The 72,089-nt window shown below is 37.8% G+C and overlaps 3 protein-coding genes across 3 annotated transcripts; 1 reads left to right on the forward strand and 2 right to left on the reverse strand.

Moving 5' to 3' along the window:
* The first annotated feature begins 23,176 nt into the window (after positions 1–23,176).
* LOC142530090 (calmodulin-binding protein 25-like) lies at positions 23,177–24,190 on the forward strand. Its single transcript, XM_075635866.1, has one exon. It carries the CDS (start codon positions 23,317–23,319, stop codon positions 23,947–23,949), a length of 633 nt encoding a protein of 210 aa, XP_075491981.1. The 5' UTR covers positions 23,177–23,316; the 3' UTR covers positions 23,950–24,190.
* A 13,993-nt stretch (positions 24,191–38,183) lies between these two features.
* LOC142537481 (uncharacterized) lies at positions 38,184–43,330 on the reverse strand. Its single transcript, XM_075642992.1, has 5 exons — positions 42,726–43,330; positions 41,235–42,649; positions 41,068–41,133; positions 38,591–40,675; positions 38,184–38,476 (listed from the first exon to the last, which is right to left on the reverse strand). The coding sequence occupies exons 1-5, from the start codon at positions 43,328–43,330 to the stop codon at positions 38,184–38,186; spliced, it is 4,464 nt and encodes a 1,487-aa protein (XP_075499107.1).
* A 4,440-nt stretch (positions 43,331–47,770) lies between these two features.
* Positions 47,771–50,203, reverse strand: LOC142530097 (transcription factor IIIA). The gene is made up of 6 exons (XM_075635877.1): positions 49,970–50,203; positions 49,731–49,868; positions 49,020–49,311; positions 48,630–48,862; positions 48,320–48,463; positions 47,771–48,227 (listed from the first exon to the last, which is right to left on the reverse strand). Exons 1-6 carry the CDS (start codon positions 50,096–50,098, stop codon positions 48,111–48,113), a joined length of 1,053 nt encoding a protein of 350 aa, XP_075491992.1. The 5' UTR covers positions 50,099–50,203; the 3' UTR covers positions 47,771–48,110.
* Between the last annotated feature and the right edge of the window lie 21,886 nt (positions 50,204–72,089).

Raw genomic sequence — 72,089 nt, forward strand, 5'->3', positions numbered from 1 at the left:
GACTTATATTTTAATCAAAATAAACATCACTCAACGTTTTATTCACCCTCAAATTCTTCTCCTCATTGTGATTTGGAAATTAATGTCTCAACCATTAAATAAAATATTTCGAATTTTTATTTAATATGAAACTAGTCTAAATCCAATTTTATTAATATTTGCATGTCAATCGATTATGAAAATGGCGGATTTTACACACAATTGACTTTGAGAAAATCCAATAATAGAGATGCCATCCCAAAATAAATGCACCCAAATATCGTGGCATCTCTTTGTGACAAATTCAATAAAACTTGCAACATAAAAGGTTGACTAAATTAAGGCCACAACCCGATGACAATGTCCCCCACTCACATATATAAAATTTATTACCAAAATAGCTTAAATTCGTATACATCATTTTCACATTTATTTTTTTAGCATACATGTCCAAATATGGTGCCGTGGAATTTTATATAATTTATTTTTGCAATCCAATGTTTTGTCATGATATTAATGTCTCATCTCTACGTGTTGATCGGATGGATCATTACCTAGATTTGGATTTCATTAAAAAAATTATGATTGGATATTGAGAATCCCGAAACAAAATTTAAATGCAGGTGGATTGGGATTTGGATTTTGTACAATTCAAACTTTTGGTTTACTTTTTTCCATAAATGATTTTAGGGACTAACAAGTTTTATAATATATAGTTTTCAAAGACTTGGAATAATATATTTTCATTTTCTAAGGAGGTCAAAATTAGTTCTTAATGTTATTATAAATGAATGCCTTAATTTATGGATGGAAGCGATATTTGAAAACTTGAAAAAAATTAGTTAAGGAGAATATCATTAGTTCGGTTCTTGAAATGAAATATAAAGATGAAAGATGTATAATTATAAATGATAAATTTGTACGTATGAATAATATAATGATTTATAAGTTTAGTCATTTGTGAAACTTGAGATATTACGTTAAATGAAACAAAGATGTGTAATAAATCAATATATCATTGTTAGTACCAAGCGATAAGCCAGTATGATAAAGTAATAAAAACCAAAACATGGGGAGAAATTGTTCTAACATGATTAATTTTATAGCCACAGATTTTATAATAATGAAGCACGCTTTCATACTTGTCAAGGAAGGCTGTGAGTAGCGGCCAAGAAGAAGCTGTTTGATTCCACACAAGCAAATAAGCTTACAGAAACGCGTTTTCAGAGTCAGATGTACTAGATCTAAAGCACTTATTTACCCCACACAGGAAAAACAATTGAAATGCTCAAATATTGATAATGTAATCGGACAAAAAGACAAGATCTGTGGTGGCAGGATTTCCATTGATATTCGTCGGGTAATTTGTTCAACCAAAGATAGAAGGCCCTCCAAGAAGAGGCATATGCTGTTTAAATGCAACAAGCACATGATATTATTTAGCAAAAGGTGAAAGGATAAGTTTGCTATGTGCTCACTGCGCATCTGCATAGTTGATTTTTGGAACATTTTAAGTTTTGTTGATTTTAACAAAGCTCTTGATCTAACGGATAATTTTGGAGTCTAATCTAACTGTATTCAAAGAGGAAAACTGAATATTCATAGAATGAAGTTTTCTAAGGAGACTAACTACAGAGCCAGATTGATAAAGTTTAAGAAGGATATTGATAATTAAACATATTAAAAGTTGAATAATGAAGCCCAATTGACAATCTATCCAAGTCGATCAGTTAGTCCGAATTCAAATATTCCATGAAGAATCGGTATAATAAGTGACAAAAAGATCAAAAGCCCAGCTAAAATAGCGGATAAAATTTTTCGTACCAATAGTCACTGATTTTAACAGAATGTCATGTTCCTGTGCACTACCAGGATATGCCAGAAAGGAACAATGATATGGCAACAACGACATTTGTAATTGGAAACGAGTATATTATTTTGAAAATATTACCGTTGTAGATTAAGTTATAAATAGATTAGTTGAACGAGCTCTGAAGGCTACACAATACATCGTCTATATTTGAATTATTGAAAATCAACTGATCTTCTCTGAAGAAACTTTCTGCAAGCCAAACTGAACATCCAGCACAAGTTAATAAGTTATTATCTGATCATTCTGAGGATCAAATTTGTGCTTAGAATTTCCTAATAAAATCTGTGTAATTGAAAGTAAGAAGTCTTACATATCAGATCAGTTTAAATTGAAGTTTATTAAGATTTTCAGTTAGACAGTGTTAAATCCTATTGAAGTTGGTGATTTCAAGTTGCTTATAATTACCAAAGTTTTTAACTGCAATATTTCCATAAAGAAGAAGTCTTGATGTAGGAGTATTGAAATCTCTGAAGACCTAGAAACAACTTTTTTTTATTTATCTTTTAGTTTACCTACCATAAATATTATTCAGTAAAACTCAAATGATTTTCCTGATAAGCCATTTATTCAAATAGTCTTAATCAGTCAACTTCTGCAGAGTTCAATCTGATTGACTTGTTGAGAACCCAGCTGGCAAGAATAAAATTTCCGGGTTGCTAATCCAACCGAAATATTTTTTGAGATAAACTTATTCACCCCCTCTAAATTTATTTTCGATCCTAACAATTGGTATCAGAGCGAATTTATTCTTGCCTGGATGCAATATTAAAAATGGCCTCGTTAAGCAAAATCTCAATGTTCTCTAAAGAAGATTTTGATGATTGGAAGATCATGATACAGACTCATCTAACTGCATATGATGATGTGGTACATCATCATAGACGGACCAATAAGGATCATGAAAGCAAATATTGTCAATGCCATTTCTGATGGTTATCCTCATATGATTGAAGAACTGAGAATGGAATGGACTAGTGATGATAAGAAAAGGTCAAATCTGGACAATATTTTCAAAGATATCTGAGATAAACTGATATAATTATGTGAATGAAATGATCAAACAAAAGAGAACAAACTGTCTATAGCAATCCAAAAATTTGACAGTATCAAGATGAATGTTGAAGAATTCATGTTAGACTTCGATGAAAGAGTTAACAGTATTATTATTGAAATGGCCGCTCTTGGCAAGAAATATGGTAAAAGAGAAATAGTCTTGAAAATTATGAGGGCAATCTCAAGAGAATGAGATGTCAAAATAATGTCTATGCGAGAATCAAAGGACCTTAACAAGCTTGAATTTCATGATTTGTTTACAAATCTCAAAGCATATGAATTTGAATTGGAGACAAGAAATGATGGTGAATCTTCAACCAAACAGACAAATGATCTAGCTGCTGCAACACTGAACAAGATGCCTTAAAAGAAAAATCAACTGAGCAATTGAACAGTGATGCCATGTCATTGTTTGTAAAGAAATTCGAAATTTTTTAAAGAAAGAATCAGGGTAACTTTCAAAGCCTAATCAGACGTAATCATCACAAGAAAGAGTCCACCAGTGAGGATAATGTATGTTTTAACTGTGGAAAAATTTACATTTCATAACCGACTGTCCCAAGCCAAATAAGGATGACGATGTCATTCAGAAAGAAAAGAAACCAAAAGGTGCTTGTGGCTGAAGACAGCAAAGCCAAGTGGGCTAACTCTGAGACTGACTCATCAGAGTCAGACTCCTCCTCCAGTGAAAGTGATGAAAAGGTGGTACAGTGCCGCATGGCTGATGCTGAGTTGAAATCTACCAATGGTAAAGTATTTGACTTTAGCCCAAATGATTTTACACGAGAAGATCTCATCACTGCACTCGATGACATGGTAATAGAGTACAAGAGACTTTCTCAATCATTCGAGGAAATGAAAGCAAAGCAAGCAACCACAATTGACAATAATGTTGAACCTAACTGAGAACAATCAGGAGAAGTATTAGGTCTTAAGGCAGAAAACGCTAAGCTGAAAAGTGAAAATGAAATAGTTTTGAATGAGCATCAAAAGCTTATTCTTAGAATAAGAAACTAGACGAACTGATCAACATTTTGATTAAGTCGTCAATAAATATTGAGAAAATGCAAGAGCTGTAGCATCTGTCAAGAGATAAAACTGGTCTCGGCTTCAGCACTAATGATAGCAATCCTACTGATTGTAGTACTTGTCGAACCTGAACATGTGAAAAGGGAAATACGCTCACTTTGTAAAGTTCAGTACGATATATGAACATTATAATACAACTGATCAAGTTGAGAAACCTGTCGAACTAATAAAGAAAGGCAAAAAATTGGTATTGACTAAACACAATAGAGTTCATTTGCCAAGCCCAACTGGTTTTATCATAGATTCAGTCAGACAATACACAACTCAAGAATTGCTAAACCATATCGATACTATAACTGCATGCATGTTCAAAAGAGATACAGAAATCCCAATGATGATAGAAAGACTAAACAACATTTTGTTTCCAACATTTACGTAGCATTACACACATACTAAACACTGCACACACATATTTCTGCACAACCTTTTCAGAACATATAATGAGATCAATATGTCAAACTGATTCAAATGTGAGCTCATAAAGAACTAATCACGTTTGGACCCAAATAGTACTGGGTACCAGTTGATCTATTTGTGAATGTAGATCAATGAATGAAAAGAACTGAAGAATTCAGTTTGGTACCTGGACAATGAATGTTCTAGGCACATGACAGATCAAGCCAAACTGCTGTCTTATTTAATCAAATGTGAAGGACCCAAGATCACATTCGGAGACAATGCCAAGGGTAAAACTATATGTAAGGGTAAGATTACCTATGAAAATGTTATAATTAATTATGTGTTACTAGTTGAAAATCTGTGTTATAATTTGATTAACATCGATCAACTATGCGATGATGGCTATTTAGTTGAATTTCGTAAGAATACTTGTTTAATTAAGGATGATAATAATCAGTTATTACAAAATTGATTGAAGAAATAATTATTTAGCCTCATCAACTTGTTTTGCTGCTATTAATAATAATAACATTGAATAAGGCATAAAAGACTTAACCATGTCACTTGCATGTCCATTAATAATCTGCGTAAATTAAATCCAATTGATGGTTTAAGTACTATTGAAATTTTAAAAATTGTGTGAGCTCATCATGTCATTTAGGTAAGCAGATTCGATCAAGTTTTAAGAATAAAAGTAGCAAAATGACTAATAAATGCTTAGAATTGTTGAATACTGACTTGTTTGGACCAATACCTGTGAGCAGTTTAGAGTGAATGAGATATATACTTGTGATTGTTGATAATTTTTCTAGATTTACTTGAGTGATATTTCTTAGTGGTAAAAATCACATTAGTACCCAATTGATTAAATTTATTAAGAGTGTTCAAAATGAGAAATCAACCTCAGTAATCAGGATCAGGAGTGATCGAGATACTGAGTTCACTAACAAACATTTGGATGAGTACTTATCAGATCGAGGAATTCAGCGTGAATATTCTGCAGCAAGAACACATCAACATAATGGAGTTGCTGAAAGAAGGAACATGACTCTGAAAGAAGCTACACGGACAATGCTTACTGATTCTGGTGTGTCACAAATATTTTGGGAAGAAGCAATCAACATAGTATGTTGCACACAAAACAAATCAATTATCAACAAAAAAGCTGGTAAAACTCCATATAAAATATAGAATGTGAGTAAGCCTAACTTATCATATTTTCATGCTTTTGGTTGTAAATGTTGCATTCATAATTATGAAAAAACTCATCTTTCTGCATTTGATGCAAAATATGATGTTGGAATATTTATTTTCTATTCAACTGTCAATAAACTTTTCCTAGTATTCAATAAGAAAATTTTAAATGTTGAAGAAAATATTCATGTGGTATTTGATGAAATTAAGTTTATCTACGATAAAACTAATCTAGCGGATTTGAGCAATCAAATGAAAGTTATTGATCTTGCAGATGACAACGAATAAGAAATCAATATAAATAGAAGGGTTCATCAGTCACCTGAGCAGGAAATTTCGGCTATACAAAGAAATGACGGACATATAAACCATAGTGATCTAAACCTAGCTAAAAGGAACGAGACTGATGATATCCCAGCTGATGATAGTGAAACCATTGAGAATCTAGCTGAAGGGAACTAGAATGAAGAGAACCTAATTAATCCTACTTCAATTAATACTGAAACAATCCACTTGGACCAAGCTACAAATGGAGAAGACTTATCCACCTTCACTGGTGATCGGTAACCCTTCTGCACTCTCAAAAGTAGACAACAAATGCTTAATGAATTCTTGCATGATGCCTTTATTTCGTCAAACTGATTTAATTCATCCAACATAGCCTCAATCCAATTATCATCTAATAAAGCTTCATCGAATTTCTTAGGCCGGTGGGCTTACATGAACAAACTTGATGAAAATGGTATTGTAATCAGAAATAATGCAAGGCTGGTTGCACAAAATTTCAGAAAAGAAGAAAAAATTGATTATAATGAGACATTTCATTCGTAGCAAGATTAGAAGCTATTCGAATTTTTTTGCTTATGCCTCTTATAAAAACTTTAAAGTATTAAAAATAGATGTGAAGAGTGTCTTCTTGAATAGACTATTGCAGGAGGAAATATAAGTAGAACAATCTCCGGATTTTATTAATCATAATTCACATTATCATGTCTTTAAATTAAACAAAGCCTTATATAGATTAAAATAAGCACCACATGCCTGGTATGACATTCTTTCACAATTCTTGTTTGATTATGATTTTACAATAAGCTCAATGGATAAGACTTTATTCATATTTATAAAAATTGATCATACTTTTTAGTTTAAATTTATGTTGATGATATTATATTCAAATCCACTAACTCAAAGGTCTGTGAGAAATTTTTCATTCTGATAGAGGATAAGTTTGAGATGAGCATAATGAGTAAATTGAATTTGTTTCTCGGACTACAAGTTAGGTAGTTGAATAACATAAAGATTTATAAGTTTAAGAATTTGTGAAACTTAATACAAACGTTAGATGAAACAAAGATTTATACTCAATCTATTTATCATTCTTAGTACCAAGTGATTAATAATTAAATAAAAACTGAAACATGGGGAGAAATTGTTCCAACATGATTAATTTTACGGCCGCAGACCGCATATTTTATAATAATGAAGCACGCTTTCATACTTGTTAGATTCCAAACAAACAAATAGGCTTACAGAACACGTTTTCAAAGCCAAAAGTCCTCGATCAAAATCATTTATTTCCCCCACACAGGAAAAACTATTGGAATTCTCAAATATTGATCATGTAATGAGAAAAAAAACTGTGGTGGCAGGATTTCCATTGATATTCGTCGGGTAATTTGTTCAACCAAATAGGTATACTCGCTAATCTTTCCAATGTAAAATAATTAATTTGTATCGGACTGGAGTGTGGGGGCCCGGACGCTAATCATGTTCTTAATCATCATTGAGACAATTTAATCGATTATAATAAACATGATCTAAATTTTTTTTTAAAAAATACAGTATTAAATGCGGAACGTAATGGAATACATTCTAATATACATGTCAGTATTAAAGTACAAGCCTTGTACCATATACAATCATTCAAACTAAGGTTTAACAACTAAATATCAAGTGTCCAAACCCTATCTCTAATCATGGTCCGTAGTCTCCACTCTAATCACGATCTCTCTTCATCTCATCGACCCCGATCATGTCCCACCTGTTGTCATGCACACATACAAACACGACAACAGCCGGATAACTCCAGTGAGAAATATATCCCAGTATAAATCAACGAACATGCAATCATATAAACAATGTAAAAGCATGTAACAGATATCAGTAACATGTATCAAAATTCGAAATATAACCAATATAAAATCGTCAATCAGACTCGTTGTAATGCCCGAGATCTTATTTTGATACTTTTGAGTTATCTCATATTATGAATAAGGGAATGGAAGAACAGACATGGAGAGACGACGTTGCAATTCGAGTTTTGGGGGTATAGTAGAGACACCGCACCCGCGCCATAAAAGTGACCGCACCTGCGGTGTTGGGACAGAGAGGGCAACGCCCCCGCGGTCCAAAAGCCAGCGCACCCACGATCGTTCTTTCTGAATTTGTGGAAGTGATCCAGTACGCTCAGCGCACCCGCGGTGCAGAGTGAGCGCACCCGCAATGTGACGTGCAGGATAAAGAATGAAACATGTGTCTTCACCATGCAAGATATATATATGAATTGTCTTCATTTCCTTCATTTTTAGCAGCCAAGGACCGAGAGCAAGTACAGAAATTCCTTCAAGCTTCAAGATGTATTAACAATTTGGTTGTGCAATATCTAACCATCCGATTTTGAATCTGAGCTTAGATTCTTGCTCCTTACAACATAGGCTTCTAAAGGATGTAAGTTTTGTTATGTTCTTACTTGAATTGAAATAGCATATTGGGGAAATCAGATTTTGAGCTATATGATGTGTTCTTAATATGTTGAGATAAGTAGAATCGAAACCGGATCAAAGAACGGATATCATATGCTATCGTTTCATTTTCCAGCATGTGTTGAATTGAGAATATGCAGATTTTGAGATTTTGATGTATAGATTGTGATGGTTATGAGCTGATGATATAATTCTCGAGTTGGTATTATCGGTATATAGAGACTAAGCCGTTATGCCGTGGGAAGTTATTGAAATTGCATATTGATCTACACACATATCCTACCTTGAGTTGGAGATTGATATGGTACATGATATATATGTTATTTCATATTGGTATCGATATATTTGATATCGAGATTTCAAGACTTCGACTTGTTCAACCGAGACTACGGCGAGAAAGGTATAATTCAATGGTTGATTGGGGAGATATAACTCAAATCAGATCCGGTTTGAGTTTCCCACAAATCACTTACTAGATTTCTATACCTTGTTATGTTGTGCTTTATATTGATTTATATACAAGCATTGAGATAGGAGAGTCATTGGCAGATATGCCAAGTTTCTAGACGTTCGGTGGTATCGAGGCATAGGAGAATATCGACTCCGATTGTAGATATTCGATACAGACAGGGCCGAAGTCTAGGAATAAGACGTACCGCCACCCCGATTGGGAGAGTAGGTGGGAGACTTGTTACGTCTTATTCACACCGGGATCCCTAGACTTAGATACGAGTCGAGTCAAAGATATGAGTTTGATTTAAGTTGCGTACCTTGTATTGATTATGTTTCATAGTGTAAGGCCCGAGAATTTGGATTACCATAATCTGAAATGATTTGGCGATAATTGATATGATTATAGATGAAAAGGATTAGACTGGAAAAGACGAGAAAAGACATGCAAAGTAGGTGTGAGGGTGTGCCATTCGCGCACATGCGCGACGTGATGCGCGAGCCATGCGCGAATTGGGCAGAAGACCCCGAGCATATGCGCGGCGTGAGGGCGCGCATATGCGCGAGGTGTCCAGTAGCCAAGGAGCTATAACAGAACATTGCGCGCACATGCGCGACGTGAGCCGCGCACATGCGCGAGGTAGGCAGAGAGTTGGGAGCACATGCGCGGGGTGAAGTCACGCATATGCGCGAGTGAGTGTGTGCATGAGACAGTAGGTCTCGCACATATGCGCGAGCCGAGGGCGCGCATATGCGCGAGTTGATAACTTCAGAAGTGCCAGGCAGAAAGCCAGGCACATATGCGCGGGCCTTGGGCGCGCATATGCGCGCGGCATGCGACACGAAATAAGCCACTTGCCCCTTGAACATGCACGAGATATATATATATATAGAAATATCCTTACGCCTTTATATCTCGATCCGTCCGTTATATTTTCAATCCAACTTCAGTACTGAGTTCCTATCGACGCAGTCTATAACTGGACGCAAGTTTTGTTACGTCTAGATATGCTTTGAAATTATGGTATCGTCAGAATTGAATATGAATCCTATATGGTGTTTCTGATACAGTGGACATCGTATATTTGAAGTTAGATTGAAGAACAGACTGTTTATGTAATTGTTATGATTTTCAGAGTTGATTTGATTAAGATTCAGTATCAGAGTTGTATTGTTATTCAGATTATATGTGGTACCGATATTGATTATGAATTCGGGTATTATATCTGTGATGTTGAGATTGACGGGGTTATTGAGACTGTATTGTTATACCGTCGAAATATCAGTGGGTTGATATTGATCAGATGCAGTAGTGACTTCGATTATATCGTGATATCGTCGATATGGATTAGATTGTATCTTGATTCGATATTGATCAGATTATGTTTGATTTGAGTATTGATCAGAATAGATTTTGAATTGAGTTGCATATTGAGATTGTGCCTATGCGATATTGTATTTCAGATTGATATGGACAGATTTGACTTCGAGACTTCGACTTCGTCAGACCGCGAAGACAAAGGTATAAATTTATGTTGATGTGGGATTGCACAACTCGAGTCCGATTGACTTGAGTTTCCCAAAATCACATACTTTACTTTATTGCATCGATATTTGCAATCGTATGAGGTTGATACCTTTGATTTATTGATTTATGTACTGAGTCATTAAGCGGATACGCCTAATTGTGAATGAGTAATCTTGTGACAGTAGTGCCGGATAGTGATGGAATTGTCACCGGCACATTGCACATTGTCACAGGATAGGATATTGGTGAAAATGCCAAAGTCTGTGACGGTTAGGTCAAGACACCGGACGTTTGGCTATATCGGAGTGGATAGAATTGGAGTTTCTTCTATTACTGATGTTCGATATGGAAAGAGCCAAAGTCCGTGAATAAGAACATACCACCACCCCGATCGGGAGTGTAGGTGGGTGTATGTTCTTATTCCGATCGGGATCCCTAGATTATGACTGAGTCGAGTCTGAGTCTGAGAATCACGGAAAGTGATTCATTACTTGATATGGAATTATGTTCCTGATGATGGTATATGTTTAGAATATAATTTATTCTTGATATTGATTAATGTTTAGGATTATAATACATGTGATGAATATTTGATTCATGTTATGAATGTTTATTTCATGCTTTTATATTGTTTATATGGAAGGCATGTATACATGATTTATACTGGGAATATAACTCTCACCGGAGTTATCCGGCTGTTGTCTTGTTTGTATGTGTGCATGACAACAGGTGGGACAGGATCAGGGTCAAGACAAGAAGAGAGAGAGATCATGATTAGAGTGGACACTACGGACTTGGATTCAAGATAGGGTTGAACACTGGATAATTAGTTGTTAAACCTTAGTTTTTATTGAATGTAGATTGTACAGGACTTGTACTTTATTTATACGAATCTGTATATTAGTTAGATTCCATTACGTTCCGCAATTAAAGAAATTTTTTTTTATGACCCAAATTACTTGAATTCATAAATTGATCCTAATGATGATTAAGAATTGAATTAGCGTCCGGGTCCCCACACATAGACTATGGGACGTCGTGCAATTGATTACATTCATGATAGTATATTCATGATTTATATTGTGTATATGCATGTGTACATGTTTTATACTGGGATTTGTTCTCACCAGAGTTTCCGGCTGTTGTTGTGTCTGTATGTGTGCATGACAACAGATGGGACAGGATCAGGGTCGAGACAAAGATGAGAGATCGAGATAGCGTGGTGATTTCGGGCGTAGAAGACAGCTAGATGTTCTACATGTACTATGTAGTTTGTTAATAACACTGATTTGTATAAACTAAATAGAACAAGACATGTACTTACGTTTGTTGAAATAAAATAGAGTTAACCTTGATGTATGATTTATATATAGTTGTTTTGATATTAAAAGCAAAATTTGGACCCACATTTTCTAGCAAAGATCCAATTAATCCCAAAGACAATTGAGTTAGAGCCCGGGTCCCCACAGTCGTGACTCCACGTCTCAGACTAGACTCAATCCTAGTCTAGGGATCCCGGTTTCCAGACGTTGGCATTCCTATATCGAATTTCAGTAATAGAAGAAACTCCAATTCTATTCAACATCTATATAACCAAACATCCGGTGTCTTGACCTATCCGTCACAGACTTTGGCACTTTCGCCAAATCACTATCCTGTGACTATGTGCAATGTGCTAGTGACGATTCCATCACTATCTGACACCTATGTCACAAGATCACTCGTCTAATACTCGTCTAATACATGCTTTCTATAAATCAATAGAATAAGCATATCAATTCAAATCAATGCACACAATAACAACAAGTATGTGATTTAGAGAAACTCATGTATATCATACTCGAGTCGTTCTCCCGGTACCATATTGACTTATACATTTCTTTCGTTGGGGTTCGGCTCTGCTCTGTCTTCGAATCCTTCGATATATCAATCTGGAAGGACATTCCCAATAGGCATAATATCAATATACAATCTCAAATCAATACTGAATATAATCAGAACTCAATCAAATTCTGTTTCAACAGCATAACGGCGCAGTCTCAATATACCCAGCGATACAACATCAATCAGATATCAATCCCAACATCTCATAATCGGTAATAATACAATTCTGATATCAATTCTCAATCAATTCGACTGTGAAAATCATAAAAATTTCATAATCAATCTGTTTCTCAATCTGACTTCGATTCTACGATGTCTACAATGTCAAGAACATCATATATGAATCTTATCCGATTCCTTCAATATCATAATTTCAAGTCATATCAAAACGTAATAAAACTTACGTCCAGTTGAAGCCGGTGACGAGAGGATCTCAGTACCGTGTTCGGATTGAAAATCTAATGGACGGATCGTTCCAAATCACGAATCTACGATGAAAAGCTTGAAGTTACTTAGGGAACCTCGTTTTTCTTCTTTCAGAATTGCTGAGGAGCAATGAAGATACAATATATATATATATATATATATATATATATATATATATATATATCATGCATGCACGGTGCAAGTGGCATCCTTCTTTGTCCAACACGTCTCGCGCATATGCGACACCATCCTCGGTGCATATGCGCGAGACACTAAGTCTCGGCGCGTGACTACACGGTAGCTCGCGCATATGCGCGTCCTCATTCGGCGCATATGCGCGAGGTCCTTCACCATTCTTCACAACTCTCGGGTACCCTCGCGCACATGCGCGGATCCATGTCGCGCATATGCGCGAGGTCCTCTGCCTGCCTCGCGCATATTCGCCCGGTCTGGTCGCGCATATGCGCGAGATGTTCTGTCCTCGCACATAATTCGATCTTATTTCAGCCTATTCCGGTCTAATCTGTTCCATCTATAATCACATAAATTAATCAATGAATCATTTCAGATTACAATAATCAAAATCTCGGGCATTACATTTCTCCCCGCCTAAGATCTGATTTCATCCCCGAAATCACAGGCAATCAAATCAGATATCACATCAAATACAATAAGGAATGGAGAATAGAAGCTAAAAAAAATACTCACATCAGTGAAATAACTCTGGGAATCTCTGTCTCATATCAGACTCAGTCTCCCAGGTAGCTTCTTCGATGCCATGATGACTCCACTGAATCTTCACAAGCGGAATAGTCTTTGTTCTGAGTTGTTTTTCCTTGCGATCGAGAATCTGAATCGGCTTTTCAAAATAGCTCAATGTCTCGTCAAGTTCGGCCTCGGCTGGCTGAATAACATGTGAAGCATCATGCAGGTATTTCCGCAATAATGATACATGAAAGACATCATGTATCCCAGATAGAGAAGGCGGTAAGGCGAGTCAGTAGGCACGATCTCCTATCTTCTCGAGAATCTCATACGGCCCAACATAACGTGGAGACAGCTTCCCTTTCTTGCCAAATCTGACAACTCCTCTGAAAGGTGAAATCTTCAAGAACACTCGGTCTCTTGCCTCAAATACCAACGGTCGTCGTCTGATGTTGGCATATTTGGCATGTCTATCTTGAGCTGCCTTCATTCTTTTCTGAATCAGCTTCGCTTTTTCCGTTATATCTCTGATCATGTCAGGTCCAATCTCAGGAACCTCAGAGATATCGTCCCAATACAAAAGGGATCTGCACTTCTTTCCGTACAACGCCTCAAAAAGAGCCATCTCAGTACTCATCTGATAGCTGTTGTTGTAGGAAAATTCACAAAGAGGCAATGCATCTTGCCAATCAATGCTAAAATCAAGCACTACAGCTCTCAGCATATCTTCCAATGTCTGGATAGTCCGCTCTGACTGTCCGTCGGTCTGTGGATGATATGCGGTACTCAGATGTAACTTCGTACCTAGAGCCTGCTGTAAACTCTGCCAGATGTGCGAAGTAAACGTAGGATCACAGTCTGAAAAAATCGACTTCGGCACTCCGTGCAATCTAACCACTTCTCTGACATAAATATCGGCCATCTGGTCATGTCTGTATGTCATCTTGTATGGAATAAAGCATGCAGATTTGGTCAATCGATCGCATCACAACCTCTGGAGGATCTCGGTAACTGCGTCACAAAATCCATGGAAGTGTGATCCCATTTCCATTCAGTAATAGACAAACTCTGTAACAATCCTCCTGGTTTCTTTCTTTCTGCTTTCACCTGTTGGAAATTCAGACATTTGGCAACAAATTCAGTAACATCAGATTTCATCTGTTTCCACCAATACTGTGTCTTCAAATCATTATACATTTTTCTGCCACCAGGATGAATGCTAAAACGACTGCTGTGCGCTTCTGTCAGTATTCGCTGTCTCAATTCTGAAACATTCGGCACAACAATACGATTATTCACATACAAAACACCGTCACGAACCTGATATTCCGATTGATGTCCAGCTCTGACCATATCAATTGAATTGTGCACAGTCTGATCAACTTTCTGTGCCTCTTTGATTTTCAATATCTGTACTGGTTCAGCTCGAATAGCACACAATCTCAGAGGCTGACAATTTGTTTCAAAGGCTAATCCAGATAAACAGCAATCTTCTATCAAATTCGAAACACCAATCGTCGATAAGGATAAGGAACATACCTTTCGACTCAGCGCATCTGCTGCTGCATTGGATTTCCCTGGATAATACTTGATTTCACAATCGAAGTCTTTAAGCAAATCAAGCCATCTCCGCTGTCTCATATTCAACTCTGATTGTGAGAAGAGATATTTCAAGCTTTTATGATCAGAATAGATTTCGAACTTTTCACCGTACAGGTAGTGTCGTCATATCTTCAAAGCAAAGACAATGGCAGCCAATTCAAGATCTTGGGTAGCGAGTCTCGTGTGGTTTTAACTGTCTTGAGGCATAAGCAATAACATGCCCTCGCTGCATTAGAACACAACCCAATCCTCGGTGAGATGCATCACAATATACCACAAAATCACCAGTACTTGATGGAATAGTCAATATCGGTGCACTGGTCAGTCTTTTCTTCAGCTCAAGAAAACTGGACTCACAGTCTTCAGACCATACAAACGGAGCATTCTTCTGAGTCAACTGAGTAATAGGCTTGGCAATACTCGAGAAATCTTTAATAAATCGACGATAATATCCTGCCAAACCCATAAAACTACGAATCTCGGGTACTGATGTCGGTCTCGGCCAAGAAATCACGGCTTCAACCTTGCTGGGATCAACTGATATACCACCTCCGGATATGATGTGACCCAGAAATACAACCTGTCTCAACCAAAACTCGCATTTCGACAGTTTAGCATACAGTTTCTCAGCCCTCAGAATTTTCAACACAGTTCTTAAATGCTCAGCATGCTCAATCATATTCTTCGAATATAACAAAATGTCATCAATGAATATAATTACAAACTCATCGAGGTATCTCTGAAAAACACAGTTCATCAATCACATGAATACAGCCGGTGCATTCGTCAAACCAAATCGCATGACAATAAATTCATAATGTCCATACCTGGTTCTAAATGCGGTCTTCGAGATATCAGAATCTCTGACTCTCAGCTGATGATATCCAGATCTCAGATCGATCTTGGAATATACAGATGAACCCTGCAACTGCTCAAATAAATCATCAATGCGAGGCAAGGGATATTTATTCTTTACCGTTGCTTTGTTCAGTTGCCGGTAGTCGATACAGAGTCTCATCAAACCGTCTTTCTTTCTCACAAACAGTACTGGAGCACCCCAAGGAGACACACTCGGTCTGATATACCCCTTGGCCAGTAAATCCTCCAACTGTTCTTTCAAATCTTTCAACTCAATTGGTGCCATTCTGTACGGAGCCCTTGAAATCGGAATTGTACCTGGCATTAACTCAATGCTGAAGTCTATCTCTCGTATCGGAGGCAAACCAGGAATCTCATCTGGTAAGACATCAGCAAACTCACACACCACTGGCAAATCCAAAATGATGGACTCGATTTCAGTAAATTAACTGAATAGACAAGGAATTCATCCGCTCCTTTCTGCAATAATCGAGTCATATTCATAGCAGATATCAAAGGAATTCTGGCTCGAGAACCCTTACCGTAAAATTTCAACTCATCAGCCATCTCAGGTCTGAATCTCACAATCTTGTGGAAACAATCGACAGTAGCTCTGTACTTGGTCAACATATCGATACAGATAATACAGTCAAAATCAGACAACCCAAGCACAATACAGTCTAACTCAATCTCATGTCCATCATACTCAAGATTTAACAGATTTTACTGATATCAAACATGTCCCCAAAGGAGAGGAGACAGACACTACAGCAGATAATGACTCAATAGGCAAAGAATGCATCAATGAAAATCGCTCAGATATGAAGGTATGCGATGCACCAGTATCTATCAATACATAGGCAGGATAACCAGAAATAAAACAGTTACCTGCAACAACATCGTCAGGTGCGTCCTGAGCCTGCTCCTCTGTCAAAGCAAATACTCTGGCCTGCTGTCTTGGAGGCTGGCTAACTGTCTGACTATCTCCTGGCCTCTGCTGTGACGGAGATGGTGCTGGCTGGAACGAATGAACAGCCGCTGATCGTCTATCAGTCTGTGCCGCTGATCCAGATGATTCGGCACCCTGTGATCTCTGAGTATCCCTTTGTGGGAAGACTCTAGCAAAATGTCCTTGCTGTCTGCAAATACGACAACTGCCGAACACTCCTCGGCACTGCTCTGTGGCATGTTTCCCACCACAAGTGCTGCAATTAGGTCCAGTATAGCTCTGGCTCTGTCGAGAACTCCCAGAGCTAGAAGAACTGCTTCCTGACTTCTTGAACTGCTTCCCTCTAGTTTTTGAGAAATCATTCTTTCCGCCACTGCTGCTGCCACTCTCAAACCGGGGAGGTGGTTGCTGTGGTCTTGGTGCTGAAGGCACAAACTAAGCTCCCTTCTGTCTCATCAGACCGGCTTCGGCTCCCTTGGCCCTGTTCAAAGCATCAGTAAAATTGTTCGGTCTCCCGGTATTCACCAAGGTAAAGATTTCCGGATTCAGGCCATTAATGAACTGATCAGCAACAGCTTCATCATTTTCGACCACATGTGGAGCAAATCGTAGCAGAATAGAGAACTTGGCCACATATTCCTCGATGTTCAGCTGACCCTGTCTCAAGTTTGCAAACTCTGCTCCCTTATCCATCCTGTAAGACACTGGAAAGAATCTTTGATAAAACTCAGTTCTAAATACATTCCAGGTGATAACTGTACCTCGATGCTCCAAGGCCCGCTTTGTTGTAATCCACCAGTTCTTTGCAACATCATGTAACTGGTGCCCAATCAGTTTCACTCTCCGCTCATCAGTGTAATCCAAGGACTCAAACAGCATCTCAATGTCATCTAACCAACTCTCGCAATCAACTGAAGTCTCAGTACCCTTCAGAGTCGGTGGATGGAATGACTGAAACCTCTTCAACAATGTCTCCATCGGTGTTGCTGTCACATCCATTGGAGGATCCGAAGTGCTACCCTGTTCTGGTACTCTTCGTGGAGGCATATCTGATTATCAAAAGGGTTAGCAACCAAATACCACAAATCTGTTTCAGTCCTCCTCCGATCATCTTACTGCTGATCAAGAATCGGTTCTGATTCATTCTCAATAACACATGTTTCCAAATCCAATTAGATAAAAGATAAACATGCATTATAAAGCAGTAGAACATGCTAGCAATCAAAAGCAAAGAAAGAAAACTCATTCTACCCCGCTCACTAGCTCCTATCTCAGTCTAAAAGATCTATGGCTCTGATACCACCTGTTGTGGGGACCCGGACTCTAATCATGTTCTTAATCATCATTGGGACAATTTAATCGATTATAATAAACAGGATCTAAAATATTTTTTTAAAAAATACAGTATTAAATGCGGAACGTAATGGAATACATTCTAATATACATGTCAGTATTAAAGTACAAGCCTTGTACTATATACAATCATTCAAACTAAGGTTTAACAACTAAATATCAAGTGTCCAAACCCTATCTCTAATCATGGTCCGTAGTCTCTACTCTAATCACGATCTCTCTTCATCTTCTCGACCCCGACCCTGTCCCACCTGTTGCCATGCACACATACAAACACGACAACAGCCGGATAACTCCGGTGAGAAATATATCCCAGTATAAATCAACGAACATGCAATCATATAAACAATGTAAAAGCATGTAACAGATATCAGTAACATATATCGAAATCCGAAACATAACCAATATAAACTCGTCAATCAGACTCGTGACTCCACGTCTCAGACTAGACTCAATCCTAGTCTAGGGATCCCGGTTTCCAGACGTTGGAATTCTTATATCGAATTTCAGTAATAGAAGAAACTCCAATTCTATTCAACATCGATATAACCAAACATCTGGTGTCTTGACCTATCCGTCACAGACTTTGGCACTTTCGCCAAATCACTATCTTGTAACAATGTGCAATGTGCCAGTGACGATTCCATCACTATCTGACACCTATGTCACAAGATCACTCGTCTAATACTCGTCTAATACATGCTTTCTATAAATCAATAGAATAAGCATATCAATTCAAATCAATGCACACAATAACAATAAGTATGTGATTTAGGGAAACTCAAGTATATCATACTCGAGTCGTTCTCCCGGTACCACATTGACTTATACCTTTCTTTCATTGGGGTTCGGCTCTGCTCTGTCTTCGAGTCCTTCGATATATCAATCTGGAAGGACATTCCCAATAGGCATAATATCAATATACAATCTCAAATCAATACTGGATATAATCATAACTCAATCAAATTCTGTTTCAACGGCATAACGGCGCAGTCTCAATATACCCAACGATACAACATCAATCAGATATCAATCCCAACATCTCATAATCGGTAATAATGCAATTCTGATAGAAAATCATAACAATTTCATAATCAATCTGTTTCTTAATCTGACTTCGATTCTATGATGTCTAACATGTCAAGAACATCATATATGAATCCTATCCGATTCCTTCAATATCATAATTTCAAGTCATATCAAAACGTAATAAAACTTACGTCCAGTTGAAGCCGGTGACGAGAGGATCTCAGTACCGTGTTCGGATTGAAAATCTAACAGGCGGATCGTTCCAAATCACGAATCTAATATATATATATATATATATATATATATATATATAATGCATGCACGGTGCAAGTGGCATCCTTCTTTGTACAACACGTCTCGCGCATATGCGCGACCATCCTCGGCGCATATGCGCGAGACACTAAGTCTCGGCGCGTGACTACACGGTAGCTCGTGCATATGCGCGCCCTCATTCGGCGCATATGCGCGAGGTCCTTCACCATTCTTCACAACTCTCGGGTACCCTCGCGCACATGCGCGGATCCATGTCACGCATATGCGCCCGGTCTGGTCGCGCATATCCGCGAGATGTTTTGTCCTCGCACATAATTCGATCTTATTTCAGCCCATCCCGGTCTAATATGTTCCATCTATAATCACATAAATTAATCAATGAATCATTTCAGATTACAATAATCAAAATCTCGGGCATTACATGGAGTGTAATAATTATCACTACTCAAATAATGACAATTAAACGATTGTACGATTAAAAATATTTGCATCATATATAGACGAGTGATAGTTGACTAAGTTGAGGTTTTTTTTTTGGCCCAAGCCGAAGATAGATGGCCCTACAAGAAGATGCATATGCTGCTTAAATGCAATGAGATTTACTTTTGTTGTTGATGTATAAGTTATAGATTTAATCCGATGGAATTTTATTTCAAAACTGCAAAAGAAAATTATGGGAGTTTCTAAGTATATTTCGAAATAAAGTTAGTCTACCAGACTAACAAGTTCTGATATTACTCTTAGTTATGTTACATCATTACCATATACTATAAATTTTTGATAAAATGATGAGCGCACGAGCCTACTTATGACGACCAGCTCTACTTAACATACATATATTAACAGTATCACTGTCGTTTTGGCTTTTTTTTTCTTTTTCTGTGAATCGATAAACGCTTAATCCAAACAAATGTTGTTCCCTTCCAGTTAGCTGATAATTATTACACTAAAGTTTAATTAAATTCAATAAAACATGTACGAAAATAATGTATTTTTAGTTTTATTTGATATTTTAAGAACGCTTTTAATCAGTTAACTTTATCATAAATAGTTTTTTTATAGAATAAACATAAATAGTTTTGAAAACGAAACAAAACATTTAATAAATTTAATTTTTCAAACAAAAGTAAAAATAGTATTATAGGATTTTTAAGTTGACGATATTCGACTACTTCCATTTGACATGCAAAATCTCGAGATTAAAGCTGAGATAAAGTAATTATTTTATTTGAAAATAAAATAAATTTCTTATAGAATAAACATGTAACTTTTTTATCAGTTATAAAAGCTAATTTGAAGGCATGTACTGCTAGATTAACACCAAATCATTTCTCATACAGTAGGTCTTTTATAAGATATCCAGACGTGTCATTCTGATTTATATCTATAATAAAAAATAAAACTTTTGACATAAAAAATAATATTTTTTCATTAATCGAATCGAGATGAAGATCTGTATTACAAACTTGACTCGTGAGACCGTCTCAATTTTCTTTCCTCAAAAGTCAAATTCTTCGAGTGTACCATCACGTGCAAATAAAGCTGATCGAACTGATCTAAAAAGAGTTCATCTTAGCTTTTAGGAAATACACATTAAATCTAAAATCTGTGAAAAACAAATTAAAACAATTTTGTTTTAAAAAAATAAGCTTTTTTTATTAAACGAGTTATGGATGGCAGATCTCACAGCAGTATTAAAATAAAGAAAAATAATAATTTTTTGTTCGTAATTTTTTTAATTTGGATTATGGTTCATCAAATTTCAGAATTCGATTTTGGCTCGATAACTTTGAATTTTTCAATTTTTCATACTATTTTGTCAGAATACTGACATAATATTGAAATAAAAATATCGTCATAACACCAAAAATTGTGACATATCGGTGAGAAATGCTGATGTGGTGACAATGAATTAAAATATATGAAATCTAAAAGTTAATGCATCAAGATTAAAGTTTGACGAATTAATGAATTATAATGCAATATTAGACAAGTCGGTGAACAAAAAATTATTTCTCAAAAAAAATTTAATTTGATCATTCCCATAAAATGTCGAATTAGTGAAATTGAAATCGTACATTTATAGTCTATTATCTCCGACCGATTGTGTTCATACATGCTTTGGAACCTATTCTATCCCAAAACCAGTCTTTCTAACAATAAAAATATTTGCGACGAGTTAATCATATTTATATTTAAAATAATAAGTAATTTTTTTGACATAAAAATATAATATTTTTCATGGATAACTCAAATAAGATAGATGGGTCACAAAATTGATTCGTGAGATCTCAAAAAAGTTTTTGTGTTCTAATATTTAATATTTTGATATGTAATAGTTCTTAAAATTCAAAGATAATTTTTTTTTTGTTTTTTATAATTGGATATTAAATCTAACATATTTGGTACATAAACAACCAAATCATCATTTAAAAAAAATACCACATTATCATTTAAAACTAATGTATAAAATAGATAATAATGTCCGATGAATAAAAAATTTGCCTGAAATTTGAGAAAACGGTGACAGTGTGAGCCGGCTGAGCCAGAGTGAAAGCCGGCTGAGCCGAGTGAAACTATCTTCGGCTACAAGACTGTCCGTGTATCGGGATCATAAAACATAAGCACCTTTAGCTTTCGGTGTCTTCACCTTACGCCAGCATGTCGTCAGAATCAGTCAGTATGACGTCACCTTCGCGCCTTCATTTGTTTTTATCTTTTACCTTTGAATTACCGTTTTTACCCCCCCTTCTAGAAAGTGAGGCTTTGGCTTTACTCCGACAGCCACATGTCTAAATCCTATCCTCAGTAATATATGACTTTGATTTTTAAACAAAAAAATATCATTATATACAAAAATAATTTAATTTCATTAGAAGGTAATTATAAATAATTGAGCTGATTATGACGACTTGAATTGGATGGAACAGATGTCGAGATCCAAATTTTTTTTATTGAACACTCGATTAATTTTTAAATCTTTTTTTTTTTTGTCAAGGGAAAAAAAGACCAATTCCACGTAAAAAAAAAAAAGGGAATATTTGTGTTTTTAAGGCAAAAAGTGAAGGAAAAACAGTCATTGGGATTAAAAATATAAGAAATTATTGTTGTACAAGATTCTTTGGGACCCAAAAGCAAAGGAGATGGATTAAAATAATGAGTGACATCAGAGAATAGGGACATCACACGGTGCGGTGCCTATGCCAGCCTAGGTCGAATTGGCTCCCGCTATCTGATTACTACGATTATTACGGATACTTGTTTTTTTATTTAATTTAAGTGCAATAAAGAATGCCATTATATATAATAAAAAATATATATTCAAATGAATAATCTATTATATTTATTCAAATGAATAATCTATTATTTTAATAAATATTACTATTGAATCGTGTACGTTAATATTTTTTTTTGTTGAAAAAATCCATTGCTTCCCGCTAATCACTGATTGCTACCTCAATTATTAAGCACAGGCAAAGTGAAAAAAAAAAAAAAAAATAATTAAGCACCACTTTATCCTCCATGCCATTGGGGATGGCACAAACCAAAGGGTAATTTGGCTTGGAGTGAAGCCCAAGCCGACGAAGCAGCTCGCCTTAATTACAACAAATCATTTATTACACACTGAGTCGAGTCCACAGTCGAACTAAGTTTAACCATGGTTAAGTTTTCCGTACATGTCTGCTCGACACGTGTTCCTAATTACGCGGTTTCTTCCACCCCCTAGCAGTCCCCACCACCGCCTTATTTATTCACCCCCTAACCCCATCTCTTCTTCCCCATGTTGCATTTTCAGCTTGATTTCTTCGAATTTTCTCCGCCCCGTGTCCTGATTTCGCCTTCGTAGTTGGAAAAAATTGTGGGTTTTTTTTTTTTTTACGATTTTGTACCTTTTTGTTTCTCGTGAGTGATGGAGCAGCTATGGCAGGTACGCCCGGTGATTGGTGACGCTTGGATTTCGGACTTATTTGCCAAGGAGAATGAGACGCTAACTAGAGCTCTGCATAAGACCTTTGAGTCCCCGTACAGCGACGAGTTGTTCCCTGCGGAAATGGTCGGGTCTCTCTTCGCCATTCCCGAAATGACACCCGTCACGACGCCCACGGTCTCCGGTGGATCGGAAAACGAAGCGCTGACCACCAAGCACCGCCCGAGCATAGCTCCCACGGGTAGGGTAACAAAGCGGAAGCCACGCGCGTCGAAGCGCGCGACCACGACGTTCATCACGGCGGATCCCTCGAATTTCAGGCAGATGGTGCAGCAGGTGACCGGGGTGAACTTCTGCGGCTTGAACGGGAATCTTCCTTTCCCGCCGTTGCTGAAGCCTGAGCCGTATAGGCTGATGAGCCCAGTTAACCCGGGCATGGACTTGACCGCTGTTGACCCGTCGGCGTTTATCCAAGACGGCGCTGGTGGGTCGCTGGCGTCCCATCTGGCTCCTCCGTCGGCATCCACCGCTGATGGCGGAGCAGCGGCTGGGACGGGGCTTGACTTTGACTCTTTTTGTGGGTTCCCTACTCTGGAGTCCTGGAAAGTTATGTAATCTAGTTTCTTCTTTTCTTTTAATTTAATGCACTTTCTACGGGGAAGGCTGAAACGGGAAGATCTGTTAATACTAGCGGGGTTAATTGGGCAATGGCGTGTAAGAATGTAACGCTGTTATTTCTTTTTTTAAAAAAAAATTTTTCCTTTCTTTTTCATCAATATATTTGATGGAGATTTTAGTTATCAATTGCCCGCTGTAGCTTTATTTTTAGTTTAATCAGATCATATTTTATATCTCATTTAATTGTCACATTGGATTCATACAATAAAATAGAACAATTTTCTATATAAAAAATTAAAAATAATAGAAAATTTCTATTACATTCTATTAGTAGTTTGGCATCTTTAAATAGGTATTAACGGCCTAAAAAATTCTGTCGACAGTCTCAACCACAAATACCATTTTATAGAATGAATATTTTTAGAAATTTTGCCACAATCCTATGTTTGGTTTCATTAGGGTGCTGCCATTCTTACAACATTTGCTTATTTTCTATGCTTTTACTACTTGAGTTCTTGCTTAGTGCAAATATATATTAGTACGACGGATTGAGTCTCACGAATTTTTATCTGTGAGACGAGTCAATCTTACCGATATTCGCAATAATAAAAAAATAATATTCTTGGCATAAAAAGTAATATTTTTTCATGAATGATCTAAATAAGAGATTCGTCTTACAAAATACGACATGTAAGACCGTCTCACACAAGTTTTTATCTTAATTTTTTTATTTCTTTGATCCAATCTTATATTTCAAATTCTAAAAATCTTTGTTCGTCGTTTCAGAGTGTTATATCTAAAATTGATTTGGACATATAGGATCAAAGAGAGAGAGTGTATCTCATTAAAATCCGCTTTATTAATGCTACAACCTTCAATAAATTTTATGTATCAAGCTTCAAAATATTAAATAAGAGATCAGATCTCAATTTGAAAGCAACAAATTTTGGATTTGAGTTTGGCTCATGATAGGTTTGACTTCAATCACAAATTGCCTTCGCCGAGATTAACGTTGGATTTGTCAACATTCTTATCACTTTGAACTCGACATTCTTTAGTTTGCGAGTATAATAGGTCCGTAACAATAATTGGCCTAAATCAAGGTGTATCTAATTCTTTTTCTATTAATTTCACAATTTCCTAAAGTAGATGCTCTAAGTCTATCATATAAGCAGGCACTCCTTGGTGAAGGTAAGACTGGTTCAACGTATTATCCTTTATTATTTTTTAAAATTTTAATTCAAAAAATTGTGGTTAGTTTTAATTATTTAATTTTAAGAGCTTATAATATAATATAATATAACATATATGTAATTTTGGCTATTTTTTCCACTATTGTCAAACCCTTCTTTATAGATTTTAAGTCGGGAGAAGATCGTTACACTTAAGTTTCGAAACCTAGATTTCATGTCAAACTCGGAATCTTTATATATATTTTATTTGGTTATTCTTCTCGATCGTCTCTATTGTGTATGCGTAAATCGAAATTTCAAATTTGAAGTGGATATTATTCTTCAAATGCTTTGAGAAGTCAAAAAGTATTATCGGAAGATTATTTTATAAATTTTATATAGTATTTTATAAAATATAAAATGAAATATAAAAATGTAGCACGTTAGGTACACAGAATTAGATTGACTTAGGTCTCTTGTTTGTATTATTTTTTTGTCATATAGTTTCGATATTAACGAAGCTCGTGAATGCTTGAATCTACATGTTATCTCTCTCTCAAAATAATAAATTATATTTGTTTTAATATTATTTGAATTGACTTGGTTTATATTATCAATGCTTTCTAGAACTCTAATCAATTCTTTACTAGTGGTGACGTGAGCATGAAATATTGTTGACATATGTAGAGATCTTTTATTTTTTATATTATATAATATAATATAACAAAATGAAAGATAATTGGGTCCTTTGATAAATACATTTTTAGTGTATGCTTGAAAATAAAGGTATATGTAATTAAATATAAGAAGGCAAGACTTTTGAACCAAAACCCCCCCTCTTACTGATTTTTTATTTTTATTTGACATGAATTTCATGTTTTTTGCAATAGGGAAAATTACCAAACAGTAAGTCTTTTGTTAGATGGTTTTTCGAATCTTTATCGGTAAGACATGTCAATCATGTTCATATTTACAATAAAAAGTAATAATTTTCATTGGTGACTCAAATAGAATATATATCTTACAAAATTGACCAGTAAAATTGTCCATATGATTTTTTGTGATTACTAAAAACAAAGTCAAGCTTATCCTTTTTTTTTTCTTTTAAATTTTGGAAGTCTCCACATAGTCATTAATTGTAATACAATTTTTCATATTGCTAAAATAGTCTATTCTTAAAAAAAATCTATTCTTATATTATTTTAATTAATAACTAAATAAGTTTTTAAATACCATCATGGTGTGCTGTCGTTGTGCCACCAAACTTAAATTCCTACTCTCTAAATAAAATTAGTGTAATGGTGAGCAGGATCGAATCCACAGGGAACGAAGAGTGATTTCTTTCGAGTAAAAGTGCAAATAAAAGGGGGGATTTTTGGATATGAATTTAATAAAATACTAAACTAAATTTAACATGCAAGAAGAAATAATTAATCAAGATGAATAACTAATGAAATGTAAATTAATATTACCAAGCTCGATTCAAGTGATTCTACTATTCAATTGTATCACTGTTCATCGACTAACATATTATTTATTAATGCAGTTACAAGTAATTAACCTTAGAATTATAGGGATAGCCGCTTAAATCCTTGCGTTTTCCTAATTTAATTGACCGAACCCAGCATCCAGTCAAAACTTATCAATAATTAACTGGGCACGATAGCGTTCCATATTAATTAAAAATAACATTTTCGTTTTGTGAAAACAGTTAATCCTAAATCTAACAACCGAGATAGCTGCAATTGATATATCGAGATTCGTTGATTTATTTAGATTAAATATGTTATGATAGCACAACACACCTAATCTATCGCTATTCATGTACCAATCGTTCATGACAATTACGGATCACTGAATTCATGGATAGCAGTAGAAAATTATATATCGAATTAAATTGTCAGATTAACCAACATACAACTTTCATATAAATAAATCATAAATCAACAAATACTTGAACAAAACATGAATATTAAATTAAAGTGCAAAAAAGTCTCACAGTGATAAATCGAAATAGTAAAAATATCCCTTGAATCAAAAATAAAACTTAGCCTAAAAGTGTGGAGAGAAGTTGAGAGAAAACCATTGCACCTTTCTTCTGCTCTTCACGTGAGTTGTTGGAGAAGGTTGGAGAAATCTTTTCTTGTGTAAAAATTCAGCCGCCTCTTTATATTTTGTGAATAGTGGTATGAATTTGGGTTTTTGTTTATTTAAGCTAAAAAGCTCACTAAACTAAAAATAAAAACCTAATACCTAAAAATTAAAAGATACTAGAAAATATCCTCCAATAATATAGAATTTTTTATGGAAAAACTCTATCTTGTATTTCTTTCTTGATATAAAAATTCCTTATCTCACTAGGCAGCCAAGGAATCGTCACAAGGCGTGGTCACGCCTTATGCAAAAACATCTTCTGCTCCACATCTTCCACTAAGATCATATCAGCAACTTTAATTGTGATATAAAATCACCTTTTTTGGCCCAGATTTATCGCAAGAGCAGAAAACTTCCTTCTACAATAAAATCACACAAAAATGTGTCAATTAAGTATGTTGGTAGTTGTAACAATGAGAGATATGACAATAAAAATACAAACTATATGAGCCTATCAAATTTCCGACACTTAAATCATGCTTGTCCTCAAGCATAAAAGAATTTGATTCATTATTTCAACTCATTATCCTCTTTCTGCTTCATTCACTTGTATGCAAAATATTTTGTCATGCACCAAAGTAATTTAATTTTTAAGCACCTAACATACCAACATAATGAACAATTGCTTCCATCCGAATGTGTAGAAATAAAAATGCATAGGGTCCAAACACTCCTCACAGGATTCGCTCATTTCACTCGTAAGTGTCTAGGTATGTATCAAGGAGCTCTCATGCCAAAACACTGAAAATTTTTACCATAAGCTTGCAAATATATCATATCCTCTACCAAATGAATGAATTAAAATGCACAAACAAGGGCTGTAAAAGGGTTGTACCGTGGCTAGAGGTCAGGTAGGAAAGAAGGCACAATGAGTTTACGGAATTGAAGAAATCATACGCACTTTTCACAAAGACAATTGCATCCAAATAATAACATCTACAATCTCATTATAAAATCCAAGAGCATTTTTTCTTCTTCGTTGCACTCTTCTGTTTTCTTTTTTTCTTCTCATTCCACCTTTCATTTTTTTCTTTTTAATTTTTTTCCTTCTTTTAATTTTTTTTTTGTTCTTTTTTTTTTCATAAGGAGTTTTTGAGACAACGATTTCGAGCATTAATCACTCGATCTCAACAATTTGCACTTTCTTGGCTCAAAGCGATGCTAAATGCGAAAAGTTTGTATGATTTTCCAATTCAAGGTTCAAATAGAGGAATAACCAACAAAAAAGATTTATCATGGCTTGTAACGTGGTTATTTTCCAACAAATAGGCTCAGGCTCGAACTTGGCTCACTAGGGGTAAATGAATCAGGTTAGGCTCAAAAAGAACGGCACTGATGATGCGAAAAAAACAGTTTGAACCTAATGCCCTTTACTTTGTTTATGCACCTAATCCATCACAAGGTAACAACAAAGACATGTATAACAATGCAAGTTCTAGAAAAATCAACAATGTATGACCAACACACAATCAAATAAAATGGAGCATTATATAATGTTTGCTCATAGGCTCAAAGCTCACCAAAGCAAAATGGTATGTGTGTTAGACCTCATACACTTGTCATTTCAACACATCATCAAGAGCAACTACCCATAAATGTAGCAGTAAGAATGCAAAATCAGTTGCACACAAAGAAAACATCAGTTTTTTCATAGACTCGCATCAGAGGCATTCAAGATTCAAATGAGAGAGATAACGAATAAACATGAAATGCTTTATGGATCAAACAACTTCACTCTGTCGTACTCTCCTTTCCTCTTTTTTTTTTATTTTCATAAATATTTTTTTTCGAATAAATATGCAAAAAAATGGAAAAAAATAGAAATTAAAACTAGAAATAAAGCTATATACCCCCTCCCACACCTATATGTGGCAATGTTCTTAATGACACAAAAAGTAGATGCACAACGCATACAGTAAAAACGTAAAGGATGTTAGAGAACTCCCCTGAAATTTGTTGGGCATCATAGAACAAAGCTTTTTATTGTTGTGGCGAGAGAAATTGTTGATCGATGATGGAAGCTGCTGAAATAAGATATGAAAGAGGTGAGAACAAATAGGATTAAATAAAAGAAACGTAAATTCTTTTTTAATTTTTTTTTATTTGCCCTTGAGACAACATCAGAAGATGTTTTCTTATAAGGCGTGATCACGCCCTGTTAAGAGACATCTTCTTCGTATAGGGCCAAAATTTTTCAAAATCAGAAGATGTTTTCTCACAAGGCGTGATCACGCCTTGTTAGAAAACATCTACTGTGTGTAAGACAAATTTTTTTTTCAGAGGATGTTTTCGGACAAGGCGTGATCACGCCTTGTCAAAAGACATCTACTGTGTTGGGCAAATTTTTTATTTTTTATTTTGGTACAGAAGTGATATTCTTGTAAGGCGTGATCACGCCTTGTTAGAAGACATCTTCTGGACAAAAGTAATAAAAATTGTACTATGTGCAAAAAATAAAAATAAAAGAAATTATAAATAATAAGAACAAGAAATTTGGGTTGCCTCCCAAAAGCGCTTGATTTTTAGTCGTCGGCTTGACCCTTAAAAGCACTCATTCAAAGAGCAGCTGACGCCCAAAGTATGTGTCATATGACACCATATATGGGTCTTGGTTCCATGTGCCCTCAAGTTTGGCTTTATGTATGCAATGTAAGCTCGTCTCCTCAACAAAATGTGACTTTAAATAATAAGCATGAGATGAGATTATCATCGTTGGCTCTTGAAGAACAAAATCTGTTGAAATCGGCAATGGAAAGAGACAAGGATCTCCTAGATGTATGTTTGATAATATTATCGACGAGCTCAAATCGATAGTCTCAGGAGCTTGTTCATCTCTCAAGTTCATTGGTGCCTCATCTTCGTGTGATATTTCTTCCAAAACTTCTTCAGACTGAGGCTCAACAGTTTCCTCATTCAATGCCACGCGCTTGTTTACCATATCATTCGATCGACTTATGATTATTTCAAGACTATATCCCTCATCTTCTTGATGCTCGAAAGGTTGGTCTGTAAAATCAGATTGGCTAATTTCTGGAGTGTATTGGTGGCTCAAACTCTGCAGCGAAGGATCCAAATACTGATGGTAGTCAAAGTCGGCCATATCATTTAGCAAATATATCACACTGTCTTCACGTCGACTAAGTAGTGGACTACCAGTTGTTAGTGCCCCTTAAATACCCATCTTCGTGTAACTGCATCCAAACCTTTAAGAAAAATTCGAATAATAACATAGTTAGAAAAATCATGATTCCTGAATGTTGTTGTTAAATAATTGAATCTCTCTTATGCTGCGTAGAATGGCTCTCCGTTTTGTTGGGCAAAACTTGTGAATACTTGGCGATGAAACATCTCGAAGTATTTCACAACAAAAAATTCTCAAATTCTTTTTTTCTTGATGAATAACCTGTACAAGAAGAATGAGACATAAAAAAAATAATAATAGCAAAACTCGAAAAAAACTAACCTTCCACCGTTCCTCGGCAACGGCGCCAAAATTTGGTGTGCTGTCGTTGTGCCACCAAACTTAAATTCCTACTCTCTAAATAAAATTAGTGTAATGGTGAGCAGGGTCGAATCCACAGGGAACGGGGGGTGATTTCTTTCGAGTAAAAGTGCAAATAAAAGGGGGGATTTTTGGATATGAATTTAATAAAATACTAAATTAAATTTAACATGCGAGAATAAATAATTAATCAAGATGAATAACTAATGAAATGTAAATTAATATTACCAAGCTCGATTCAAGGGATTTCTACTATTCAGTTGTATCACTGTTCATCGACTAACATATTATTTATTCATGCAGTTACAAGTAATTAACCTTAGAATTATAGGGATAGCCGCTAAAATCCTTGCGTTTTCCTAATTTAATTGACCAAACCCAGCATCCAGTCAAAACTTATTAATAATTAACTGGGCACGATAGCATTCCATATTAATTAAAAATAGCATTTTCGTTTTGTGAAAACAGTTAATCCTAAATCTAACAACCGAGATAGCTGCAATTGATATATCGAGTTTCGTTGATTTATTTAGATTAAATATCTTATGATAGCACAACACACCTAATCTATCGCTACTCATGTACCAATCGTTCATGACAATTACGGATCACTGAATTCATGGATAGCAGTAGAAAATTATATATCGAATTAAATTGTCAGATTAACCAACATACAACTTTCATATAAATAAATCATAAATCAACAAATACTTGAACAAAACACGAATATTAAATTAAAGTGCAAAAAAGTCTCACAGTGATAAATCGAAATAGTAAAAATATCTCTTGAATCAAAAATAAAACTTAGCCTAAAAGTGTTGAGAGAAGTTGAGAGAAAATCCTTGCGCCCTTCATTTGCTCTTCACGTGAGTTGTTGGAGAAGGTTGGAGAAATCTTTTCTTGTGTAAAAATTCAGCCGCCTCCCTCTTTATATTTTGTGAATAGTGGTATGATTTGGGTTTTTTTTTTATTTAAGCTAAAAAGCCCACTAAACTAAAAATAAAAACCTAATACCTAAAAATTAAAAGATACTAGAAAATATCCTCCAATAATATAGAATTTTTTTTTATGGAAAAACTCTATCTTGTATTTCTTTCTTGATATAAAAATTCCTTATCTCACTAGGCAGCCAAGGAATCGTCACAAGGCGTGGTCACGCCTTATGCAAAAACATCTTCTGCTCCACATCTTCCACTAAGATCATATCAGCAACTTTAATTGTGATATAAAATCACCTTTTTTGGCCCAGATTTATCGCAAGAGCAGAAAACTTCCTTCTACAATAAAATCACACAAAAATATGTCAATTAAGCATGTTGGTAGTTGTAACAATGAGAGATATGACAATAAAAATAAAAACTATATGAGCCTATCACATCAACATAACTTTCTATATTGAATGTGAAAAAACTGTCGCTACAAATTCTTATACGATATATTTACGATAAAAAAAACATTTTCTTAAAAACGAAACCAAATATGTACAACACTCTCCAACATAAACAAAATAAAATAATATTATATATATATATATATATATAATTAGATGTTCACACAATGTATGTGTGTTGAAAAATAATATACATGATATATATTGCATCGTTACGATTGAGAAATATGCTCAAGAAAATTTTGATGTCATGGTTCATTATTTTTTAAAATATCTGAAATATCTCTGATGTGATCTCGTTAAAATAGGTGAGCCGGGTACGGGGCTTCAACGGACCAAATCAATAATCTATAATGTTTGGGAATTTGAGTGAAGATAATGGCTTGGATCAACACCTGTAAACAAGAAAGTAACTCGTGAATGGGGCCGGAGGGATGTCCGGCGTGGCCACTCAGATGCTTAAGTCAGCAGGCTTTTTTATGAACACAAGCAATATTTGAAGGGAAATATGTAAGTGCTTTTAGTTCAAAGATTTTCGAATGTTTAAATGACACTAATACCTGCTATTTATAGTAGAAAATGGGGTAGGTACCTCGATTCTTGGGCCACCTACTAAGTATGGCAAGTCGGCTGCCCATACTTGTAGCTTCTGATGACTTCTAGGACACTCCAAGCCCAAGTGGTTCTGACGGATTAGGCTGCCTGTATCGATCACACTCGAGTGTGGTGCAATTCTCGAGGTGGCCTGGGTACCGGGTGGAGAAGAAGTGCCCGGGCAGCTGTCTTCTGATCCGGGCTATTCAACCGATAACCCGGGTCATCACTAACCCGGAAATGGGTCACCATTATCCCGGACCCTTACAGGGGTATCACCACACATCCTAAAAATAGTCGGGCTAGAGCTTGACTCGCTGTCCCGATCAGTCATGCATGTTTACTCCAAAACATATCCCAGAGTGAATAAGAGCCTTGAGTCTCTAAATATCCTGCAGAAGTGATGAGGTGTCAGGCTTCCATATCTCTCAGGTTTTGTACATTCATCGTTTAGTATTCTCGGGAAATCCAATGAATGTCATTATGCTGCATGCGTTAACAGTGACACCGTCGAAAATTGTTCGTATTCCGAGGTAATAATGAGCATGTTTCCTCGATACCCGTACACGTCTTTTCATATGCCTGCTCAATTTCCTAGATTCCCTCTGATCGTCCGATTGGGTTCGGATCAACGATGGAGACTGATTCCTTCCTATATATATATACAGTAACCTGCTTACCTATTCTCCAACATTCCATCAATTCAGTCCTTAAGAAGTGCAATGGCGGGTTCCAGTGGTTCGAAATCTCCCGACATGGTAGCAGAGTTTATGCAAGCGGCTTTTGAGAAAAGAAAATCTGAATTGGAAGATGAAGTCTTCCAAAAGATCCTCCATTACTGGGAGGAGCTGCAAGGACTTCAGCTTCTTCACGAGTGGGAGGAGGCTATCACTCCTGAACTGGTGGCCAAGTTTGCAAAGTATCGGGAACGCTTGCAGATTTCTGATACGGAGGACCTCTTTGAGGACGACTTTATCCTCCAGCTATTGCTTCATAAAGAGAGGAGGACGCTGCAGAAGATTGCCGACTCTGCTAGCTTTACGTAGGCGTTCACTGGTAGCTCTGTAAAGAGTTTTGTGATTAAGTGGATAGCCTCTGTAGAAGAGGAATTTTTTAATGTAACGGGTAAAGAATTCCCGGAATAATAATAATAATAATAATAAATGTTTATCTAGTTACTCTTATTGTCCGTATTTCATTGGCACCACATGATATATGTACCATAAAATGAATCAGAATAAATATCCAGAACTGATAAGTGATCAACTGAAAAAAACGGGCACTAAAATTTCTCAGGCTCAAAATGAAGTACCGGGGCCTTACTTTTCCCGGGATTAAGATAAGATGCCGGTGCCTCAGACCTCCCGGGCTTAAGATGAGATCTTGGTTAACCCACGGGATGCCATAATAACGCGTGCCCTTTCTATCAACGATCAGGAACGTTTCGTATTTCGATGAGCCAATAAGTCTGACATTTTTAATTATTGCGTGTGTCCCCTCGTATGCCTGGTACAATTTTCTAGGCAAATCGTGGTCGTCCACGCATGCTTTTTAAATAAACGGCTGAGATCTTCCCCCACCGCCTATATATACTAACTAACAGGTTTTCCAAAAATTACTCTCAAATTCGAAATTGCAGCGAAGCTCTTGCGAATTCTCTTCTCGAGACTCTACTTGTGCGAAATCATTTCCGGCAACCTTCCACCGCATATATCGTCGTAAGTTTTCTTCTTTTAAAATGTCTCACTCCACTTCTTCCACCTCAGGAGCGAATGCGCGAGGCTCTCCTAGCGCTGAGTCTTCCGCACTTCGTTCCGATTCTCCTCCCTCTCCCCCACGTCGCTCCATTACCCAACCTTCTAAAAAACCAGTGACACTTCCAACCAAACCTCTCTTTTCTAAACCTTTATCTTCTGGCCACTCCCGGGCCCGAGCTCTTGCGAAGAACAAGGGTAAGGGTAAAGCCAAGGTCTCGAGTCCTCGGGCGGTCGAGATCCCGAGAACTCCCTGGTTCTCCTCTATGCGAAGCGCCTTACGCTTGGGGGCAGATGAGGAACTCCGAGCGCTGGGCAATATTCCTTCTTCCATTTCTATCTTGATACCTGGGCCCTCTGATAGGGCCGATAACCCTCCTCCTAGGTACACAACTTTCTTTCGGGACCAGGTTAGGAATGGTCTTCGGTTTCCCGTTCATCCCTTTTATATTGATGTTGCCAAATTTTTTGGTGTACCTGTCAATCAATTTCATCCCAATTCTTTCAGGATTATGGCCTCGGCCTATGTCCTTTTTAAAATGAATAATCTTCTCATCACCCACCTCATCCTTCACTATTATTTTTCTTGCCATTTCGGGGATAATGCATTTTCTCTTAAATCCCGGTTAAACGCCCGATTCCTCGATGACATCCCTTCCTCTCAAAAGGGATGGAAAGGAAGATTTTTTTACATCCAACTCCCGGGTCCTTTACCCTGTCTAACCCGGTTTCTCCCTTCCCTTCCCCAACAACCTTCCCTTCCTCCATCCTACAAATTTGAGGAGCCTTTCCTCCTGAGTCAAACCCTCGTGGAGGGACACAAGTACTCCTCTTCCATTCTTATCTCAGAAGAGAACTTAGTGGCCTACGGGTTGAGTGCCCGGGCTGAGGACCCCATAGACCGGGTAATTGATGAGGTGGCTGGCTCGGGTTCTCAACTCGGTACATACTTTATCTTCTGTGCTTTCTTATTCCTTTATCCTGTTTATTTAATGTATCATAACCCTGTCACTCCTCTATGCAGATAACTCTGAGATGCAAGCAGCTTTTGCTAAAAGGCGTGCAGCTGAGAAGGCAGCCCGAGAGAAGGAAATGGCGGCTCGCCGGGCAGCTGCGGAAGAAAAGAAAAAATGGGATGCAGAAGCGGCAGCCTTGAGAGCTGAGGTGTCCCGGGAAGAACCTCCCCAAGATGGCGCTTCCCGGGCGATGACTGAGAACTCGGAGGAATCTGAAGATCTCATTACCCTCACTCAGAGAAAACGAAAAGCTACTGCAGAACCCGAGCTGGTTATTCTCGAAGACCCTTCCGAGGGTGACCAAGGCGCCTTCCGATCTGCTCCACCTCCTCCTCTCCCCCCCCCAGTCCAATGAAGAACCTCGCCAAGAGCTCCCTCCAACCGACCAGCTTTCTTTTGGCTAACATCTTCTTCGAGGGAGCTTCCACTGTTGGTGTTAAGCGTTTCAAGAAGGTGCTCAGCCCTGCTGAGATAGCTATCCTGAAAAGCACTCCTTCTAGTGTGAGGTTTTTGGAGGGGTCCAACCGTCTTCTGTCTGTAAGTTTTATTCTTTTATTTATTTTCCCTCTCTCTCCCTCCCCCCTTTTTCTTTTTTTTAAGATTCCTTCTTATCCAGGCTGCCCAGATGCTAGTTTCGGCCTTTGAAGAGGTGGCAGCGGTGGCAACCAAGAAGGGTAAGCAAGCCCGGGCGGCTCAGGATATTCATGACCATCTCCAAGGAGAGATGGCCCGGGCCCAGAAGCTTCACGAGGAGACAACTGCCAGTCTCCAAGCTTCCTTGGAAGCAGCTAATCAAGAGCTGGTCGCAGTCTCAACTTTCTCGTGATGAGAGCATAGCCCGGGAGGAGGCTTCTCAGAGGCAAATTGCGTTCCTGGCATCTCGGATTAGCTATCTCGAGGATGAAGCCAGTGCCCAGCAACATCGAGCCGAAGTTGCTGAAGATAAGCTCAGACTTCTTCAGCTGACCCATGAAGAATGGAGGACTACTTTCCTTCAATCGGCGGAATTCCAAGCAGCTGTTGAAGATAGGGCCTACAAATACTTTTCGATTGGCTTTGAGAAATGCCAGGAGCAATTTGAGGAGATAGGCCTGATTCCGACAGATAAGGAGGGCTTTCCTGATATTGATAAGGCCATTGCTTCCCTTCCCAAAGATGATGCTATCGAGAAAGAGGCTAAGAAGACTCCCGGGGAATCCGGAGAACCATCAGGGCAGCAGACTTTAGAATAGGCCTGTAATTTACTCTGTATTTTTTTTCCTTTGTATTTCTTGCCTTTGAACTTTGTAAGGAAATGTTGATTTCTTTCCGTCGCTGTGCTTTTTTCAATATGATTTTTGACAATTTTTTCGCAACCCGGGTAATGCAATAACTTATGAATATTTCTTAGTAGGAGAAAACGGTAATTTCAATCGAATACCCGGGGTCCCGGTCCATACGTTAAATAAGTAGCTTAATTAATACTCCAGATGTAGAGATTTAAACCTGAACTTAGAAGGAGTATTTCTTGGATTCCACAAATCAGGGTGTAGTGCCCTGAGCTTTTTAAGAACCAAGGTACGGAGCCTTGGGCCGGGGATCATGTCCCGGGACTTGGGAATGGTCGAGGCGTGGTGCCCCGAGCCAGGGTGTAGTGCCCTGGGCTTTTTAAGAACCAAGGTACGGAGCCTTGGGCCGGGGATCATGTCCCGGGACTTGGGAATGGTCGACGTGTGGTGCCTCGAGCCAGGGTGTAGTGCCCTGGGCTTTTTAAGAACCAAGGTACGGAGCCTTGAGTCAGGGATCATGTCCCGGGACTTGGGAATGGTCGAGGCGTGGTCCCCCGAGCCAGGGTGTAGTGCCCTGGGCTTTTTAAGAACCAACGTACGGAGCCTTGGGCCGGGGATCATGTCCCGGGACTTGGGAATGGTCGAGGTGTGGTGCCCCGAGCCAGGGTGTAGTGCCCTTGGCTTTTTAAGAACCAAGGTACGGAGCCTTGGGCCGGGGATCATGTCCGGGACTTGGGAATGGTCGAGGTGTGGTGCCCCGAGCCAGGGTGTAGTGCCCTGGGCTTTTTAAGAACCAAGGTATGGAGCCTTGGGCCGGGGATCATGTCTCGGGACTTGGGAATGGTCGAGGCATGGTGCCCCGAGCCAGGGTGTAGTGCCCTGGGCTTTTTAAGAACCAAGGCACGGAGCCTTGGGCCGGGGATCATGTCCCGGGACTTGGGAATGGTCGAGGCGTGGTGCCCCGAGCCAGGGTGTAGTGCCCTGGACTTTTTAAGAACCAAGGTACGGAGCCTTGGGCCGGGGATCATGTCCCGGGACTTGGGAATGGTCGAGGCGTGGTGCCCCGAGCCAGGGTGTAGTTTCCCTGGGCTTTTTAAGAACCAAGGTACGGAGCCTTGGGCCGGGGATCATGTCCCGGGACTTGGGAATGGTCGAGGTGTGGTGCCCCGAGCCAGGGTGTGTAGTGCCCTGGGCTTTTTCAGAACCGGGTCATAGCAGCTCCCAAGATATAATAACAAACGCAATACTCTGAGAAAATATATATTTTTTATTGATTTCTTCCGTCAAACAATTACAACTATTATGCATAGTACTTCTTTAAGTTAAACACATTCCAAGGCCTTTTGAGGGGACGTCCCTGCGCATCTTCTAAATAAAAGGATCACGAGTTGACTCTCCGAGTGATTTTGTAAGGTCCTTCCCATCGGGCTTCCAGCTTCCCAACTTCCCCAGCAGGGTTGACTTTTTTCATGACTAAATCCCCAACTTGGAAGTTTCGAATACGGACCTTCTTGTGATATGATTTCATCACCCGATTTTTGTATGCCTCCATTCGAATAAATGCCCTGTTTCTTTTTTCTTCTATTAAGTCCAACTCCATGGCCCTGCTCTGGTCGTTGTCCTCCGGGTAAGATTCTACCCGGGAAGAGGTCTGCCCGATCTCTACTGGAAGAACTGCTTCAGAACCATATACCAAACTGAAGGGAGTTTCTTGAGTAGGTGCCCGGGGAGTAGTTCTGTAAGCCCATATGACACTAGGTAACTCCTCCACCCAATCTTTTCCTTTACCCTGAAGTCTTGCCTTTAATGCTTGCACAATGACTCTGTTGACAACTTCTGTTTGACCATTGGCTTGAGGATATGCAACAGAAGTAAAAGATTGAGTGATTTTCATTTCCTGGCACCATGACGTAATTCCTTTGCCTTGAAATTGTCTTCCATTGTCCGAGATTATTCTCCTGGGCACTCCGAACTGGCACACAATGTTCTTCCATAAAAATTTCAATACTTCCTGCTCGGTGATCTTTGCTAAAGACTCGGCTTCAACCCACTTAGAAAAGTAGTCAACAGCTACTAGTAAGAATTTTTTCTGAGCCCGGGCAACCGGAAAAGGACCCACAATATTCACGACCCATTGATCAAAAGGGCAGGATGCCCAAATAGGCTTCATGAGAGTGGCCGGGCTGTAGCTGAAATTCGAATGATGCTGACAGCCCTCACAAATCTGGACCAAATGAGCAGAATCTTGTTTTAAGGTGGGCCACCAGAATCCAGCAAGCATTGTTTTTCGAGTTAAAGACATTCCTCCGAGGTGCTCGGCACAACACCCCTCATGAATTTCTCGGAGAACATAATCCACCTCTTTTTCATTTAAACACTTCAAAAGCGGTCCTTGGAATGATCTTCTGTACAAAATTTTATTTAAGAGAACAAACCTGGGGGCTTGTCTTTTGAACTTCTGAGCTCGGGCTTTATCCTCAGGGAGCTCATGGTTCGTAATATACGCGATCAGTGGTGTCATCCATGAATCTTCAGGCATGGGTGATGCTTCTTCCTCCATAGAGAGAACCAGCCGAGTAATATGCAACACCTCCCGGGTATTAACTTCTGATAAAGAAGCAGCCATTTTAGCCAAAGCGTCTGCCTCACTGTTTTTTTCTCGGGGTACTTGTTCAATACTCCAATCCATGAAGCTTTCTGCTTGGGCTCGAATGAGCCGTAAATATTTAAGCATCTTGTCATCCTTAGCCTCATAAATGCCCTTTATTTGTTGAGTCATGAGCTGTGAATCAGAATATAGAATAATCCGAGAAGCTCCAACTTCCCGGGCAGCTCGAATACCTGCAAGAACAGCCTCATACTCAGCTTCATTATTGGTTATCCGGGAATCAATTCTTAATGCTAATTTGACCTTTTCTCCCAAGGGAGACACTAATACCACCCCTACTCCGCACCCCATCAGGCTAGATGCCCCATCCACTGATACTTTCCATACCTCCTCCTCACTGGGCTGGATCATTTCAGATAAGAAATCTGACAAAGCCTGTGCTTTAATGGCCACTCGGGGCTTGTACTCGATGTCATATTCACCCAACTCTACTGTCCATTTTATCATTCGCCCGGATACTTCGGAATGAGTCATGATCTTACCCAGAGGACTATTGGTAAGAACAATAACCTGATGTGACAGAAAGTAAGGTCTTAGCTTCCGGGCGGTCATGACTAGGGCCAAAGCAATTTTCTCCACTTCGCTATACCGGAACTCGGGCCCCCTCAGAGCATGGCTGACATAATAGACAGGTTTTTGATCAGTTCCTTCCTCTTTTATTAGAACAGAGCTGACAGCATACTCTGTAGCGGACAGGTAGACATATAATTTTTCTCCAGGTTCTGGTTTCACCAACACCGGGAGCCCGGCAAGATGAATTTTCAAGTCCTGGAAGGCCTGTTCACATTTCTCATCCCATCCGAATTGCTGGGCCTTCCTTAAGATTTGAAAAAAAGGATAACTCCGGTGTGCTGATCGGGAAATAAATCTGGAAAGGGAAGCAATTCTCTCAGTTAGCTTTTGTACCTCCTTGACAGATCGGGGAGATGGCATGCTTAGCAAAGATTCAACTTTCTCTTGATTCACCTCGATCCCTCGGTCTGTCACAATGAATCCCAAGAATTTGCCACTCTTCACGCCAAAAATACACTTGGCAGGATTAAGCTTGATTCCATAATGCATGAGAGTCGCAAAAGTTTCTTCTAGATCACTAATAAAGCTGGCACCCTCTCGGGATTTGGATAGAATATCATCCACATAGACTTCCACATTCCGTCCCAGCTGCTTCTCAAAGACTTTATCCATCAGACCCTGGTAAGTAGCCCCTGCATTCTTCAACCCGAAAAGCCTTACAATATAACAAAATGTACCTCCCGAGGTGATGAAGCTGGCTTTGTCTTGATCCTTTTTAGCCAGAGGGATTTGATGGTATCCCTGGTATGCGTCCATGAAACTTAGCAATTCATAGCCCGAGGTGGAATCCACTAGCTGATCAATCCTGGGCAGAGGATAATGATCTTTGGGGCACGCCTTGTTGAGATCGCGGAAGTCTACACACATGCGCCACCTTCCGGTAGATTTGGGTACCAAGACCACATTCGAAAGCCATGTGGGGAATTGAATTTCCCTAATGTGGCCAGCTTTCAGAAGCTCCTTAATTTGCGCATCAATTACTTTGTCCTTTTCAGGGCCAAAGTGCCTCTTTTTTTTGTTTTACTGGGTGAGATCCCGGGAGGATGTTCAATTGATGTTCTGCTATCAGGGGAGAAATCCCTGTCAACTCCTGTTGGGACCAAGCAAACACATGAATATTAGTTTTTAAACAATGAATCAGACTGACCCGAGTGGATATACTGAGATCTCGGGCCACCCGGATTTGCTGGCCTGGTCCGATTTCTACTACTTCTTGTTCTTCCTCTGCCACAAAATGCACCTCTCCTCTCCCCATCGTTCTTTCCCCGTCCACCCTTGCCTTCTTCCCTTCCTTCCTTGTTCTACTCTGATCCGCCCGAACTGCCTCCACATAGCATTTCCGAGAGGATGGTTGATCTCCTCGGACTTCTCCCACCCGAGCTCCTACTGGAAATTTTATCTTTTGGTGGTATGTGGATGCTACGGCTCTCAATTCGTTCATAGCCGGTCTCCCCAAAATGATATTATATGATGACGGGGAATCCACTACGGTGAATGAAGTCATCACCGTCCTCTTAAGATCCTGAGAACCCAAGGTTAATGGCAACATGATCTCCCCTTCCGGGTAAATCATATGGCCAGCAAAACCAAAGAGAGCAGTCTCCACAGCCTCTAGGTGGTAGCCCTGCAAATCCATCTGTACAAAGGCATCTTTAAAAATTACATTTACGGAGCTGCCTGAGTCCACAAAGACCCGTAGAATATCATAATTCGCCACTCGGGCTTGGATCACCAGGGCGTCGTTGTGGGGCAGACTCACCCCTCTCAAATCTTCCGGGCTAAAACTAATGATCGCCTCATTCCTTCTTGCTCCTTCTACCTCCAAACATTCCCTCCTGCTTCTCCCCTTCCTCGTCCGGTTAGAATCTCCATCAGTAGAGCCTCCTAATATCATTTTGATCATTCCTGTGGCAGGGGGCGAATTCTTTTTTCTCTCGGGCTCAGGCTCCCTTCTTCTACTGGGCTCAATCCTCGGGATATTCCTCACACTTCCTCCTCGGACGCTGGATCCTGGTGGCCGAGATGTCCAAGGTGGCACTCTCGGCCTCTGGCTATTGTTACTGGGTCCCGGGATGGAGGATGAGGCATAATTCCCCTTTAGTGCCTTGCAGTTTTCAGTGTTATGGTGGCATATTTTGTGAAAAGAGCAAAATCCACTTTTTTCTGGCCGGGATAACTGATGATCCGGGGCCAAATCTCTGCTGCACTCCTGCACTTCCCTCTCCCGAGAAATTTTCAGAGGCACGTGGTGAGAAAAGTGCCCTGTATTGCCTCTTTTCTGTCCCCTCTCCTCGGGCTTAGACATCCGGTCTCCTTTTTTTTTTCTCACAGAGTCCCTCTTTTGTTGGGCTTCCTCCATATTGATATATTTTTCTGCTCGCGACAATAGATCCTCGAAATCTCCCGGCACCTTCTTAGTAAGTGACTTGAAGAACTCACCCTCTCTCAAACCCTGGGTGAATGCAGTAGTCTTCGTTTCAGTGGCACAAGTAGGGACGTCTAGGGCCACTCTATTGAATCTTCTGATATAGGCCCTTAAACTCTCTTCTGGGTTCTGCTTAACTTCAAAAAGGCTAAAAGCAGTCTTTTTGTACTTTTTACTGCTGCTAAAATAGGTGTAAAAACACCTTCTGAAAGTCTTCAAAGGAACTGATACTTTGGGAAGTCAAGCCTTCGAACCACCTCTGAGCTGAATCCACCAGTGTTGTTAGGAACACCTTGCACTTGATTCTATCAGTGTAACAGTGTAACATGGCCATATTTTCAAACCTAACCAGGTGTTCCTCCGGGTCTGCATTGCCATCATAGTCTTTCACCTTCGCAGATTTGAAATTTCCAGGAAGAGGCTCCCGGACGATGATATCAGAAAACGGGCATCCTCTCGGGACTGCCCGGACAACGCTCCGTCTTTTCAACTGTCCTTCCAAGACCCTCATCTTCTGCCTTAATTCCATCAATTCCTCTGCCACGGTAGGAGATTTGGACCCAGCACTGGATCCCTCGTCTTCTCCTACCATCTCGTTATTCTTCCTTCCCTGCCCCTGCTCCTGCTCCTGCTCAAGTCCCTGATCACGTCCCTGTTTATCACCGGGTGGTGTGACAGGGTGAGAGACCTCCTTCCTGGCCATAGCTAGCACAACGGCATCGGCCATCATTTTCTTTAACTCTTCAGGGGTCAGGGTAATGAGGTTTGTTCCAATGTTATTAACATCAGCTTGTCTTGAAGTTTGCCCCCCATCACCTTGGGCGTGAGAATTACCCTGGTTGGTTCTTCTCGTACGAGCCATATCAACGTCTCGAACTCAGTGTTTTTCCCACAGACGGCGCCAATGATGTGATCTCGTTAAAATAGGTGAGCCGGGTACGGGGCTTCAACGGACCAAATCAATAATTTATAATGTTTGGGAATTTGAGTGAAGATAATGGCTTGGATCAACACCTGTAAACAAGAAAGTAACTCGTGAATGGGCGCCGGAGGGATGTCCGGCGTGGCCACTTCCGATGCTTAAGTTAGCAGGCTTATTTATGAACACAAGCAATATTTGAAGGGAAATATGTAAGTGCTTTTAGTTCAAAGATTTCCGAATGTTTAAATGACACTAATACCTGCTATTTATAGTAGAAAATGGGGTAGGTACCTCGATTCTTGGGCCACCTACTAAGTATGGCAAGTCGGCTGCCCATACTTGTAGCTTCTGATGACTTCTAGGACACTCCAAGCCCAAGTGGTTCTGACGGATTAGGCTGCCTGTATCGATCACACTCGAGTGTGGTGCAATTCTCGAGGTGGCCTGGGTACCGGGTGGAGAAGAAGTGCCCGGGCAGCTGTCTTCTGATCCGGGCTATTCAACCGATAACCAGGGTCTTCACTAACCCGGAAATGGGTCACCATTATCCCGGACCCTTACAGGGATATCAATCTCTACTACAATTATTATTTTATCTAATGATCATTCGTAAAGTTATTATACTAGAATAAGCAAAATATCTATCTAATTTTTAAAATATGCAACTTGTTATAGATAAAGTATTGTAAATGATTATTGATATAAGATTTTCATTTTATCATGTTATCAACTATTCAAACTCTGTGGATATACTCTATAAATAGATGTCTCCACTAATGAATAAAACATTTCTATTTATTCTCTCATCTTTATATTCTTCGTATATATAATATGTTATTAGCACGACCTTTCTTATGTCCTTGAGTGTTTATAAGAAATATCACCAAACTAGAATTTAAAACAACTTGACTTAATTGGAAAAAATTATTTGCCATGGATTTTGGATGTCAAAATCAACCTTGTCTCTATGTATTTAGGAGATACATAAAAGAAAGAAACAAAGCATCCATGTAGGATTGTGCAAAATCACTCATTTATCTTCGTCATCATCTCAATAATAGATTGAAAACCGGGTATCTCACTGTGAAAAAGCCAAAAGATCTTTGAAAAAATTTAAAGGAAAGATTCGACCATCACAAAACTGTAGTTCTCTCAAGAGCCCGATATAAATGGATACATCTATGCTTATAAGATTTCAAATATATAAGTGATTATTACTCTGGATTATTCAAAATTATTTTCATGCTAATACTTTGTTGAGAAATCCATTGACCTAAACATGTTAAAAAGTATGTTCTCTACTTTTCACGCATCTAATGTGCTCATATAGCAGTAATACCGCGAGTATGGATTTAAAAGTACTCCGAACTTATCTCGTGATTACTTAACAAAATAATGAGTTGCTCATGAAAAATCATCAATTGTGCCCAACTGGATCTACACAATTTTCTGAAGCAAATAGAACTGCATTTCATTATGCAAATGTTAGTTTACCTCAAAAACATAACAATGAGCATAGAAAAAACTCTCAGCAAAAAAATGGAAATAAACATGAAACAAGCCACAAGTATTGGAATTTCGATAATGAAGAAGCAAAGAAAAACAAGTTCAAATTGAAGACAAATGTTATATATGTGGAATAGAAGGGCATTGATTTCGTACCTGTAGTACGACAAAACATCTTGTGGAACTATAAACCCCCGATTGTAAAATCATCATGATCACTTTAATTACAGCGTCAGTGTCAGAAGCATGTACAATATTTGATTTTACAAAATATAATAAAATATGAATTCAACGTAAATCCGTAAAACCGTCTTACAAAAAACCTGATCAAAACTGAAACTCCAATCATTTGCGATATTTTTTTGCGTAAGTCGATACATAATTCTCATTCATTAACATAAGAAAGCCTTTTATTGACTCGTATGCACTAATTATGACGACATCAACCGTCCATTCATTGGATTCAACGGCTCCAATCAATGTTGACTCTTCCTTGGTGTATAGTACAACGAATGATTTTTGTCCAATAGTAAGAGTCCACAAAATCGAATGCTTACGTACGTAGTCCCAATAACTATCCGTGACAAATACTCATATGAAATCATTTCACGGATCAATTTTATGTTATAAATATATTATTTGACTGAACTCATAAAAAATATTACTTTTATGTAAAAAATATTATTTTTATGTAAATAAATATTATTTTTGACTCTAATATAGAGCGAGTCGATTTATCTTATGGATATAAATCGTTGAGATCAGATTTCAGAAAACCTACTCAACCTTCGTTTATTGCTTCAACATGCATTGATGGGGGGATTATGTTGAAACTAAACCCATGTGTTGGTTAAATCAATCTCCACATAAAGATGTAATTTAAATGTTTTCAATAATATAATATTTAAGTTATTATTATTTGATTGGTAAATAATAATTTTTAGGAGGGGAGTTCACAAATATATATAATTCAAAATTTTAGTTTTAGAAAACAAAAAATTTAATTTAAAATATAAAAAATTGAGAATAATATAAAATTTGTAGATGAGGGAGATTATGGGGAGGTTGTTGACCTAACAACTCTGATGTCGGGCCGTAAGCAGTGACGTGGCGTTGACTCGGACAAGTGATTTGTCAATTATTATCACCATCTTATTCAAATTTATTCATTTATTAATCAACAAATGCAATTCTTTATTCTTTTTATTTTTTGTCGGTTGCTATGCATCATTCTCAGTTTGGTACAGATTATTTTCAATTTTTTTTGATCAAATCGTAAATTTTGATGAATGAGTTTCCAATATCAAAACAGAATCGAGTTTACATCGTATCGATCATCATATCGAACTGAATATTATGGTTCTTGACTTGAACGTCGAAGAGTTTTGTCGAGCAACGTTATTTGTGTACTGCATAATATAAAATTTTTATACCAAACATATGTGGATCACAGGTATTGAATTGTTCAAGCAATCAAGACTTGATGTTTGTGGTCAGTCTCTTTTGCTGATTCCACTTATCTTTATCCTTTGCTGGTTTAGTAACATATCGTTTTCAATATCTAAATTTACATTCAAACAATATCTGAAGTTTTATTTTCCTAAAGTAGCAATTGAAGCTAGCGAGAATTCATTTGTTTTATCTCTCTTTCAGATTAAATGTCAAGGTGTCAGAATATCTCACATACAAATTAAATGAGCTTCTTGATTCACTCGCTGATATTTTCTTCGGACTCCATTCCCAAATAAAAATAAATGGAACAAAACAAATTATGTATTTTTTAAAGAAATTTTGATCCCTTTTGACCAACCCACTAGCCGACAACCTAATACCACCACAATAACAAGCTTTCAAGAAAAGAACTTGCATGGAGTCTTCGTAATTTAATACCATTTTGAAAATTTTGCAAATAATTTTGGTTGAACTAAGCCAAGTCTCATAGCGTTTCTTAATCAAGAATTAATAAGACTAGACTTGATCAAAGTTTAATTGAATCTAATTGTGAAGTAACTCTCAAATGCCGAATGATGGCAGCGTGAAAGTTAAGGGAATATGAATTTTAGTTTGAGATCAATTAGATTTCAGAGGTTGAATATTGTTATCTCATTTCATCGTTGCTTATATTCGATAATTATTTCTTGGACTATGGATAGAACAAGTCAGTCAGTTATTTTACCAACTTGTTGCTCATGGGATCAAGTGAAAACTGCAACCACCAACCTTGAAATGAAAGACAGGGCCGGAGATTCGTCGTTCTAGCAATGGCGGTGACCGTCTATTCTAGTTGGAGTGCTAGGAACTCGAGTTTCTTTGGAAATATTTAGTTGTCCTTCGTAAGATCAAGGAGTGTATGTTTAGTTGTTACCATCAAAGACTTTGCACTTCAAATTCTAGCCTCTTGAATGATTTCTAGATTTTTTTTTTATTAATGAATTTTTATTTACCAAAAAAATATATATAATAGATTGGGACCAGGTTTGAACTACACATTTCATGAGCCCAACTTTGGTTTGGACTTCTGACTTGGTGTGGAGCTATGTACCTACCTAGGAAATTTTACAATCTCTTATGTGAAAATACATATTTTATACAGAATACGGTAAATGTTCTACCTTTGTTTTATTTATGTTACGTGTAAACACTAGATTTTATACATAATGATACGTGTGAAATTGAAACTCATTATGTATGGTATTGTTTATGGGTACGACAGTGATGTTATGTGTATCTTACATGTAACGTTTTTGCAACTTCTTATTATTGTTTATAACATAACATTATTTTCTATTTTTTTATTAAAAAAACCCATACAACACCCGACGACGTAGCGATTCGAATGACAATATTAACTCCAGTCAATTTGGAAGAAACCAATCAAAATTTTGCCATAGGGAACATGGCTTGTTTACTTAATGTTAAACTCAGAACATTTTTACATACAATGTAAGTTTTATCCGAGCAGTAAGGAGAAAAGAATGTCACTTCCTATTTTTGCCTATTTGCAGTACACTGCAATTTCACCGATGAATCCTTCTACAAAATCTGAACGTGTATTTAACAAGCATGACCAATCAGAGACAGAACATATATCACAGACAATTACGCCCTACTCCGGCAGGCTCTGCGGGTCATACAAGTGCACCTTAGTGATTGCAAATTTGCAGAAAATGGGCATGACAGAAACTCTCAGGGTTCCCCATTCATATGGATCTCCTCAATACGGGGGTGCAACCACTCTTTTGTTCAATAAAGTCTCAACTATTGGATACTTCCTTTTCCTTCCACCTCTGGGTCTGGATCGGAATTGTTCATCTGACTCCTCAAAATTACCCTGAACATAGACAAATCCTCGATGAATGTGACAAGGAAGACTTGTAACAAGAAGCCGAGAAGCAATAATTGGAAAACTTAGGCGAAACTTACAGGAATAAAAACGTGACACCCACATTTTTCGTGGTTATCCCTCACGTGTTTGAAGGCAAATTTCATGTCACAACCAGGGATGCTACATGTAAATGGTTTGAGCTCCATGTGAACAGCTTTTACATGCTGATTGAGATTTGATCTCTGCCAAATAAAAAATATACATATAATCAGCCTATACAACTTTTCAATTGCCTCAATGATGATTCACAAAGCTCTATCAGTACCCACATACAAGAGATTTAGAGAGATAAGGCAATTATATAAATAAAGAAACAAGTTACTTAAGGTCAGAGAGGAGGGATCTCACAGTAGAGAATGAGCTAGCGCAACCACTGAAACTGCACTTGATTTGTTCTGTGCAAACCCCTTCATGCATGCGAAGATGGCGTTTTATGTTCTTCTTGAGCTGATTGGTCCCACATTTATCACAAAATATGTATTGATGGCAGGACCGAAGATGTTCCTTGAGGCAATGCTCATTTGAGAAATATTTCATGCATCCTGGTTCTGAACACAAAGCCTCCACTGAATCCAGTTTCACTGCATTATAGAAGAATTCATTCAGGTTTCAATAAGGACAATTGATGGAGTATTCCTTGACAACTGAGGTTCCTCATAACTTAGTAGATGATATAAAACCATCAAAAGCCAAAAAATATTTTGCTCACAAAAAAATTCCATAACAAAAACAACTAACCATGGGAATTTTCGTGTTTGCGTAATTTGGACAGATATTTAAACACCTTGCAACATCCAATTTCTGGACATGCATATTCTTTTGGGTTCTTAATGTCAGCAGAATAACAATCAGAATCATCATGAAACTCTTTCACGTGCCGCTTCATATTATCCTGCACAGTAAATCTGATTTTACAGCCCTCCACGGGACACTCAAACAATTTTCCTCGATGTTGAAGCAGATGTCTGGTCAAGTGGTCCTTTCTTCTATAGCTGGCGTGGCATTCATCTATTGGACATGTAAAAGATCTCTGAGACAGAAACAATTATCATCAGAACAAAGACTTGTAGAACTTCCCTTTCACAGGGTTTCCAGGTTGCGGTCCAGCTCACAACACAAAAGAATACTCAAACCTCGAAAAACAACAGAGCGTGACAGAGGCTCACTTGATGGAGCTTCTCAGGCAGTCCCCCACCTGGTACTAATCCATTCAAGGAAATTTAACGCCTCTCGCATTTTGGAGTTCTGGTATGTGGGATCCAATGCTTCACGCCCAGATGAAAATCAATAGGTTGGGGTTATCCAACCTTACTTCAATCTGCAAGCAGCTATCTTTTCAATTGCAACGTAAATAAAATAAGCACTTTTAAGTGACACGGAACAGAAGCGTCAAATAAAGAAGGAAAGAAAAATCTACAGAAAAACCATGAACTGTATCAAAATCTTTACTTCAAGAGAGTGGCTTAACATATGCTGCTTCAAATGTGCAGGCTTAAGGAAACTACCGCCGCATTCACCACAAGTGTTCAGTTTCTTTCCATCTCCATCTCCATCTCCCTCGTTTTGCTCCTTCTCCGCAATCTCTTCCTGAAATTCACCCAACACCCAACGCCGCAAATGTCAATAAAACCGTAAAACCTCAAAAGTCGATTCAAATACCCAAAACAAGACAATATAAAAGCACTCACCCGGTGCTGAGACATGATGTGACGAGAGATGAGAGATTTCTTGGACCGGCAAATCCCACAATACTCGCAGTAATATCTCCTAATATCTCTGAATATCGCCCCTCGCCCTGCCTCGCCTTCATTCGCCATTGCAGCAAACGCATATATTGAGAAGAATATAATAGGCAACGGCTGAGATATGAAACCCTACTTCTGAATATCGGTGAATTTGGGAATCGTGAGGTGAGAACCGCGAAAGGCTCGGACCAGCTAAATACTTCAAGCCCGAGGGATAAATTTGTCATTTCAAGAATATAAGATTTATTGCATAGATAAATATAAATATAAATATACTAAATTATTGCATTACGAATTGGTTACTCAGTTCTCTCCCGATTTCATACCCAATATCTAGGGTTTAGATTTATGATTGGGTTTATATTTTCTCTTTTCCAATTGTGGACTAATTATATGGTGGCATAATTCATGAAAATATATTATTTTTTATGCTAAAAGTATTATTTTTTATTGTGAATATCGATAGGGTTGACCCATCTCACATATAAAGATTCGTGAAACCGTCTCACAAGAGATCTAATCTTATATGTTTGTTCCTTATATTACTCAATTGTTACAATTTAATGCTCAATTGTTTAGGGTTTAGTTCATGAATAAAAATGATTCAATTTTTTTTTTGGAAATCTTATAGTATCGAAAAGCTTTAGAAAATTTTAGAAACTGACCCATGAAATGAGGAATAAAATAATAAAAGAGAAGAAATCAACAAAAGCTACAACGAAAAAAAATCGACTACGGATCGGAACATGAAGAAATCTAGCAAAGCTACGAATGAAAAGAATTTGAAATTATGTTTGCGATTGGAACTGTAGATAAAATATTTTTTTAAATTTACTAATGGTGATTATTCATAATTTGTAAAAATTTATTTTGATGACATAATATTTGGTTCCACTAATCCTAAATTTTGTGAGAGATTCTCTGAGATAATGCAAAAATAGTTTGCGATGAGCATGATGAGATAATTAAATTTCTTCTTTGGATTGTAAGTGAAGCAGCTGAAAACATGCTTTTTTTTTATCAACCAGGATAAATATACCAAAGACTTATTAAAGAAGTTTTGCATGGAGAATTGTATTATGTCTGTCACTCTAATGAGCTCATCAATCAAGCTAGATAAATATGAAAGGGAATCTCGGTAGACATAACAATGTATAGAGGGTTAATTGGAACACTCCTAAATCTGGCCATATATCTGACCGCTAACCGACCAGACATAATGTTGGCGGTTTGTTTATGCGCTCGCTTTCAAACTAATCCTAATCAATCTCACTTTAGTGAAACTAAACAAAATATCTTAAAGGAACTCCATGTGTGAATATTTGGTATCCTAAAGACTCAAGTTTTAGCTTTGTTGGATATTTATATGCAGATTATGAAGGTTGCAAGATCGATCGAAAAAGTATCGACGGATCATGTCAGTTCTTAGGAGACAAACTGATATCATGATATAGTAAGAAGCAAACATCGATTGCCACTTCAACGGCTGAAGCTGAGTTTCCAGCCACTGGGAGATGTTGTGCACAACTACTATGAATTCAACAACAATTAAGACCATACTATGGTATTCAAGCTATTGAATCCCCAATCTTTTGTGATAATACAAATGTCATAGCAATAACCTACAATAGAGTCTTACATTCTCGGACCAAGCATACTGACATTAGACATCATTATCCGAGATCATGGAATGAAGAAGGATATCAGGCTAGATGTATTTTCGCAAACAATCAAGTTGCAGACATATTCAATAAACCATTTCCATGCGCTAATTTTCATAATATACTTGGTTTAATTGAATTAAATTAATTCTTGAATTTAAGAGGACCAAAATTCGAGCTGATAAAATAATGTATTAAGTCTGTACACAACCGACTTCTCTGACTACAGTTTGTGGAAACTTTTTCTTATCACATGCTCTGACTGTTTTTTTTTCTAAAACAAACCAATCATCTCTAAATGGTCACATATTAAACATTTCAAATTTTAAATTATTTTAAAAACTAGTATTTAATGACTTGATGACTGTGTTTCTCACTTAAAATGCTTTTATGTTTACTCGAATACATGAACGGCCTAAAGCTATTTTTTGAATTTTCAAAATTTCAAATTTTATCAGTGATATATAGACACATAGACTGTCATGTCTATCAAATCGGATCGTGTATATATATTCAATGTTAATCATATTTTATTCTTTTGGATTACTTTGCAAACCTTCCGCATTCTATATTCAATCTTGCATTCTTTTGCATTCTAACCATTTTTGCATAAATAATCCGATCATTTCATCAACAAAATTCAAGATGACAAGCTACTCCAATAACACCCTTGCAATCGACTTTGCATCAGTTTTGGCCATGAAAGATGATGTCATGGTGACGATGTTCAAAATGTTGGAGGCTTCAGGCCTTAGGAAGTTTATCGGCTGCAGCTTCAAGGTCTCTGAGACTCTTTTGAACGAGCTGTTCGAGATAGCAAAGATGGAGCATGGATCCATTTTGTACACTATTCAAGGAACCAACAAATGCATCACCCAGAAATTGTTTGCATAAATGTTTGATCTGTTGACCATTGGATTTAGCTCCTTCTCTGCGTTACCAGAAATTAACTCTGTCCATCAGAGTGTAGAGTTCTCACTTTTAGGATATCTATTTTCTTCTCTGAACTACCAGAAGAAGGACTTGAATGTGTAGTATAGACTCCTGGATTGTCAAGCCATTGTTGGCCAAAGAAGGTGCCTTTGACAAAGTCACCACAAAGAAATTTTTTGCCATGACAACCATCACTTCAAGAGTGAATGTTAACTGGTCAAACATTTTTTTTAAGATTCCCACGTGCATGGTGAAGAAGGAAGCCCGGTCTCCAGGGTTTTCTACCCCTTCTGTTATCTCCTGGAGCAATTGAAGATCGAGTTGGTAGATATAGTTTAGCTCCACAAAGTCAAGCCGATAATTGATTCAATGTGGAGAACTACTACAAGAAGCAAATGTTAACCGGCGTTGAGTTGGTTGTTGTGAAGATTGAAAATGTATAAGAAAAAGAAAGAAGAAAAAGGAACATTGACCAAAGAAACCAAGTATGGTCACCTCGTCTGATTTAGAGGATGTTAGAGGGAATATTCCTCTCACACAAGCATTTACTAACAAAAAAAAACATATATTGAAAAAGATCAAATTTATAAAGCATGTGTTTGAGCCGCATCGTAATGCTCCTATTCTAGCCGTTCTCATCTCCACATTTAAGGGCTTCAAAATGGTCGAACCCATGGTTCGCTGTCGCGGTCGCGGAGATCGGAACAGATGCTACCGTTCCAGTTACAATGAAATTTCGCGAAACGGTCACGGAATGGGTATTTTAAAAAAATATTATAAATATATAAAAATTAAAATTTTTGGAAAATAGTTAGAAATATAAAAATTAAAATAAATATCATTTAAATAGATTATTTGATGTAAATAAAAAATTTAAATATTTTTAGAATTTTATTAACAATTTATTGAACACAATTTATATCGTCATTATATTTAAAATATTTCCAACCATATCAAAAATTAAATATACTATTAAAAATTATTTGTATTTAATTAATTAAAACTTTAAAATATTTTCGATTGGATATATATAAGTTCGCACAAATTTGAATCAATTTAGAGTGATGAACTAATAATAAGCATAAAATCTTATATAAAGTGATGTTACAAATTATTTAACATCAATTAAAATAGAAATATTTTATAATTAACTTAGTTTTTTTCACACTTTGTAATGAAAATTTCTCAATAAAAATATTTGACTTGCACTCTCTTCTTTATTAGTCTTTCATTGATGGATGCAGCGGAAAGAATACTCAAGATTCACCATCTCACATCAACCGATGTGCTTTGCTTTCCAATGTTCTTAGTGAAATTAATGTTAAGCTTATTAAATTACTCATATCATATGATAATATAATAACAATGAGAAATGAAATATAAGTTGACGAAAACAAACATTTATATAGAAAGGTACATGTAAATGTTATATCATCGAGAAAGTAAAGATACGTGCATTAGGACCTACAATTGCATTATTTGTACTAGAAAGCAAAGATATGTGCATTATTATTCGAATTTGCGACGGTGTTATGAAAAACCGTCGCGAAATGTAGCGACGGTTCTTTCTTAACTGTCGCCGATTTTAATTTAGCGACGATTTTAAAAAAACCGTCGCTAAATATAGCGACGGTTTTATTAAACCTGTCGCCGATTTAAATCGGCGACGGTTGAATAAAAACCGTCGCTAAATACAAGAAACCGTCGCTAATAGCGACTGTTCAAAACAAAACCGTCGCGAATTGCGTTCCGGTTCCGTTCCACCGTTATATCCCCGTTTTCCACCGTTATATCCCCGTTTTCGGTATACGAAACGCCGATACAAGCCATCTGTAGCACCCGTAAATCAGTAGACGTATAAGCCATGCATAATTCTAGATTTTTTAAATTTAATTGACTTCATTGCATGATTATTTTAAATGCATTTATTTGAAGTTAATTATTCATTATTTCAGTTCAGTAGTTTGATTTTTTAGCATTTCAGTTATTTCAGTGAGGCCGGACCGGAGTCGGAGTTTTGAGGTAGAATTTAAGATTCGAGAAATATTTCCAGAAGTTAATTTAGCTAGCAAGTAAGTTCATTTAAGTTAGTAAGGGAGGTTTGAAGATTTAATTTAATTATTTGAGGTGATTAAGAAATGAGCTCATTTAAGTTATTTAATTAAGGGGTTAGCTCACTAAATTATTTAAAGAATTAGTAAGGCTTTCAAGGATTATTAGTTGACTAGATAACCATCACTTCCCACTCATTTTATTAGCATAATTTCGGCCCCTTAGTTGCTAGGCAACTCAATTGCCAACTCATCAACCTTTTGACCATTTCTTTGCATGTAAGTTGTAGGATAATTCTAGGATTTTTGGGAGCACAATTTAATTAATTAATGGACATATCCTAGTCTAGAAACAAGAGAGAAATCGGCCACTACCTCCTAGAAGCATCCACCAACTCATTTGATATCAAACCATAATTCAAAAATTCAAAATGGGAAGACTTGGTCTTGGATCTTCCTTATATCTTGCACCCACTTCCCTCACCCTCCTAACCATTTTTCCCCCCCTCTCCTTTTCGAAAATTCAGAGTGAATTCACACTCATTTTCAGTAGAAAAAAACGTGAATAATAGCTAGGGAGAAAGGGAGAAAAATCGAGAACTAGAAAGAACAAGAGAAGCGCTCCATCTCCTGCGTGCCGCGTCGTCGTCGTTTCGTTCGTTTTCTTTCGAAACGAAACCAGGCATGTCTAGATTTCTTTCAAACCTCAATCAAGTCATATTATCATTTATTTTTCAGTACATGATCATGTTTATTCAAGCAAAAATTGAGATCCATGTCAAAACATTTTGAAACAACACATGCAGAATTTCGGCTCTTCATGGCAGCTTCACGTTTTCTTTTAGTTTTGATGGTTTCAGGTTGTGGTTCGACCCCAGGCTCCCAAGGCGGCTTATATACATGTAGTAGGATGCACTAGGACCATGTTGGTCCATTCAAACCAGCCCCATGCTTGCTGGAAATTCAGAATGACAGCAAGTTCCCATAGGCGCAGATTTGTGTTTCGAAATTTCAGTTTTGTGTCAAGGGTTGTGGATCTGATCTTGACTGCCCCAAGGGCCTATAGCCATGGTTAGATCACTTCCCTAGCAAGTCTAAGACTTGAAGAAGTCGCCCTTTTGGTGGCTTGGTCCATGGCTCATCGGTTTTTAAATAATCAACAAGAACAGCCCCTTTCCCCATTCGGCTTCTTCCTTTGTTCAGCATATGGTTTCGGTTTGTGGTTGCTTGGTGTGGATCTTGGTTGGCCTAGGGCCCTTAGCCACGGTTCATATCATGCTCCTAGATGTCTAGATCGTGCCATGGTCAATCAAATGGCCACTGGGACGACGCAAGACATCGATCTAAGCAAAACACTACACACGCATGCACGTTGCTCTCGGTTGGACCCTTCGGTTGAGTTTTGGTGTGATGCGGATTGTGGCTGGCCTAGGGCCTTTAGCCATGGTTCAAATCATTCCTTGGGATGTTGGTAAGAGTCTCTGGTCGGTGGTTCACGCCCCTAATGGCCGATATTCTCGAAACCAACGCAAGTCTTGTAGTTGCGCAGCTGCTGGAAATTACAGCATGTTGCTGTGTCGTTTAGAAGGCTCGTTTGAGTTCTTGGTTGGCTTTTAGCCCATAGACTTGGACTGGACAGTGCCTCATTGAGTTGGGAAGGTCATGTTTTCGACCGTTTGTGATTCGGATCATTTTTGAGGTCGTACGAGAATTTACGGTGCGATGTGCCAAATTGACTCTCGAAAGAGCGTTTCGTGTTTTGGCCTCCATTCCACCTAGATTTCGACCCTATCATTTTAGGAGCATTATTTTATGATTTTTCAGCGTATTTTAATCATGACTATACGTTGGTTCGGTGTTGGTTCAGGTTGGCTCGGAGTCATGATTAAATGCGAAGTCATTAGGCGTCATAATCGCATCTTTTGAACTAAATTGCGTAGTTGGTCATGTTTAAGCTATTGCATATTTTTCATAGCATAGTTAGGTTGCAGCGAGCCTGAGGACGATCCAATCCAATCCAGTTGGTAAAATTACGGGACATTTTCATTATGCCAGTTAATTATTTTACGTGCATTAAATAGAAAATGATTATTTTTGAGATTTATGCAATATGGCTTGTGGTTCATTCACTATGTGGGAGTGTTATTTTATACGGTCGCCAGTGACCGATCAGTTCAGTATGGTACCACCCGGTCGCCAGTGACCGGCCAGCTCAGTTCAGTTTCAGCCTCCCCGGTAGTCAGTTACCGATCAGTTCAGCTTAGTGCAGTGGCCACAGGCGTAAAAACATAATCTCAACAGAAAATTTTATCAGTTATTTCAGTACAGGCTCCAAGGAGCAAACATTTTTACTGTGATTATCAGTTCATTTATGCACGTATTATAATTGCTCAGTACAGATTATTTTTCAGTATGCCTCAGGACAGGATATGTTAACTCATGCATATTTTAAATTCAGATTTTTACTCGTTAGATGCGATTTATGCATGCTGAGTCTTTAGGCTCACTAGACTTGATTGTTGTAGGTACTGATGAGGCCAGGGCCGAGGGCGGGGACCAGTGAGCCAGCTTGGATCGGCAGTAGTGGCACCGGAGGACCTCAGTGCAGCAGTTGTTATTTTATTCCGCAAACAATTTTTATCAGTCGTTGGATAATTTTTAAATTGTTATTGTTGGCAAAACTTTATTTTCTTCCGCTGCTATTATTTTAAACATTGAACTTGATTCCCCAGTGATTTTATGAATGAGGCCATTTAAGTTCTTTTAAAAAGAAAAATTTTTAATTTTCCGCAAATTTTCAAGAAAGAAGTTTTAGGCCCCTTTACAGTTGGTATGAGAGCGGTGGTTCTGTATAGGGTTTCACTACTACTGACCGCGAGAAGCTCACGAAGCCACGTCTTCGGTCTGTAAGTTTTTCAGTTCAGCATTTTGTTCAGCATTTCAGTTAAAGCATGAATTATTTTGTCAGCATGCTTCCAGATTTTCAGTACTTCAGTGTTCATTTAAAATAAATTATGGAATTATGCATGTTAGTTACGTATGGGTTATGTTGGAACAGTATGCCCCCTAGACGCATTTTAGAGCGCAACAGAGAGGAGGAGCCTCGCCGAGAGGACAGTGAAGAACGTAGACCGGAGGGAGACCTACCACCTCCTCCACCGGACATGAGTGCCCAGATGTTAGCTGGGATGACACAGTTCTTCGCACAGTTTGCGGGGGGCAATGCCGCAGCCGTAGCCGCAGCCGCAGCCAGGCCGACAGGGCCCGAGGCTGTTTATGAGCGATTCATGAAGATGCGCCCGAAGGAATTCTCTGGGACATCTGACCCCATGGTTGCTGAGGGATGGATCAAATCCCTCGAGGTTATCTTCGAGTTCATGGAGCTGGGAGACGCAGACCGAGTCCGGTGTGCCACCTACCTGTTCACTGGAGACGCCCGCTTATGGTGGGAAGGAGCTTCGGTAGCCCTGACCTTGGCTACACTTTCTTGGACCCGCTTTACGGAGGTTTTCTACTCCAAGTATTTTGCTGAGGAGGTTCGCACCAGGCTGACCACCGAGTTCATGAGCCTGAGACAGGGGGATATGACGGTTACGGAGTTCATCCGTAAGTTCGAGAGGGGCTGTCACTTTGTGCCCCTGATCGCGAATGATGCCAGAGCCAAGCTGATGCACTTCCTGGTGGGTTTACGGCCGATCTTGCGCCGGGATGTTAGGGTATTTGATCAGTTCAGCAGAATCAAACTGACTGATAAGTTGAAAACTGATCAGTTGAGCAGAATCAAACTGATTGATAAGTTGCAAACTGATCAGTTGAATCAATCAGATATGAGCTTTCTAGCAGAGTGTTTTCAGCTGATCTCTCAGCTGTACACGTCATCACTTGAGAATGACAACCGACAAATAGTACAAACAGACTGCAACTCGTAGTGGAACGCCGCATTTCAGAGTCTACAGTGTACAAATGTCAGAAGAATGTTGACGTGGCAATCAACGGCTATAAAGAATCAAATTGTATTTATTGTTACCGTTGAAGAGATGCCTATAAATAGGCGAGAAGAGCAGTTGGAAAAATAACGACAAGCTTCTATTCATCTTGCTGTTACGCTGCTCAAAAACATTTACAAGCTCACAGTTATCAGAAATATCAGTAGCATTCAAGCTAAATTTCGAGCTTAAATAGCACAAGTCATTTGTTGTATATCCATTCAAGTTGTGCTAAGATCAGTTTACAAACTGTAAGAAAATTGTATACTAAGAGTTTCAGTTTTGGCAGTGTTAAGTCCAAAACTGAAGTGGGTCTATACAAACTTGTATTGATCAAATTCTTTTAGTGAATATCCTATCTTTGTGATAGAAGGGGTGACGTAGGAGAGATTCAATCTCCGAACATCCATAAACTCTTGTATGTCATTTTATTTCAGTTACATATTCTATCTTTCAGTCAGTTTACTTCCGCAACATTTTTCCCAGTTAAACTGATTGTCATTGACTGACAAGATTTTCAGTTTCAGTTTCTTACAAAATTGACACTATATTTTTCAAAGGCTACATAATCGAAAGTGTTTATTCAACCCCCCCTTCTAAACACTTATTCCAGTAGTCAACCGATCCAACAAGTAGTATCAGACCGCAGTTAACTCTTGTCTAAGAATACTTTCATTCATTAAACTGATTACCATGTCATCTTTCAATAAAATCCCTATGTTTTCCAGAGAAGACTTCGATGATTGGAAAATCAGGATGCAGGCTCACTTAGCTGCACAAGATGATGACGTGTGGTATGTCATCACTGAAGGTCCGATAAAAATATTGAAAGCCAACACAGCAGTTGCCATCACCGATGGGGCACCTCATAGAATTGAAAAGCCCAGAGATGAATGGACTGCTGAGGATAAAAGAAAAGCAAATTTGGACAACGTGGCCAAGGATATATTATACAAAACGCTAGATAAAGTCACAATTAATAAAATCAAGATGTGTAAAACCATCAAAGAAATATGGGAAAAGTTGATCCAGTTATGCGAAGGCAATGAGCAGACAAAGGAAAACAAATTTTCAGTTGCCGTTCAGAAGTTTGACAACATAAAGATGAAAGTTGGTGAATCTATGCATGCCTATGATGAAATGATCAGTGGAATTATCAATGAGATGAATGCACTAGGAAAAGTGTATTCAAACAAAGAAGTATCACTGAAGGTTATTAGAGGTCTTCCCAAGGAGTGGTATGTGAAGACTATGGCTATGAGGGAGTCGAAGGATCTCAACAAGATTGAACACCACGATTTGTTTGCCGATCTTAAAGCTTACGAATTTGAATTTCATACCAGAGAAGGAGAGCCTTCTACACCATCTGCAACAACAGCTTTAACTGCAGTCAGATTGGAGCCAACTGGTTCAGCTGACGAAACTGCTGATCAATTGAGCAATGATGCAATGTCATTGTTTATCAAGAAATTTGGAAGATTCATGAGAAAGAATCAAGGAAACTTTCAGAAGCAATTCCAGAAGAGCCAGACCAAAGAAGAATCCTATGTGTGTTACAACTGTGGTAAACCTGGTCACTTCATAGCTGACTGTCCTAAACCAAAGAAGGACAGTCGAGGGTCAACTGATAAAGGGAAGAAGTCCTATGATAACAGAAGAAGGACTAAGGATGAGAAGAAATCATTCAGAAAGAAGCATGAAGTGCTCTTAGCTGAAGAGAGCAAATCCAAATGGGCTGAAACCGATAGTGATGAATCAGAACCAGATAGCTCAAGCAGCTCAACTGAAGATGAAGAAGAGGTAAAATATCTAATGGCAGATGATGTCCAACTGGAATCAGCTAGCGAACATGTATTTGATTTTAGCTCAACTGATTTTACACGAGAGAAACTCATTACCACCCTGCATGACATGGTAAATGAGTATCAAAAACTTCCTCGCTCATTCAAGAAAGTCAAAGCTGAGCGAAATGATCCCAAAGAAAATAAAACTGAAACTGAAGAATCAGTTGAAGTGTTGAATCTAAAAGGGGAGATCGCAAACTGGTCAGTTAAACGATTTAGTTACAAAAGTCAGTACTCTAGGAATGACTATTACAATTACTACAACCAAAAGCCAGTTCAGAAACGATATCAAATGAACAGTAAGTTGAAAAAGGACAAAAATCATATGTTTCTTCCTCATTTCACACATCCAACAACCAAAAGCCTGGAAAAGTTATCTGGAACACTGCAACTGGAAGGTCAGTTAGACTAATCCAAGTCTGGGTTCCTAAAGGACTAATCAATTTAGGACCCAAATAAATAAGGGTACCAAAATTATATTCTATGTGTGATTGCAGGAAACATGTATAATCAAAGAATCCACATGGTATCTAGACAGTGGATGTTTAAGACATATGACAGGAGATGCAAAGATGTTATCCGAACTGATTAAATACAATGGACCAAACATCAGTTTTGGGGAAACTCCAAAGGTAAAACTGTGAGTAAGGGTAAGTTTATCCATGATAACTTTACAATTAAAGATGTATTGCTAGTTGAGAATTTGAAGTATAACTTGATAAGTATCAGTCAGTTATGCGACAATAATTTCTCAGTACAATTTGATAAACACACTTGTTCAGTTAGAAACTCAACTCATGAAGTCATTCTAACTGGCAATCGATGTGGAAATACATACAAAGTTAGCTGGACTGAACATTCTTATGCACCAGTTTGTTTCATAGCTTCTAAATCTTCTAAAAACTGGTTATGACATAAGAGATTGAACCACTTAAACTTTAAATATATTGCCTATCTGAGTAACAACAATCTTGTAACAGGCTTGCCCAAAATAGATTTTTCAAAATAGAAAATTTGTTCAGCATGTCAGTTTGGTAAACAAGTAAGATCCTCGTTTAAAAACAAAGGTTGTAAATCATCTTCTCGATGCTTAGAACTGATGCATATGGATCTTTTTGGTCCAATACCAGTCACGAGTTTAGGGGGAATGAAATACACTCTGGTGGTTGTGTATGATTTTTCAAGATTTACTTGGGTCATATTTCTGAAATCTAAAGACCAAACTGCTGCACAACTGATCAAGCTTTTCAAAAGATTATCAAATGAAAAATCAGTTGGGATTGATCGAATAAGGTCTGATCGAGGGACTGAATTTATCAATCAAACTCTTTCAAATTTTTTTATAAAATACTAGAATTAAGCATGAGCTCTCAGCATAAGAACTCCTCAGCAAAATGGTGTAGCTGAGAGAAGAAACCGGACCCTAAAAGAAGCTGCTAGAACAATGTTTGCTGATTCTGGTATTTCTCAAAGGTTTTGGGCAAAAGCAGTAAACACTGCATGTTATACTCAGAACAGATCAATGATTAATAAGAATCATTTGAAAACACCATATGAAATCTGGCATGGACGAAAAAGTGTGGTTCTCTTACTTTAAAATATTCGGCTGCAGATGTTTTATTCTTGACAATGACAAAAATCATTTAAAAGCCTTTGATGCTAAATCTGCTGAGGGAATATTTCTGGGATATTTTTCAGTCAACAAAGCTTATAGAGTTTTTAACAAGAGCACATTGAAAGTTGAAGAGTCTATACATGTTGTTTTTGATGAAACTGTACTAACTGATAAGCCAACTGATCCAGTTGAGCTAGTTGATCGATTTACAGATATCAGTTTGGAGGATGATCATGAAGAAGAAAATCATATCAATCAAAACATCCTTCAAACACCAGAACCTGAAATTGTGGATCAATTAGTTGAACAGGAAGTCGTTCCTGAAAGTCAGTTGGTAGAGCGAACAAATAATATTCAGTTACCAACTGAAACAGCTCCAACTGAAACAGTTCAGTTGCCTCCCACAACTGAAATTGTTCAGTTGCCAACAGAAGCAATTGCTGATACAACAAATGGTGAACTCAGATGGAAGAAATCTCACTCACCAGATTTGGTAATAGGTAATCCATCTGACCCGGTAAGGACAAGTAATCAAATGCTTAATTTGTTCACTCATTCCGCTTTTGTATCGCAATTTGAACCAAAGAAAACTGATGAAGATCTTGCTGATCCTAACTGGATAAATGCAATGCAAGAAGAGCTAAATCAGTTTACCCATAACAAGTATGGGACTTAGTTCCAAGACCAGTCTGCCAAACTATTATAGGTACGAAGTGGGTATTCAGGAATAAACTGAATGAAGATGGTTCAGTTGTACGCAACAAGGCAAGACTTGTAGCACAAGGGTATAGGCAGGAAGAAGGAATTGACTATGATTAAACATATGCACCAGTTGCCAGACTGGAAGCAATCAGAATATTCCTCGCCTATGCATCATTCAAGAACTTTAAAGTCTATCAAATAGATGTGAAGAGTGCCTTTCTGAATGGTCAGTTGCAAAAAGAAGTCTACGTTGAACAACCTTCAGGTTTTATCAATCACTCATTTCCTGATCATGTTTACCATTTGAACAAAGCATTATATGGTCTTAAACAAGCTCCAAGAGCTTGGTATGAAACGCTTTCAAAATTCTTAACTGATCACGACTTTACTGTGGGATCAGTTGACAAGACTTTGTTCAAATTTTCTACAGATGATCATATTTTACTTGTGCAAATTTATGTTGATGATATTATTTTTGGGTCAACTAACCCCAAATTATGCAAAAAGTTTGCTAAGTTGATGCAGGAAAAATTCGAGATGAGTATGATGGGTGAACTGACATTTTTTCTCGGTCTGCAAGTAAAGTAACTGGAAACTGGTACTTTCATCAGTCAAACAAAATACACTAAGGAATTGCTCAAGAAATTTGGTATGGAAACATGTTCGGCTGCAAGTATACCCATGAGTTCATCAGTAAAACTAGACAATGATCAAGGGGGAATATCAGTTGAGGCGACACTATACAGAGGTTTAATAGGTTCATTACTATACCTAACTGCTAGTCGTCCTGATATTGTATTTGCTGTTTGCATGTGTGCTCGATTTCAAGCAAATCCTAAGCAATCGCATTTTATAGCCGCTAAAAGAATTCTAAAATATCTTAAGGGCACACAAAATGTGGGATTATGGTACTCTAAAGACTCCTCTTTCAATTTAGTTGGATATTCAGATGCAGATTATGCAGGATGTAAGCTAGATCATAAAAGCACCAGTGAATCATGTCAGTTTCTTGGAGACAGACTGATCTCTTGGTTCAGTAAGAAGCAAACATCCATAGCAACTTCCACAACTGAAGCAGAATACCTTGCTGCTGGAAGCTGCTGTGCTCAACTGCTATGGATTCAGCAACTACTGAAAGATTATGAAGTTGACGCTAAAGAATCTTCCATATTCTGTTATAATACGAGCACAATTGCGATTACATATAATCCAGTTCTTCACTCAAGGACCAAGCACATTGATGTCAGGCATCACTTCATCAGAGATCATGTTTTGAAGAAAGCCATCAGACTGGAATATATGTCAACTGAACAACAAGCTGCTGATATCTTCACCAAACCATTACCAGAGACTAAGTTTTCTTACTTTCGCAATATACTTGGTTTAATTGATTTATCTTAATCAGTCTTATGGTTGTTTTCATCAGTTGATTAATTATTCAGTATGCTATCTTTCATTTAAATATTTATCAACTGGTTTCAGTTAAGTGGCTCATCAGAATATTCATTAGATGTTGATCAACTGATACCAGTTAGTTTTTTATCAGTTATGATATTCAGTTCATTAACCATTTCTCAACTGATGTCAGTTAGTCTTTTATCTTTTGCCGTATTCAGTTTGTTATATATTTATCAACTGATATTAGTCTGTTTGCAGAAAGTAAAGAGACAACGATAAAATAGATAAACATTTCATTGATAATAAACTAAGCGTACAAGTTTAACTTCTTTTTTAACAGCAGACCTCCACGAGGTCAACCAACCAGATATGGCCCCTGTGGAAGTCTTCAAAAAGCCCTCTGAAATCGCTATGTGCTTCAGAGTCCATTTCCCCTTCTTCAGCATTAGTAGGTAGACACTTTCTTCAGTGAAGATATCCACCTCATCAGCAAGGCGCAGACGCCGCCGATATTTCTTCAGTAGTGCCACCTGTTTGGAGGTGGCACCTGCTACTCCCTGTAGACTGAGCTGGAGATCTTGGAGTTTTTGCCAAAAGCGGAGAACTTTGTGGAAGACTTCATCTTCCATAGCAATCTTTCTTGCTTCGAATGCTGATTCATTGAACTCCTCAACCAAGTCGAGAACCTTTGAACTACTTGGACGTGCCATTATATCTCGTGATATATTTTTGCTAATGTGTTTAAACTAACTTTGTTGCTTTTATTTATAAGCACAGGTTCAAAGCATCTGAAGAGACGTAATCATTACCCTCAGCGCTTCGTCTTCTGAAGCACAAGATTTATTACGTTGTTTCTGTCATTTAAATCTTCGTCCTTTTACATGCATTTATTTAGGGGGAATATCGATTTTAAGAAGTTAGTTGAGAAGACAATAGTTAGTGAATTTCATTTGAAATGATTCAGTTTCACAACTGATCGTTCAGTTGATAATTTATCTAATCTTCTCACATAAGTTAACTAATTAATCGTATTTTATTCCAAATCAAATGTTGTGAATGCTTATATTAGCATTAAAGCTGTCTTTCAATGACTAGTACTTTGAAATGTGGAATCACGTAAACCATCAATTTGTTACACACGATTTTACCACACGAACACACGTTTTCAAATCAAATTTTTTTTCTGGACTGACACGTGTCCAAAAATTTGAACAGTCACCAACATATATCATCTTCCCCGCTTCAATTCAGTTCTTCTTTACGAGCACTTTCAGCATTTCAAGAGCAAAAATCTATCCAAAGCAAATCTTTCTTCTTGTAGATTTCAAGCAATCAAATGGCAAACCAGACCCCTGCTCATCTCATGAATGCAATGGCGATTGAATTCGACTCTATCTTCACTATGAAAGAGGAGGAAATCAAGAATATCTTTCTGAAATTGGAAGAAGCCAGTCTGAAACAGTTTTTGGGATTATCTTCCCAGGAAATCTATGTCAAAGAAATCCAAGAACTCTACGCTACTGGCTATGTTACTCAAGAAGGACATATTGCATCGATTTTAAGTTGTCAGTTACTGATTATTGAGGAGGAGTTTTTATACAATCTCTTCCATCTACCAGCCGACAGACTTATCAATCTTTCTGAGGTGAAGGCATCTGATATTGAGGAGATGCAAACTACCCTTTCTGCTGCTGGTCAGAAGATCAAAGTTTCTGATCCTAAGAAGGAACTGAAGCCAGAAGTACAACTACTGGCTAATATTGTAGCCAAGGGCATCTTAGCCAAGGCAGAATCATTTGCTGCCCTCACTCTCGAAAAATTTCAAGCCATGACTGCGATAATGACTGGAAGGAAGATGAACTGGAGAAACATCATCTTCAATATTCTGAGAAATATGTTTCAAACTGCCAAACAGTCCAAAGGCTTTGCGGTGCAGCTCAGCCATGTGCTGAAAGTTAAAGTCTTGATGACTGATGACTCTGAGAAGTCATCAAAGATAAAAATTTTCAATGTCAAGTCTGTCCAGCCGCCCAAACACAAACTGGACATGTCACCTGAGCAGTTCATTAAGGTGAAAAAGGAAATTGGGACAGATGCAGCTCCCAAATTAGTCAAGAAGGCTCGAAAGGAGATTAAAAAGAAAACAATCAAGCGTAAGCTGATTGTCAGCGAAACCGAATCTGAGAAGACTCCTTCACCCAAAGTTGTGAAGAAGCCACGTACTTTTAAAGACCAAGCCTACTACTATTGTTGGGACAATCCCAACTGATAGATTGAAGCTGTCTGGAGCTGAACAGCCTATCAAGGCTGTCCCACTGAAAGCAATCCCAATTGAACCCTCAACTGAGGATCAGTTGCCCTTATCCTCAATTCTACCAAAGAAGAAGGTCACTGAATCTGGTGATAAAAAGAAACTTGCTGGAGTTAAGGCTCCTTTAATCACTATTTCTGGCTATACTCCCTTACCTCATGCCAGACCAAAGGGGATAGTGATTCGAGAGCAACTAGATGCAACCACTTCAGGGTTGAGTCTCACTCGTGTCCTAACTGATCCCAAGGGAAAAGGTAAATTGCATGAAGAGCCCAGGCCAACCAATGCTGTTCAAACACATATTGATCTTATTTGGCAAGAGATAAATGATTTTGCAGAAGACAAGCTCAAGGCTTATGTTCAATGGGTAAAATTCAGAATAGAAGTTTTTGCTAAGCAACTTCAGAAGAAATCTACTCTTAAAAGATTTGTTGACTTAGAGAATCTTGTTCTGAAGGTAGTAAAGGCCCCTACAATCGTTCAAGCCTTGGAACGTAAGCACTATTTCTTCAACCAACTGAGAGTGAAGAGAATTCAGCAGATAGTTACTCAGTTGCGATTAAATTATGATCCAACCAGTCCGACTGCTTTCAATGACAAAGCCATATATGGTCAATTGGACTCCGATCTGATTACATTGCAAATGAAGATAAAGGACTGGGAAATAGATCAAGAACTGATCATTCCAGCTGCCTCTCAAGATGTATCAGAGGAGGCAACTGAACATTCAGTTCAAGAACCTTCACAAGAACCAGCAGCTGCCCTTCTACCTCAGTTGCTCCTCCATCCTCGTCTTCAGCACCTCTATTTTCTAATGTTGATACAACGCCTTATTCTGAAGCTGATTTATCTCTGGCCAATCTAGATGAAGTCATCAAATCAGTGACCTCAGATATTCAGCTGGACACTTCTAGATCAGTTGAAGATGTAACTGAAAAACCAGCTGATCAAGCTATCATTTCTGAAGAACCAGCTGAAGAAATCTTGTTTGAACAACCGACAGAGTCACTTCAGTCAGAAGTTGTGACTGAACAAGCAGTTTTGAAGCAATCTGAACAAGCAATCATTCACACGACTGAAGAGGATCAATTGCATTCAGTTCCGACTGAAGAACCGGTTCCTCCGCCAACTGAACAACCAATTGAAGATCCAGTTGTTGAACCAACTGAAGAATCAGTTAATGAACCAATCACAGAACCTTTTAATTCTTTTGCTCCTCTATCTGTCTCATCTCCTCCCCAGGAACTTACAACTGAAGGTATGCCAGAAATAGCTATGCATTTTACAGAACCACCTGACAGAGCGATGATTGTATTTTCTTCACCAGAAAGGGAACAAATTCCAGAAACTTCCGGAGCCATGTCTCCCAGAAGATCAGACTCTGATGCTCTATTTGAAGAACTCAAAACCGTTCAATCAAATCTTGTCAGTATGATGAATGCTATTTCTGCTATACAGTCTACTCGCTTGCACATACCCTGAAGCTAAATTCAAACTATGAATTTACAATAGAGAGACTGGATAAGCTTAACAAAAGTGTGACTGATCTCTACCTTCAGATGGATAATATCAAGAAAGACAGGCTGTCGACTGAATCTCACTTCCAAACTCAAGCACTAGTCGGCAGGAGATCTGACTTTCTTGAAGAAAAAGTCACTAAAAGGATTGACCTGCTGCAAAACACTAAGTTGAATGCCGTATCAAATATTGCAGCAGATGTCCGCATTTTAAGAAGAAAAGTGGATGTGATTGACAAAAAAGGGGGATTTTTGAGAGAAACAGAAGAAGAAAAAGGGAAGAAGAAGAATGTATGAAGATCAACTGATCTCAGTTCAATTGTTGAAGATTCTTATTTCTTTATTCTTTGTACGAATCTGTACATTAGAAGAGTTATTTTATCTACAATAAAATCAGAGTTCTATCTTAAGTTCTGCTGATCAATTCATACATTACAAGTTTGTCAAACACCAAAAAGGGGGAAATTGTTGGAAACTAAGTTTTGGTGGTTTGATAAACTAAGAGTTTATACTTATTGGAATAACTGATCAAAGGAGAATGAGCTTAACTGACTAAAATCATACAACTGATAGTTGCCAATAGCTAAAGATTAATGCGTATATTATCAACAGCAACTGAAGCCAACTGAATCTTATCTACGTCGAACTGATCAGTTGGAAAGTGATCAGTTGAGCAGAATCAAACTGACTGATCAGTTGAAAACTGATCAGTTGAATCAATCAGTTATGAGCTTTCTAGTAGAGTGTTTTTCAGCTGATCTCTCAGCTGTACACGTCATCACTTGAGAATAACAACCGACAAATAGTACAAACAGACTGCGACTCGTAGTGGAACGCCAGCATTTCAGAGTCTACAGTGTACAAATGTCAGAAGAATGTTGACGTGTCAATCAACGGCTATAAAGAATCAAATTGTATTTATTGTTACCATTGAAGAGATGCCTATAAATAGGCGAGAAGAGCAGTTGGAAAAATAACGACAAGCTTCTATTCATCTTGCTGTTACTGCTGCTCAAAAACATTCACAAGCTCACAGTTATCAGAAATATCAGTAGCATTCAAGGCTAAATTTCGAGCTTAAATAGCACAAGTCATTTGTTGTATATTCATTCAAGTTGTGCTAAGATTAGTTTACGAACTGTAAGAAAATTGTATACTAAGAGCTTCGGTTTTGGCAGTGTTAAGTTCCAAAATTGAAGTGGGTCTATGCAAACTTGTATTGATCAAATTCTTTTAGTGAATATACTATCTTTGTGATAGAAGGGGTGACGTAGGAGGGATTCAATCTCTGAACATCCATAAACTCTTGTGTGTCATTTTATTTCAGTTACATATTCTATCTTTCAGTCAGTTTTCTTCCGCAACTGTTTTCCCATTTAAACTGATTGTCATTGACTGACAAGATTTCCAGTTTCAGTTTCTTACAAAACTGACACTATATTTTTCAAAAGCTACATAATCGAAAGTGTTTATTCAACCCCCCCTTCTAAACACTTATTCCAGTAGTCAACCGATCCAACAATAACAAATATAATGTTTCAATTATATGAATATATCATCATAATTTCGATAATAAGCATGTTGAATCGAATATGAACAAAATACAAATATAGCACTGAAAATCATCTCATTTTCATGGTTTACTTATCAGTCCCCTTTATGTTACTTCTCTAAGAGGCGATGCCAAATGAACGGTTATTATATCCCACCGCATCAAGGTCAAAACATATCAAATATCAGATTTTTCTTGCCATTTCTAATTTGAATCATTACAATGCATTTCAAATATTTCAAACATGCTTTCATATATTATAGCTAATGTCCAACAACAAATTGTTCAAATATATTCATAACAAATAGGAACGAATATAGCATGCCGATCGAATTTCAAGAAACATACATAATATATTTTTAAGCAAATGTTGACATACTTACGAAGAACAAGTATGTTGATATATATATTGAGTATTACATTTATGAAATGCGAGTGTACATAAGAATATAGTAAAAAACCCACTTACCTTTATCTTCTTTGGATTAAAACGTGAGGAATTTGAAGGAGAAATTCCGCTCGAACTCATATAAGACTTGGTTGCTGCGTAATCCGAGACACGTTGTTGGAATTTCGAACAAGTTGAAAGGATTTCGGATAGTGGCAGTACTTTGAGCAGCAACTTAGCTCAAAACTTGGGACGAAAATGTGGGTACGACGGAGTTAAACCGAAGCTTGAGAATAGCAGCTAGGGAGCTCGAAAATGTGGCTAACTTTCTGCTAAAAATTTCAGAATGTTTTTGGATGTTTGTGTCTTCTTTTGGTGTGGTTTCCTTCAGCTCTTGGGAGGTATTTATAGGTTAGAAAAGGAGGGGATTGCACACCATTTTCAGCCATGTTTATGGCCTACTCAATGGCCTCAAACACCATTAAAATGGCTGTTATAGGTTGGCCATGGCTGTTCAAATTCAGCATTGAATTCATGGCTTGAATGAGATTTAATTCATGGCTTGAATGAGATTAAAAGGCTTGGTTGATTCTGCATTTCATGGCTTTGTATTGTAAATTTTGGGTCCTTACATCCTTCCCACATAATGAAGAGTTTGTTCTCGAAATTTGGCTATACCCGATCTTCAAAGAGATAAGGGTATTGTTCTCACATCTTTTCTTCCAATTCCAAAGTAGCTTCTTTTTTTTGTGTGATTGTACCATTGTACTTTGACATATGGAATGGTTCGTCGCCGAAGTATTTGTTCTTTGGTATCTACTATTCGAATTGGAATTTTTTCGTACTTCAGTTCTTCATTTAGATTGACCTCAGCTAGAAGTGGTCCAGCCTCAAAAATATGACTTGGATCGGAAATATTTTTCTTATCTGCCAAAAGTGGAAAACATTGTGGACTCTTGACATATCGGGTGGAAGTGCTAATCTGTAAGCAAGTTTTCCCACTTTCTCTAGAATTTCAAAAGGTCCGACATATCTAGGATTCAATCTCCAAGTTTTATTGAATCGCATCACACCTTTCATGGGTGACAATTTCACATATGATTTTTCGCCCACTTCAAATTCCACGGGTCTTCTTTTCAGGTCAGTCCAGTTTTCTGTCGATCTTGTGCAGTTTTTAGTCTCTCCTTGATCCTAACAACTTTATCCACTATTTCTTGGATTAGCTCGGGTCCAACAATGGCTTTTTCTCCTACTTCATCCCAATATAGTGGTGGTCGACACTTTCATCCATACAGAGCTTCGTACGGTGCCATTCCAATACTGTTGTGATAACTATTATTGAAAGCGAACTTGATTAAGGGCATATGGTCACTCCAATTATCACTGAAGTCTAGAACACATGCTCTCAGCATAACCTCAAGAGTTTGGATTGTCTTCTCAGTTTGGCCATCAGTTTGAGGGTGATATGGTGTACTAAGAGTAACTTTAGTCCCCATAGCTTGTTGAAAACTATTCCAAAACGGGATGCAAACCTAGGATCTCTATCTGATAGTATGCTAGCTGGAACTTCATGTAATCGTACGATATTATTCATGTATAAGGTTGCCAGTTTATCCAGATTATAGCTCATGCTGACATGTAAGAAATGCGCAGATTTCGTGAGTCTATCTACGATTACCCATATACCATCATGACTTTGTCTAGCCTTTGGTAAACAGACTACAAAGTCCATGAAAATATGTTCTCATTTCCATTCTGGGATTTCCAAAGGTTGAAGAAGTCATCCAGATCTTTGGTGCTCAGCATTGACTTGTTGGCACACGTGACATTTAGAGACAAACATTGCAACGTACTTTTTCATTCCACTCCACCAGAAGCTCTTCTTCAACCCTTGTACTTTTTGGTACTACCAGGGTGGACTGAAAAATTTGACTTGTGTGCCTCAGACATCACTTCTTGTCGAAGATTTTCAATGTCAGGTACACACAATCGTCATTTCATCTACGCAAATCCTTTGTCATCTGTCTGGAGATCTGGTGATTTTCCTTCTTCAGCTTGTTGTTTCAGTTTCACCAAAGCGGAGTCTCGATCTTGGCTTATCTTGA

This window comes from Primulina tabacum, chromosome 2 (assembly GCF_025594145.1).
Source record: "Primulina tabacum isolate GXHZ01 chromosome 2, ASM2559414v2, whole genome shotgun sequence".
In the NCBI taxonomy this organism is placed as follows: Eukaryota; Viridiplantae; Streptophyta; class Magnoliopsida; order Lamiales; family Gesneriaceae; genus Primulina; species Primulina tabacum.

Excerpts from the sequence above, each read along its gene's own strand:
- LOC142530090 (XM_075635866.1), top strand. The coding sequence starts at position 23,317 with ATGGAGCAGCTATGGCAGGTACGCCCGGTGATTGGTGACGCTTGGATT.
- LOC142530097 (XM_075635877.1), bottom strand. The coding sequence starts at position 50,098 with ATGGCGAATGAAGGCGAGGCAGGGCGAGGGGCGATATTCAGAGATATT. Across the intron at positions 49,869-49,969 it reads ACATCATGTCTCAGCACCGG|GAAGAGATTGCGGAGAAGGA; the intron begins GTGAGTGCTTTT and ends GGTGAATTTCAG. Across the intron at positions 48,863-49,019 it reads CAAACACGAAAATTCCCATG|TGAAACTGGATTCAGTGGAG; the intron begins GTTAGTTGTTTT and ends TCTATAATGCAG.
- LOC142537481 (XM_075642992.1), bottom strand. The coding sequence starts at position 43,330 with ATGGCTCGTACGAGAAGAACCAACCAGGGTAATTCTCACGCCCAAGGT. Across the intron at positions 42,650-42,725 it reads CTGGTGGATTCAGCTCAGAG|CAGCAGTAAAAAGTACAAAA; the intron begins GTGGTTCGAAGG and ends CACCTATTTTAG. Across the intron at positions 41,134-41,234 it reads AGTAGTAGAAATCGGACCAG|GAGTTGACAGGGATTTCTCC; the intron begins GCCAGCAAATCC and ends TGGTCCCAACAG.